The 72,089-nt window shown below is 38.1% G+C and overlaps 3 protein-coding genes across 3 annotated transcripts in view; 2 read left to right on the top strand and 1 right to left on the bottom strand.

The window, feature by feature from the left end:
• The window catches only part of LOC122660247 (TOM1-like protein 5), a 20,786-nt gene extending 7,596 nt beyond the window's left edge, over positions 1–13,190 (top strand). Inside the window, exons 6-10 of the mRNA XM_043855466.1 lie at positions 740–903; positions 2,312–2,387; positions 3,597–3,682; positions 5,038–5,196; positions 12,656–13,190. Coding sequence (XP_043711401.1) covers positions 740–903; positions 2,312–2,387; positions 3,597–3,682; positions 5,038–5,196; positions 12,656–12,971 — 801 coding nt within the window. The 3' untranslated portion in view covers positions 12,972–13,190. The remainder of the gene's footprint in view (positions 1–739; positions 904–2,311; positions 2,388–3,596; positions 3,683–5,037; positions 5,197–12,655) is intronic.
• A 6,723-nt stretch (positions 13,191–19,913) lies between these two features.
• Positions 19,914–30,651, bottom strand: LOC122657878 (multiple organellar RNA editing factor 1, mitochondrial-like). Its single transcript, XM_043852671.1, has 5 exons — positions 30,140–30,651; positions 28,415–28,512; positions 28,234–28,299; positions 26,320–26,951; positions 19,914–20,073 (listed from the first exon to the last, which is right to left on the bottom strand). The coding sequence occupies exons 1-5, from the start codon at positions 30,541–30,543 to the stop codon at positions 20,062–20,064; spliced, it is 1,212 nt and encodes a 403-aa protein (XP_043708606.1). The 5' UTR covers positions 30,544–30,651; the 3' UTR covers positions 19,914–20,061.
• A 10,436-nt stretch (positions 30,652–41,087) lies between these two features.
• On the top strand, positions 41,088–62,870 carry LOC122657879. Its single transcript, XM_043852673.1, has 7 exons — positions 41,088–41,239; positions 41,369–41,487; positions 52,941–53,023; positions 59,790–59,911; positions 61,241–61,406; positions 61,919–62,026; positions 62,560–62,870. The coding sequence occupies exons 1-7, from the start codon at positions 41,200–41,202 to the stop codon at positions 62,762–62,764; spliced, it is 843 nt and encodes a 280-aa protein (XP_043708608.1). The 5' UTR covers positions 41,088–41,199; the 3' UTR covers positions 62,765–62,870.
• Positions 62,871–72,089: the final 9,219 nt, after the last annotated feature.

Raw genomic sequence — 72,089 nt, 5'->3', positions numbered from 1 at the left:
GTAGGATTTTGGGAATTTATCTTATTTGGGGAAATAATGTGTTTTAGTTTACTTTATTCTTTCTTTATTTTAGAAGTTAGTTACGTAGGATATTTGGTTTCCAATTGTTTTAGTTTCTCTCTTTGGATAAGTTTTAGTTAGAGGGTGAGTTTTATTTTTTAGGAGTCTTTTATTTTTCTTTATATATGATGTAATCGCCCCATCATTGAGATTATGAAAGAATGAATTGAGTTTATGAGTTTGTGTGTGTGCACTCTTCTCCCCCCCTCCTCCTCCTCCTCCTTTTTCTCACGGCCTCTTCTCTTTTTCCCCTTGCAATTCTGATTTCTTCCTACCTTCTCCTTTCTCCTTTCCCCTCCCCCATATACTAAATAATGGGTTATTGCCCCTTTTTTATATGAATCTACTGTTTTTATCTTCTTTGAACTTGATTCATTAGCTTAGTCCTGTTTTTCTATTTCACATGTTAAGTTGCTGTTTGTTATGTTGTCTTTTGTTTGTCATGTACTTGTCATTTAATACACACGTTCAACTGTGTTCCATACGCTTTTAAAGTGTTAAATCACTTGTCTGTTCTTGTAGCAAAAATCAACAGATTGTAAATGCTTCTGTTATTAGAGATTGTGGCAATCTGAAAATTATAAGGGAATTTGGAATACATTAATCTAGTCTTGGAAGCAGTTAACATTGAGTACACATCTTCTAAAATATTAATTAATGATTGCTTTTCTTCTTCCAGAGTGCTGGTGTACAGTTTCCTCAAAGGTCTCCTGCTGTTGCTTCAGGTCATTCTGTGCTGGAGGACACCAAAAGGAGTTTACGTGGAGCTGGAGAGAAATCTGTCCCTCCAAAATCCGAAAGGGATGTTCAGCCAGAAAATCCTCAGATTGTGCCTGAATCTAGGTATGATTTGGTAGCAATGGATTTTGCTGTTTTGATGCACCTGTACTCTTCTAGTGTGGCCTATACACTTCCTATACCTTTTGCACCATTTACTCATTTTTCTCTCTTGAACTGTCCCTGAGAATCGTCTTCCATCTATCCTCTACTTTCACACTGTATGAGAACCATAGGAAACAAAAACTTTATCAACCAATGTCAAGTTATCCCATTTTCCCCTTCTTTCAGTAGAGATTTTGAATTAAAGAAGGCAACCTTGTGATTAAATATTATAGGTGGGTGGCTGTTTGGAGTACCCAAGTGAGGGTGAACACGATAAATATCTAAATAAAGTTTACCGTTCATTACTTTAACCAACTTTGTGCACTAGTCTTACTTGGGGAAAGAAATTATTTGTTCTAGAAATACAAAATTATATGTAGTCTCTGCTTTCTTGCAAGGGAAATAAAGGCAAATGAAATCAAATCAATATTAAAGTAGAAATTTTTGTAATCGTTACCTCACATGGTGTAACCAACTCTGAAACATACCAAATTTGGTTATTAAATTTCACTCTACTTTGTAATGAAATTTCTTTGATTTGAAAAGTAAAATAGATTTTGCATTGAAAAGTATATGTACCAAATATGTTAAGAGTTCTAGGTAGGTTACACCATCTGATTACAAAACTTTCCTTTTTCTTTTCAAAAGTGGTTTCACTTCCCTTTACTTGCAATCAAATGAATTAAAGTCCATTTTTTTTTCTTCTCTTTGTTTTTGCTAGTCCACATCAGTTTTTGTGGTTTCCTCCCATGAAAGTCCTAATTATTGGTTGGAGAATGCTGTGGAAAACTGAAAATAAAAGACCGAATAGTCCATTAATAATTAGAAATTTATAAATTATCATACAGTCACATTTGTTCCTCTTTTTGATAAATGTCTTGTAGCCACATCTTTGAAGGCTGTCATATCGTGACTTCACATTTACGTGCCTACCTATTCGCTAATCCCTATACATATGGAATCAAGTCATATTTCATTGCCTTGATTCTGTCTTTTTCCTCCTCCAACTGTATAAATATTCTAACGGTATGTGTCAGTGGTTGCACATGTTTCAACTATCTCAATATGACTCTTCATTTATTACCTGTTGGAGTTGCTCTAAGCTGTCTTGACTTGTATGTAACATCATTATTGTCAATGATCATTGTTTCACCTTCTGTGTGTCAGTCATTTAGGAACCATGATTTTTGGATTCTTTATTTTCTTGCTATTTTTCAACATTTGCATGTGTCATGTTTACCCAGATAGTTGTTTAATGCGTTGCATGAAGCCTTTGATACATTTACCATGATGCATATCGGTAAATATTTTGAGGATACATGGAATGTAATCTTTTTGCCCATTTCTTAGATTTATCTTTCTGTTACAGCATTATTCAGAAGGCCAGTGTTGCCCTGGAGGTTTTGCGAGAAGTATTGGATGCAATTGACATGCAACATCCTGAGGTATGTTTAGGAAAAATTTGTTGACCTAATTTTCAGTTTGCAAAAGATTACACTGGTTGATATGGTTGGGGATACTTTGTTTGGTTATGATGATCCCCAAGTCCATTTTGCCTATTTTATTGTCTTCCTTTTTTGCTTTTTAATAGGAAAGATAAAGAAAGGAACATCATAACACACCCATCTGGACTTAACATAAAGCCTCCACTTCCCATCAGAAATCCTCTACATCTGGAAGGAACCTACAATACCCGTTGGACTTTCTGATTTGAACAGAAACAACGTTCAACTTAGCTCACTCATAAACTTTCAGTCAATTGTCTTGATGGCTGATGCTTTTAAGTGTTGGGAGGGATATGCTGTTTACAGGACTAAGTGGTGAATCTTATTGCATTTTGGTTTTGAACAACTTAAATGTTTTGAAGCCTTAAGAGAACCCTTTAACAATTGACTAAGCAAGAGCTTTTATCTTGGGATGATTTCGGAGTCAAACAACTATGATTTGACAGATGCTAGTCATCATGTTATTCTATTTAATATATCGTTTATTGGCCTCCTTTTTTGTCTGTATCTAGGTGTCTAGTTGTCAACCATATTTTGTTGTATAGTAGCCCTTGTTTTCTCAAAGGGGTGCTCATTTTGCCATTATTGCATTTTTTGGGTTACTATTTTTTTGTTTGTAGTATAGTACAAACAAAAGTATGTAACATCCCTAGAAAACTCCCTAGACCCCGCGCAACTGTAAGGTTGCTCCGGGTTCGAGTCAGGAAACAGTCCCTCCGTGAAGTGGGGGTAAGCCGGTAAGCCTGCATATATAATGGCCCTCCCCAGACCCTGCAGTGGTGTGAGCCTCTTGGACTTGCTACACTCTTTTTTATACTTTTGTTTGTAGTGTTTGACTCTTTCCTGGTCTGACTTTTGAGCCCTTGTAACATGTTTCTCTATTTTGAGACAAATTTCTTGTCTTAAGTAATTTTGTTTAATCCTTTTCTTTGGGGGGGGGGATTGACTGCCTTTTATTATGCGGCTTGAAACCTCTTTCATTTTTTAAACTCTCCCTTCTTTGGTGAATAAGAACCTAAATAGTTTAGTATACTAGCATTTCAATTTTTGTTTGGTTGATGTTCTCAGAGAGATGCATCTGTTTGTTTAATCTTTTATCTGATAGATTTGCTCACTTGGAACTCTGCGCTATGCCATCATATTATGTAGGGAGCAAAAGATGAATTCACTCTGGATCTTGTGGAGCAATGTTCATTTCAAAAACAACGAGTAATGCATCTTGTGATGACATCTCGGTAAGTTGCATTAGTATTAACGTCAATGCTGTTTGATGGTTACTCAACATTTGAATTGCATTCCTTGGTGGAAGGAAGTTGCTGTTGTTTCTGTTGGATGCAATTCTCCTGAACTTTAGATAATGATTAGTTGGTATTTCTCCCTCCTTTCCTATTGGATGTACATGCAAATTCAAATACGGTTCTATCTATTGAAACCATTTCCAAACTTCAATAAGACGAACAAAGCCGACCGATCGTCAAAGTTGTCAAACACATGCATATGGTCTAGTGTGATTTTTAGAAAACCCTTGTGGGTGATGAGTTCACCTAATAAACTACAAGGATCAAATTGTAACTTCACTGAGGAATGCTGCTTCAGAAAATGTTTTTCTTAATCAGGAAGTCCATGATCAACATGGTCTATTTTCTTTTTCTTTTTTTGAAAAGAAGAAACTCCCTCAGTGAACAAACAACTTCTGAGCCCCTATTTGAGTAAAGCACGCCCCCTGTTCTTCAGTGTTGGTCAGGCCTATTCTTTGCTAGGTTGGGTGCTCTACGATCAGCTTTACTCCGTTCAAGTGCTTGGTTGCATGGGGCAGCACGCCTTCTCTTCACACCTCTGCCTCCATTTCTGCCTTTGTCTGGCTCGGCTTGGTCTCGCTCCCTTCCCACATGCCTGGATGATTGAGAATCTTGAGAACCTTTCTGAACGTCCTTCTTCGCGGGGCCCATAATGCCTCCCTTCATTTGCTTGCCTCCTTCCAGTTGATCGTAGACCACCCTCCTGAGCCAAGTCGATCTTTTAGGCCGTCCCGAGAGCTACCGCTTCCATGATGAGTTGCTTCTCCCTTTCTCCACTCTCTCTGGCAGAGTAAACTTGAAATCTCGAGCATTCCAAAACCTAAGAAAGCAACAAGGAAAGTGCATCCCCACTAAGGAGGCAGCTACCCTCATTATTTCCAAATTATACATTTGTTTTTTTTTTTTTAAACAACGGCCCTACTACAACACAAGCAACGGCCCTACTACAACACAAAGAAAGGGGCCTTTTGGCCCGCCATTTAAAGTAAGTAAAGCGCCAACACTTTATTTTAAAGTCGTTATATTGGGTATTTCCATCAAATTTATTAAGGTTTTGTTTGTTTCCAGGTAAAAATGAAGTAAAACAAAAAGATTTCAAGTAAATATTATATTTTTACATTATCTGAAAATTTCATGTACGTCGTTTCTAGTTGAATGAATAGTCATACACTATATTATCTGTCCACATCAAGATTCATGAATATTCAATGCCATTAACATGGCATACAGAGCATATTGATTCTCCTTTTTAGACCCCAAAAATGATAAAGTGACAAATCATCTCTTCACAGGGATGAAAGGGTAATTTCTCAAGCAATTGAATTAAATGAGAATCTGCACAAGGTACTTGCCAGACATGATGTTCTTCTATCAGTCAAGGCTGCCTCCACTGCTATTCATTGTGACCATGAAGAATTGGAGGAAGAGGAGGCTGAAAGGCTTTTCCGAAGGTATGCTTCACTTTGATTTATGTAAGGTCCCTTAATCCTTCTGCTTGCCTGTGTTAGTCTTTTATAATAGATATATAGCTCGTGGACATTTCCACTGGTCTCTCTTTCTCAAACTGGTCAAATCAGTAGTAACTACGCTTACGAGCATATGACTTGAAGTTCCTTGACTTGGGTAGTTGGAACTTGAAGACCAGATTATGAGTCCACATGATTTTTGCTACAGAAGTTGCATTTGTTGTTTCGGAACAGTTTTCCTGGTCTGTGCGGTCCAGAAGTTATCTTTAGATTGGCAGAAACATCTGGCCATGTGGCCGTTAGGATGGGGATGAAATTTTGTGGACAGGTAGATCCTAATGTCCCCCCACTCACATGTCAAGATTTGACATGTGGCCAATCTACGCCATTTCTTTGATTTCCAACAGCCAGAACTGCCACAACACCCTTTCACGTGGCACAACTAGGTGAACTGTCTAGATTTTATTGTGCATTGTGCTGTCCATGTGTAGAATTCTGTGAATACTGGCTTGTCTCTGTGACAGTGGCCATGCCATTATTTATAATCTTAGAATTTTACAAATATGGAATGACTTGCTCAACACTCAACTAGTACATTTAACATGTGCATAATGAACCTAGACACTATAGGTACAAAGACAATATTACCCCTGAACCCATATTACAACACTCTCCCTCAAGTTGGAGCATACATGTTAAACATGCCCAACTTGCTAACTATAGGACAAAATAGTTTACTACTAATTCCTTTGGTAAGAACATCAACCAGCTGCTCACTTGACTGAATGAATGGAACACAAATAACTTCTTGCTTCAATTTCTCCTTGATAAAATGCCGATCGATCTCAACATGTTTGGTACGGTCATGTTGGACCGGGTGGTGGGCAATGCTGATTGCAGATTTGCTGTCACAGTAGAGTTGCATTGGAAGATCAATAGTCATACCCAAATCTTGGAGAAGTCCCTTGAGCCAGAGGAGTTCACATATACCCCGAGCTATAGCTAGAAATTCAGCTTCAGCACTCGACCGAGCCACAACTTCCTGTTTCTTGCTTTTCCACGTAGTTAAATTTCCTCCAACAAATGTGCAATATCCAGAGGTTGACTTCCTATCATCTAGACTTTCTGCCCAATCTGCATCAGTGTAGGCTTCTATCCGAAGATGACTATGTGGAGAATACAAGAGTCCTTTTCCAGGAGATGACTTCGAGTACCAAAGTATTCTGTATGCAGCCTCCAAGTGAGAAGAGTGAGGATCATGCATGTATTGACTCACAATGCTTACAGCAAATGTAATATCCGGTCGGGTATGTGAAAGATATATCAACCGGCCAACTAATCTCTGGTAGCTACCATTATTCACCGGGTCACCTTCCTTACTCTTCAAATGTGTGTAGGGCTCAAGAGGAGTATCTGCCGGTTTACGACCAAGCATCCTTGTCTCACTCAATAAATCTAGGGTATATTTCCTTTGGGAAAGAGATATGCCCTTGGCTGAATAGGCAACCTCAATCCCTAAGAAGTACCTTAGCCGGCCCAAATCTTTGACTTCAAATTCGGTGCCCAAATAAGTCTTTAGTTTCTGGATTTTCTGTGCATCGGTGCCCGTGATAACTATGTCATCAACATAGACAATCAAAATTGTCACTTGCTGTCCCATTCTTTTAACAAACGAAGTATGGTCAACATTGCTCTATTTATATCCATAGGCAATCATAACCTTATAGAACCAGCCAAACCAAGCCCTTGGTGATTGCTTTAAACCATACAGAGCTTTCTTCAACTTGCATACCTTTCCTTGTGTATCTGGGGAAGTAAAACCAAGAGATATCTCCATGTATACATCTTCCTCTAGGTCTCCATGCAGGAAGGTATTCTTCACGTCAAGTTGTTGGAGTTCCCAACCTTTATTCACAGCACAAGAGATGATGACTCGTATGGTATTCATCTTTGCTACAGGGGCAAAGGTTTCTTGATAGTCAATTCCTTGGGTTTGAGTAAACCCTTTGGCAACTAGTCTAGCTTTGTTTCTTTCCACTGAGCATCAGTCTTGTGTTTCACAACAAATACCCATTTACAACCAACAAGTTTCTTCCCTGGTGGAGGATTCACCAAATCCAAGGTCTGGTTCTTCTCAAAGACAAGCATTGCTTCTTTCATTGCATCCTTTCATTTCTGTTCAGTTATTGCTTCCTGCCAATTGTTAGGGATGGAAACAGAGGATAAAGAAGATACAAAGGCATGGAAAATAGGTGTGAGGGAGTTGTATGACACAAAGTTGGAAATAGGATGTTGTGTACAACTCCTCTTTGGTTTTCGGATAGCAATAGGTAGATCGAGGCTGGAATCAGGAGGAAGCTTACCAGAAATATGACTAGGAGCAGGACTTGCAAGAACAGATGTCGATTTAGAAGGAGAAGTGGTGGTGGTCTCTTTGTACCGTGGGCCATGTAACGAAAAATCAGTTCCCCGAGAGTAAGTCTGTCTGTTGTTCTCCCCTGGATCGGTTGTTGCTCAGTCTGCACTTCTTGTTTTTAACTTGTAACTCCATCTTCCAACTCAACAGGGACATCCTCTATTGTAGGAATCTCAATATCCAGAGGAGCAATCAGCGGGACCTCTTCACCACTTAGAATCTCCCCTTGCAGAGGTGTCGGCTGTTTGAAGTAAGCTTCAGATTCCCAAAACACCACATTCATAATGACGAATACTTTTCATGTAGGAGGATGATAGCATCTATACCCCTTCTGGGTAGTAGATTAACCAAGAAAAACACATTGTAGCCCTTTAGGATCAAACTTGCTGTGTACATGGTGATTTCGGGCAAACACGACACAACCAAAGACCTTGGGAGGCACCACAAACGTGGATTTCCCAAACAGAACGTCCAATGGGCAGCGGCCATCTAATACTCAGGATGGAAGCCGATTGATAAGATAAGTAGCTGTAAGGCCAACATCACCGCAGAAACGCGCCGGAACAGCCATGGTAAACATGAGAGAACGTGCAACCTCCAAAAGATGTCTGTTCTTGCGTTCAGCCACTCCGTTTTGGGCCAGAGTGTCAACACAAGAAGTTTGATGTATGATTCCATAGCTGTCTAAGTATGAGAGAAAGGCACCATCCATATATTCTTTTCCATTATTGGAGCGAAGAATCTTCACTTTGGCATCGAACTGGGTCTGGACCATTTTGTGGAAAAGAGTGAAACATGTGAACATCATTTTTGCTATGCATCAAGTAAACCCAAGTCGTCCGGCTAAAACAATCAATAAAAGTTACAAACCATCGAAACCTAAAGGTAAAAACACATCGGGCAGGGCCCCACACATCTGAATGTATCAAACCAAATGGAGTCAAACTTCTATTATCATAAATAGGAAAAATGCTTCGAGTTTGCTTTGCCAAAGTTCAAGCATCACAAGAAAAATTATGTCTATTACACCGTTTCACCAAGCTAGGAAATAAAGTAGAGAAAACACTAATCGATGGATGTCCCAAACGACGATGCTAATTATTCAAATAAAAAAGTGCAGAATCAAAATCAGAAGATATAGTCTGAGATGTCAATGCTGCCCGGGAACTATCAAGCACATACAGACCACCAACCACGTTACCACATGCAATTGTACTGTTCGTTGCCAAGTCCTGAAACAAACAATGGTTGGGAAAGAAGGTTACTTTGCAGTTTAAGTCCTTGGTTAAGCTACTAATGGAAAGCAAATTAGTAGTAAATTTTGGGACATGCAACACAGAGGAAAGGCTCAGAGTGGAGGTGCTCTGCATAGTTCCCTTTCCCGAGATAGGAGAAAGAGACCCATCAGCAACATGAACCTTATTATGACCAGATAAAGGAAAATATTTGGAAAAAAAGAGAGGAAGAACCTGTCATATGGTCGGTTGCCCTTGAGTCAATTACCCAAGAATCGGGCATAACCAAGGTGCAGTTTCCACCGAATGAAATACCTGTGGAAGGTGTACTGTGGGGATTGTAGGCAGTGACATAGCTGAGGCAGCCATGGAAGGAGATACAGATGCCGAAGATGTGTACAAGCGATTCACAATATCCCGTAGACTTTGTAATTCAGCTACCACTTGCGAAAGAGATTGATCAGGGTGGTCTTCAGTAGTTGCCTGATGAGCACGGGTGTGACTGTGACTGGGCTGATTGGAACCACCCTTCCCACGTCCGCGAGTATCTGCAGGGCGGTCATGAAGCTTCCAACATCAGTCCTTGGTGTGCCAGTCCTTCCTACAATGATCGCATTTAATAGGAGGGAGATTACTAGATGTCCGATCAGATGTAGCAGAACGGTAAGAATTCCCACGGGAAGACTGTGAACCGGAAACAAGTATCGACCGTTCCTGAGTAATAAGATGAACCATGGCTGTACGCCGGCTGTCCTCAACCGAAAGAATCACATAGGCTTGCTCCAGAGTTGGAAGTGGATCCCGATTCAAAATATTGGCTCGGATCTGATCAAACTCAATATTCAATCCGGCCAAAAAATCAAAATCACGTAGACCACCCTCCTATTTTCGGAAGGCTGTTGCATCACAAGTGGCAGTGAAGGTGCCCAGAAAATCCTACTGCTGCCACATGGTACACATGGTATTGTAATACTGAGAAAGGGACAATTCCAACTGCTTGGTAGAATCGATCTTCTGACGAAGCTCATAACATTGGGTGGCATTCCCAACCTGAGAATAGCTGTCCTGGGTGGTCTTCCAAATTTTCGCAGCCGAATCAAGGAGGAGATAACGCCCAACAAGTTCTTGTTCCATGGAATTAACCAGATAGGACATAACCAAAAAATTGAAATTTGTCCATCGATCAACTGCAATACCAGCCGTAGCAGGCCTAATCTGAGTGCCCGTGATGTAGCCAGAGAGACCACGGGAACCAATCGCAAACAAGCAAGAGTGAGACCATAAAAGGTAATTGCTGCCATTCAACTTGATAGGATTCACCGGGAACGTAATAAAGTCACGTTGCAATGAACCATCAGAACCAGAGGAAGCAGAAGAGGTCTCGGAAATTTCAGGCATGGTGGCTGGTAAAAGAAACGTTGAAATAAACCTCCAAGAAAAAATCAGAAATTCAGAACATATGGAGGAAAGGTAAAAAACCCTTGGTGGGAGTCAACTCACCACCGAGGGGATTTATAAGAGGGGCAGCAAGGGAGAAGCCTCTCGCGCGAGAGAAAAAAGAGGCGAGAGGCCTATAGGGCTGGAGGAGGTGGCGGAAAGGGAAGGAGAGGCCTGTGGGGCCTGGCGGAAGTGGCGAAAGGTAGTGGAGGGGCTGTCGGGGGCTGGCAGTAGTGGTAGAGGGCCTGGCGAGGGCTGGCGGAGAGGGTGGAGGGCCTTGCGGTGGCTGGCGGAGGTGGCGCTAGGTGGTGGAGGGGCTGGCGGAGGTTGGCGGAGCTAGCGGTAGGTGGTGGAGGGGCTGGCGGTGCTGTTTCCTTAGGGCAGAATCACGACGGAGAAGAGAGGAGGAAAAATTGAAAAAAATCAATTCCCATATTCCCGGAATTCTGATGCCATGTAGAATTCCGTGAATACTGGCTTGTCTCTGTGACAGTGGCCATGCCTTTATTTATAATCTTAGAATTTTACAAATATGGAATGACTTGCTCAACACTCAACTAGCACATTTAACATGTACATAATGAACCTAGACACTATAGGTACAAGGACAATATTACCCCTGAACCTATAGTACAACACCATGGAACCTTTGATCTCCTGTTATTTTTGCATTTGTTTCCTGATGAAACAAAAGAAAGTAATACTAAAAGAGAAACGGAGGATGGGATGCATAGGGATGTATAAGGATCGGATGTGATCGGATCCGAATATTACCTTGCCAAATACAGATACCTCTAAATGGATTCGGATGGATTTGGATACGCATCGAATTCGGATTTTTGACCATCCATTTACATCTCTGCCTTGTGGAACTCGGACCTTCCTCCCCCTAGCAGATACAGTTCACTCTCAATCCATTTCTCTTAGATCATGATTCTTTTTTCCTCATATTCTAGAACATGTTGAATCTTCAAAAACCCTCAAGATCATTATTTATTTAATTTTTTATTAATATGTATTCAGATTTTTTTTCGGACGGATTTTTATCAGAGTATTCAGATTTTTTTTCCGGATATCACTAAACGAATACGGATGTCCTTAAACAGATACAGATGCAGATCGTATTCGGATTTTCGGATATCCAATTACATCCCTAGATGCATAGGACTGGAGACATCACCATGCCTACACTAAATCAACCATCAGACATTGTTTCTTGCCTGTGTGAAATTGTTCAACATTTACTGTTGCTAAAATATCCCTAAAGTTGCTGGTGTCTTCAGTGGCTTTCTGAAATGCTAATTAAGTAATAGGTGAGGTGTAATACAGTAAATATTTATAAATAATATATATATGGTAGAATCAGTCGGGGAGGCCCTGAGAGGCAGTGGTTTATCACTTCACCTTGTGGTGGATGTCAGCGATTTGAGTCCACTTCTCTCCAACTCGTGCAACTGGTTGTCACCAAAGCGGTTGTAACCTCTTTTTGATTGCCCTTTGTCTTATTCCCCCAATATTTATGTAAGGCTAAAAAGGGGTTTTCAATACAAGTTGAAAGTGACTTGTCATTATGGCTGTCATTGTCTTATGTGAAATGACAGGATTTACCCTCATTGGGAAAAAAAAAAAGTTTGTGTTGTCCTAAAAGGGCAAAAAAGTAAGGTTACGATTTATTTTTCTTCTACTTTGGTTACAACAAGATTTCCATATATATATATATATATATATATATATATATATATAGAGAGAGAGAGAGAGAGAGAGAGAGAAAGGTTTGTGTTACCGTGGATTGCTTATAGTCCTAAACCCATGAGAGTTGTACCTTGCATTTGAGCATATGGGTTCATCATGTACAATAATTTTTTAGAATACATTAGTATAATATTTATGAACAAGGGCTGGGTAAGCGGGTGGCTTACCCAGCCTTTGTCTGTCTCTCTCCCACCCCCTAAAGAAATGACCTCCCTTGCTCTCCCCATCCCACCCTACCCATTGGGCAAAGCCGCTAGCTTACGTGGAGCTAGTGGCTGCGTCTTACCCAATCCTCTCCCAATATTTATAATACCCCAGTTCCTCATTGGAGTCAAGTCTTTTGCATTCATTAGTAGTGAAAATCTCATCGCACTATTGATTGTTGAAGGCCTAATACTGATTAATCATGTCTATCTTAACACCAATTTAAGATTACTTGTCATAGTTATGCAATGGAGCTCATCTTAGACAATGGGTTGGATTGGAAGTGAACAGAACAGTGTTCTTTCTCGTTCAGCTGGAGAATATATGATGTCACAAGTCCCCTACATCTGTAATGTTTGTCCTAATATTGACATTGCCCTTTTACCATGCAATTTTACAGAATCCAAAAGGGGAAAGCATGTGCAAAGGACGAAGAGGAAGATCACTTGGATCGACCACCGAGTCTACTTGGATCTATTCATGCAGAAAGGCTGCACCGTCCACTTATACGACCGTTAAATGTAGAACCACAAGTATCCAATATTTCACCTGCGGTTGTCATTCCTCCCCCACCGGCCAAACATGTTGAGAGGGAGAGATTCTTTCAGGAGAAAAGGGTGGATGGTTCAGCATTAGCAGGTCACATGAGGGGTCTCTCATTCCATAGTCGCAATCCTAGCAGTTCAAACAGTGGAAGTATTGATTACAGTGACTGAAGCCTGCTTGCATTTGTCTTTCTTGAATGGCTGTTAGGATTGGTATGTGGAACAGTCAAGGTTGTACTCTGTGTGAGGCCTGCCTTAATGACCTTGCAGGTGGGGTTGTTTCTCAAAGTTGATGTTCTCAAATTCTTCTGCTCTGCTCATTTGGTGCATTGTTTTGCTCATGTGTTACACCAGAGATTGCTCGGAGTCTAGTGTTGCTGGGTATTTTTAGTGTTGCTCATCTAGAGTTATGCACGTCCATATGACTGTCTTTGTTCTTTTTATAATATTTTCTATATCTGTAGAGGGTATACGGCAAGTCCATTGTACTGAATGTTTGTGTAACTACTCGTTAAATTAAGATTCTTCCTTTTATTGTTTTATCTTCCTTCTTTTTTCCTTTTTTTTTTTTTTTTTTGGGGGGTTGTGGTTTGGGAGGAGAGGGGACGTACTGACTGTTGTTTGTGAAACCCATTTACTGTGAACAAATTTATTCCTTTTATAGGTTCACCAATGGAGGAGAGCTTGGAGTCCATTGTACTAAATGTTTATGGAACAAATGTTTGGGAATGAATGTGCAAACATGGGGAAGAAATTAATCAGCAATCAAACACAAATACGAGGATTTAATGTCATTTGGTGCGAGTGAGCGAGCCTTGTCACAACAGAAAAGTTGTGTTATTGCAACTATCAGGTCATGGGTTCAAAAAGGTAAGCCTACGTACATTTGCCCCTCTTAGACCCAGACCCTGCAGTAGTTGGAGCGTCATGCACTGGGACATTCTTTAATGTCATTCGGCACAAATGCATATTTTTTTTATAAAGGTAGAAAAATACTCACTTTCTACCTCAAAATATGAACACTCCTTTGCTTGTGTCTAAGATTTCCCTCATATGGACAATGTATGGGAAATCCTTAAAAGATCCTAATCTTCATTCAATTATAAATTTACCTAGACATGTAATGGACCCAAAATCTGATCTATACAAGCCCGATAATAATTATGTGGGTTACTACAAAGTATAAGACATAAAACCCAACAACCTTCACATTGGCTTGGATTTTGCAAGCGCCCCGCCCTACCCCCCACCCAAAAAAAAAAGGAAAACGGTGTTGACGTTAATTCAGCAAAATTCACCATTGTTTATGCTTACTTATAACACCCAAACAAGCAAGATCTACACTCCCACCAAGGGTGTTCCACACAACTCATTGTTGCACGATATGATGTGGATCTATTTCTATTACCATTGTATCCCAGTCAAAGAGATTACTTCCACGTACAAGATTCAAAGCGAAAGAGATCTGTTTCTTTTCATATCTACATGTGTTGATAACCTAAATTGTTTGTAGCCTTAGTTATTGTGTATGATTCATTTCTTAAAAGGGATTAAACAAGAATGATTTTAGCTTTCAGTTTAACCGATTTTCAAGTTTTATTTTCTATTTCTTATCTTAGATTTCTATTTCCTCTGGGATTCATGTAGTCGATCCCATTTAGTTGGGATAAGACTGAGTTGTTGTTGATCTTAGATTTCTTACTTTCATTAAGTTTTTTCTTCAAGTAGGAATCTCCAGATCCTAAAGAATTTGATTCCTCATTGTTCCACACATCAGTCACGCACAAATACTGTTATATGACCTGTTATGCTTTGATGATTTTAGATTTTTTTTTTTTTTTTTTTTTTTTTGTTATCAGGTTCATTCATATTGTGCTAAAGTAGGAGAATAAATATTATTGTGGGTAATGAATCTCATACTTGATTAGGCTACAATTAGGGAATATATGTTCTCCTTTACAGAAATAAATGTATGAACAATGACTTGAAAGTTGAATTTCCTTGTGACCTGTTGTGCTACGTCAATTGCTTGTCAGATGTTAATTTCTTTAATTATCATCATTTGTTCATCCTAATTATGAAGTAATTTAGTATAGACAAGAATAGGTGATTGTTGTTTGATGGAGAGTGAAACAAAATATTAGGTTTGTTGTGTTGAGTTCATTTGCTTTAATTCTTTTTTTTTTTTTGTACTGTTTCATAATCATAAAATAGTTGTTTTGCATTTCGAGCTTGGTTGGGGAGGGGGGAGAGATCAAGGAACTCATATTTGGAGGTAACAATTATCATATGGTTTCTTATCTTTCAGTTGGGGATTAATGCTAGTTAAAATGGGATTTTTTTTTTTTTTTGTGGGAGGGGGGAAGCAGAACAAGTGAGGACCCATGAGTAGCTCTAGGGCTTGAGTATGCTAGGAGGGGGAGGGAAGCAGAACTAGTGAGGACCCAGAAGTGGATCTAGGGCTTGAGTATGATGCAAAGGGGTATATATATTTTCCCTCTATAGATAAAAAAATTCATGGGTGTTTATCTGGAACTTTGGCATTTGGATATATTAATGAAATCTACAATTTTGGAATTCCCCTGTTTTGTTTTTCTAGTTGGGTAGTCTGAAATCTTTGATGATATGACTTTGAGCATCCGATCACATATTTTCTTCAACTTTATTCTTTATTCTTCATTAACATCAGTACATCTTTACTAGTGAAAACCCGTTCTACTAATGGTTAATCTTTTTTAACTTCTTAGGAAGACATGTTTTAACTTCATTTTTGAGTTTTAGATATTCCCTGAATTCACATTACATTGCACCCAATAATATAAGTCCATGCTGTTAGCATTTAAAGTTAGGGAAAAGAAGTAGTAATAGTAGTAGCGTAGAAAGCCTAGAAGTCCATGTTATTATCCGTCCTATTTATTTAAGCCTCATTTTCTGAAGAGATCTCTTGTCAATTTGAATGGTACTTGAGGTCTCATGAGGCTGCACATGATTTTACTTGAAATTATATAATAGATTCAGACTTGTAGAGGCATTGTATCTTACTAAAGACAGAGGCATAGTAATATTATATAATGGAAATGGCCACTTGTAGGCCATTAACTATTAGATGTTTGAGTTTAAGCAGTTATATGATATCCTGTTGGTTTTATAATTTCTTAACATTGTCAGATCAAAGATAACTAATAGCTCAGCCACTGGAAATTGGACTCAAGTTGAGTTTACTGAATTTGTTAACCTCATGATTGACAATGTTAGAAAGGAAAACAAGACAAATTCTACTTTTAACAAGGTTGGTTGGAATGATATTAAAGTCCATGTGTCGTTCAATCAACAGGGAACAATTATGCAATAAGATGTATAAGATGCGTACAGACTATAGCAATTTCAAGAAATTACTAGACATTACGGGTTTTGGGTGGAATCCAATCACCAAAACGGTCACAGTTGACAACAATTTTGTATGGACAATGGCTATATAGGTAAATAACAATACAAACATTTAATTGTATCATAGTCTAATACGTTGTCATAAACTATTCAGGCAAACCCAGGGTGGGCCAAGTATAGATTACCATACTGGCCTGAATTGCAGATGATCTTTGGGGATTCATATGCACGTGGGGATGGTAGCAATTGCAACAACAATGATATTATCGATATGGTTGAGAGCGAAGAACCTACGAATGATCAGCAGACACATACTCCTCCAACACCTTTGGACAGAGGTTTGGATGATCTAGATGAGACAGAGGAGGAGTATCGTCCTGCCAAACAGAAGCTTGATAAAACACCCACTGGTCATAAGAAGAGGAGTTTTACTTCGGATGTATCCAACATAATAAGGTCTATTGACAAGTTTTGTGCTTGGAGGATGGACCAGAGGTTTAATGTTGAAGTTACATCTCCAGCACGATCCAACCAACCTTCTGGAAGTGGCCACAGTGTAGTTGGTTGTCAATCAACCGTTGTTGACCACAGTGTAATTGGTTGTCAAGCTTTATTGGATTCAATACCAGACTTGTCATGGGACTATACTTCAAAGCTATCCATCGTATGTGGGAGGACCCAAATTGAAGAATGTCATTCTATACAACGCTTCCTGAAATAAGGAAGTGGTTTCTAGATATGTTAGATGGTTGATCTTCAGTCGAAAAACTTGTTCCTATTTTGCAATCCTTTTATTTTATTTTATTTTATTTTTTTTGGTTATAAAAAACAATCTTGTGTATTTATATTTAGAGAATGATTTTGTTAAACAATTTTTATAGTTTAAGCTTTGAAGGATGATTGTGTAATGATCAACAATTTAGAATGGATCTTCATTCTAGTATTTTATATGTGATGATATACTATTTTTTAATGTTGATGATGATCTGATCTTATAATTAATGGTTTTACTTCTGTAGTTTATAATAAACAAATATTTGTTTATACATTATGCAATTATGGTATCACATATCAATATGCGTGTTAGTGCATCCAATGATGATGATGATATGATCATCATTATGTATGGGACATTATTGATCACAATGTTATTCAATACTAGAGAACCATGTAGGGATAGTATCTTTCGAGGATCAATAATGGTAAATGAGATATTGAATAGCTATTCCAATAGATGTTATCAAGAATATAGGATGGAACGACATATCTTCATGAACCTATGTAGTCTAATGGTTCACAGGGGTTGATTGAAAGATATTCATTATATTAGAGTAGATGAATAGAGAGCAATGTTCTTGTTCACAATAAGAAATGGAACAAGTAATAGAGATGTACAAGAGAGATTTCAGCATTCTAGAGGAACAATTAGCCGAATCTTCAACATAATGTTGCTAGCTATGCGTGTATTGGTTTAGGAAAGAATCAGACCACCTGATTTCAATTAAATCCCTGATGAGATTTCTGCAAATCCAAAATACTATCTGTATTTCAAGGTAATCAAAATTGAATTTTTCAATTACATATTCAACTTTGTATATTTGCTTACTTAGACAATTCAATAATGACTTACGTCTATAAGATTGCATTGGTGTGATCAATGACACCCATCTCCATGCTATTGTATCGATGAAAGATTAAACACGATATCGAAATCGGAAAGAAATTACAACACAAAATGTCACGTATGTATTTTCTTTCGACATGCTTCACATTTGTGAATGCTAACTGGGAAGACAATGCCAATGACTGCCGGGTCTTTGAAACAAGTAATCCAAGTTTTAACTTTCCTCATCCATTTCCAGGTGATTATTTATTAAGTTAAAGGATAAAGCAGTAGAATATTTTGATGCATACTATATATCACTTTAATTGTAACTTTGCTTTGTAGGCAAATATTACATTGTAAACTTTGGTTACACAAATCAGACAAGATATTTGACACCGTTAAGAGGTGAGAGACACCATCTTCCAGATTAAAGATGAGTGGAAAAACTCCAAGAACAGCTAAAGAAATGTTCAATTATAGACATTCCTCTTTCAGGAACGTCATTGAATGTTTATTTGGAGTTCTCAAAAACAAATTCTTGATTTTTAGACAAATGCATCATTTCTCTGTAAAGAACCAAAATCATATTGTCATTGCATGTTGTGGCCTACATAACTACATTAGCGATGAACAAAGGCTAGATGAAGATCTTGCCAAGCTTGGGCTAGATGAAGCTAAAGTAATTAGATTTGAAAATAGATTTTGATGTGTTAAACCCATTCATGAACATTATAATGCATCCCCATCAATGAATAGTCAAAAGGATCAAGCAAGAGAGATAAGTGATATTAGGAAAAGAATTACAAACGAGTTGGTTAGAAAACACTGACTTGCTCCAATTTGAGTGGTTATTATTTAATTAATATCATTGATGGATTCATCTATAATATTTGATATTTTTCTACTTAATTGACAAATTTCAAAACATTTTATGACTTATTTACTTCATTTTGTCATGTGTGCTTCACAATGAAATTTATCTAACATTACAGATGGCTTCTAATGTGAGCTATCATATCCTTGCTATATGTGACGGACACTGCAGTACTTGTATAATTTTTACAGCCGGATCTTCAATTAAAAATATTGGATGAAGTTTTTACAAATGTCTAACACTCAATTGTAATTTTTTCATGTGGGTAGATCAATGGAGAGAATGCAAATATGACAGAGATCAATGTAAGATTAGAACATCAACAAAAAACTTGGAACAAAGACCGTCAATTTTGATGCTGCCCACATTCTATTGGAGCAAGTCAAACAAACTTGGTTCCCTTATTTCTTTTGTTCAATTGGGTTTTAAAAGTCATATTTAATTGAGATGCAAATTGGGAATACTGTTTTAGATTTTTCAAATGGGTACATGAAGGATTAGATAGTTCTTCTACCCATCAAACTTCAACTTCATCTACTCATCCTCTACTTTATACATCTACATCTCCTGATCTTACACAGTGTGTTGTAAAAAAAATTTTAGAAAGAACCATTACAAAGTTTGAAAAACATAGAAAAAATCTTAGAGACATCTGCCGTGAGCAAATTTGGCCTAATCTGAACAAAAGTGGAGATTAATACCATCTCCTAAAATATTGGCATCTCTTTTTAATATCCTATGTTTATGATGTAATATTTTAATTATTAAGAGACTCGTAATGTAAAATTTTAAATTTTATTACTTTTTGTTATAGGCTAAAATCGATATTGATGAAAATGGTCCAAACCTTGTGGCTAACATACATAATGAATTTTATGAAAATATTGACAATAGTAACTATTCCAGACCATGTTTTACGAAACACCAATTGGTTCAAGAATAATCCCAAAAACAGTTTTTAACACGGATTTATCAAAACGCCTAATAGTAGGGGGAAAATGATTTTTCAATGAAAAAACAACAAAAGATCATTTTGTTGAAAAACATCATTCCAAAAATGGAATCGTACCAAACAGGCTCTAAGACTAAGTTTTTTTATTATACTTTTTTTTAACAGCTATAAATCACTAATAAATCAACCACCATGCATGATTTTCTTATAAACGATGAACAGTACAGAAACAGTAGAACAAGATTTCAAGCGCTTCTACTGCAACATGCCATCACTACTTCCTTAACACAGCACGACACCAAGAAAATCCATCTAGCAGAGACTATTTGACATGTGTTTCTTTACAGTTCTAATATTGTATCAGAGATGGATCAGCTTTGCTACTTTCGCTGAGTTAATTCTGAGGCCTTCTCCCGAAATCAATCAACATAAGAATCTCGTCTCAGTATTGCCCCTGCACCAACCCACATTTAGTTTTAAATGTTACTGTAAAAGCACAAGAAACAAAGAAATTTTGGCATACTGTTTTAACATCCACGTTGCTAACTCTAAAATATACAGACATCAGACAGCAAGGTTTTACAAGTGCCATGGGTTGTCCCAGCTTCATAGATACTATTAGTCAATGATTTAAACTACACATACCTGTTTTTAAGTGTAAATTATCAGATAATTAAAAAATCAGACAAAATTATTACTCAAGGTTGCCTAATTAAGTAGCTCTCACATCCTCCACGAAAATCTCATTCTTGGGTAGGTTGACTATCAGCAACCATCTAGGCTCAATATTAATAGACTTGCTAGAGAGGGAGCCCACAGGACATCAACATATATGGACCACATCCCTCATCATGATGTAATTTTAATTTTAGTTGATTTGTACTGGGCACTCTATCTAGTACAAAATTGTAACATTTTCTACCAGTTAGTGTGTATTCTTTTCATGGAGAGAAAAAAGGAGAAATCTTAGTAATCATAAATCATAAGTCACTCTACCCATCAAATAACAAAACTCCACTGGACAACAAATAAGAATGCAGCCAGGTACCAGATTAAACAATGAATTATATGATTGAAACATACCATCAATGTAATCTGCACATTCTTCAACAAAAATATCAAATATGTAAATGTTGTTTAGAAAGGTGCACTAGAGAGTATGAAGCTGAATGTATAGCCATGATATCTGGAAATGTCTTCCCAAGATCAGGTGCATCATTTGATGATGGTATTTTTACTAGATAACAATTTGTAATGCTCAAATTACTTTGTGTCCTTTCCACTAATTCTACAACATATTTTTAAATACCTTCTAATAATATATGAAATACTTAGGAATGTATGAATCATATGAAAGATCACATACATCTAAATAATTTACCTAACTGGGGTTTCACTTGGTTGCCACAGGCCAACCTGAAATATTGATTATTAATATACATTGTTGTGACCCCTTAACATCTTGAGCTTTTGGGATAAGCAGTTGTAACATGGTATCAAAATCAGGAGGTTGTGTGTTTGATTTCTGATAATGTGCAAGGAGTTTGTGTTGTGTTGTTATTGTGTCCCTTTACCCTTGGTGCCACGTGATGGCCATGTGTATGTGGGTTTGCATGTGCGGGTGGTGTTGATATACATTGGGATTAGCGGTTGTAACATTGATTAATTGATTCCAGCCAATTTTAAGCTGTCATGGAGAAACCAAAATCATAAATAACATCAAGAGACAGCTAGAAACCGTAGAGTACTTCAACAACACTGGAATGACACAACAACAAATAAGATTCACACTACATAGCAGTAGGAATCCTAAAGGACTGCAACTAGACCTAGAAAACCAAAAAAAAATGTGCGAAAAAAGATCATCTTATGCATGCTACTGCCAACAAAAAATCAAGGCAAACCATCAATCAAGTCCTTATATGCGTTGGAAAGCAAAAGAAAGTACATTGATCATTATACGACCTGGCTACTCGGAAAACTTGGAAGTGAGGCGTATTGCAAATACTTTGTTGCATAATAGATATTATTTTTTTCTTTATATATTTTGTGCCAGCCCAATTTAGTTGGGGTAAGGCTAAGTCGAGAAAAGGGTATAATTGTCCAAGTGGACCAATAAGTTGTGTGGAAAGAACATCTGATAAACTCTTGACTATTTCATCCATATTTACTCTGATCCTCCTCCTACCACTTCTTCCTTGGATCTATCAAACCCCGCCCACCAAAATCAGATTTAAAAGTAGGTCCGAGTATATGAGGGCTAGGGGGTACTTGCAATTAGGAGGGAATAAACTCTCACTTAGTCACTTAGGACCATATGACTGTGGCCACCAGCAACGTTCCAGCAACCAATTATATAATGAAGTACGAAGGTGACATAGGTATAACTCTGATAAACTCATGTAAATCAATTTCATGTGAATCAATTGGTATCTCGATTAGGAGAAGAGAGGACAAAAGGCTGTAATAAGAATACTGCAATTTAAAATATTCAAGTTCAATACCTGATGGGAGAAAGTTATTGAAACTCACTTGAAACAAAAAAACTAATATTACGGAGAACCAATTTGGTTTTATGCCAGAATGATTCACAACAGAAGCTATTTAGTTAGAAGACTCATGGAAATATTTAGAGATTGCAAGAAGGATCTCCATATGATCTTTATTGAACTAGAAAAAGCTCATGACAGAGTCCCTATAGAGTTAATTTGGTAAGTTCTAGAGAAGAGACGTGTTTCAAATAAAAATGTGGACATAGTTAAAGATATGTATAATGATGTGGTGACCGGCGTAAGTGACCGATGTAATATTTATGGGGGGTTAAGGTAGTGAATTCCCAATTACAATAGGGTTGCTTCAAGGATCAGCTTTAAACCCTTATTTGATTGTGCTTGTCATAGATGATTTAACCAAAGCCATTCAAGATCAAGTCCCTTGGTGTATGTTTTTTGCTGATGATATTGTTTTAGTGGATGAAAAAAGGCAGAGATTAACGCCAAGCTAAAATTATGGACATCAACCGTGGAATCAAAAGGCTTAAAGATAAGTAGAATAAAAACAGAGCATATAATGTGTAACTTTAGTTACAGTAGGACGGATAATGAGGTGGTGAAAATTGATGAGGGAGATTCCTCAAAGTGATTATTTTAGGTATACTAAAACTGTTCACGTGAAACTGGCCATAGCTTTGATACCAATTTACTGCTGGTCATAGCTCTGATACCAATTGATGGGTTCCTAGAAGCCCAAGGGATTAGGTTCAGACACTCTGTTGAAAACTAGAACTGCAGTGAATAAACACGGACCAAAATTCAAGAATAAGTAATAAACAGTAATCTAGAAAGCAGATTTAAATCAAATTTTAACGGGTTACATTCTTCAGGTATAGGAACAGAATATCAAAAATTAAACTTGATCCAAAGGTCTGGTCTAAAGTTTCAGATGAATCCTACTTAAGATGGGATTTCTAAAACCTAAATAAATATCAGTAATTGGATGATTTCTAATGAGCAATTATGCACACACTGATTATGTAACATCAATTAATAGGATTCAGGATAGAAATTTAACAATAATCTAAGATATATTGCACACCAAAATTGACTAATTGAAACTAGAAATAAAGAAATAAACCTAAGAAAACCACCAATCCTAGTAACATGCTTACAGAAGTCTCTGAGAAGATAACAGCCCGTAGTTCAAGAAACATCGAGTATTGATGGAGAAGGAAGAATGAGTTCAGTTGGCAAGGACCAACACCTTACAATGAAGAGGTCATGAGTTCATGATGTAGATCAAAACATGAAGGGGAGGAAGCCAAAAAAATTTTACGTTACTGTTCACGTGAACAGTGTCACAGCCCCTTATTTTGATTTGGTGAGAATATTACTAGAGAGGCTAATCCACCTATCCCCTACCTTCCATTTTCCTCTCTTCGTTATCTTCTCTTCCTTTCCATTGATCTCTTTGTGCTGCTGTGTTATTGTGGCTACTACAACCATTGTGAAGACCATCCGAAGGCTGTTGTTGCTGTTCCCCAGTGTCCAGAGTATTGTTGCTGTTGCTGCTGCTGTTGTGAATAATCAATTGAAGGTTACTGCTGATCCTGCAAGTTGATCTGTTACTACAACTTCTGAACCCCGTAACTCCACAACCCCCACCCCATCAGAACCTGCTGGGTTTTGGAGCATAACATCACACCATCAACCCCTCCATTCGATCCCAATTTTGGCCTATTCTGTAGGCTAGATTGTTCCATAGCCCAAAACCTTCTATTTACATTCCACCATCATAACTTCACACCTATCCATCTGAACCTCACCAAACTTGCAGCAAAGCCTTCCCTCAATAGGCCCTACACTCGATCCAAACTTGAGCCCCAACTGGTGGCTGGTTTGGCCTGCAGAATTTTAGTTTCTATTTTTGTGTTGCTACCATATCTTCCAATTCAACCATCAGAATCAAGTGAGACTTTCAGGAGTGCTTCTACTCCGTACAAGCATCAATCGATCCAAGTTTTGTTGAGTTCCAGTGGCTGGTTTGGTTTGATTTACTAAACCTTCTAATTCTGCCTTTGTTTCTAATTTGGTTTGTGGGTTTTATTTGGAAGGAAATTAACCTTAATTTAGTCTTACATTAGTTCAACTCTCCTTGGAACCTACCTACCCATGGTTTAAAGTATCGACCGATATGATACGATACGATACGATACGTATCAGTATCGACTAATACCGATACAATACATACCGATACATGTCCTTTTTTTTTTAAATGAACTATCTCGAATTGTACCGAAATGTATCGGCCGATACGATACGATACGATACGATACGACACGACCGATACATTCAGTAAAGGATTCTGTGGGTAGTTTAATACGTATCGATACGTATCGGCCAATACGGCTCGATACATACCAATACGTACCGATACCATCTATACATTCCATAAAAATTCCATTTTCACTCACAGACTCGATACAACTCCTAATCTAACGAAAAAATGAAGGAAAACTCTCAACCAAGAGTCTAAAATTTTGCATTTAATATTGGTTTTTCACACTTTTAAACTTAAAAAGGAATCAAAGAGTGCTACAACATCATCCTTTGCATCATCCAATACTCTTCATGGCTATAGACGATTACAACATGTAAGAAACCTCATCTTTTATAACAATTTCAATTTAATGCACTTGTTTGGTTATACATTATTCACCATTTTAGTGTTTATGCATGACACTTATTATATATTGCTTATTTATATTATTTTGTGTTCCAAAAGTGTATTTCCATGTGTATCTTGACCATTTCTATGTGTATCTGTATTGTTCAATACGTATCTACGAAACTATACGATACGATACATCTCTTAAAATCACCCAACCAATACGATACCCGATACCGATACTTTAAACCTTGTACCTACCTACCTATCGGGGGGGGGGGGGGGAGCCTGCCCCAATTGAGTCTAGGAAGGTCCAGATTTTGAATTGTGTATAGGTTTTATGAGCTTTGGGATACTTGTTTATGGGTTATATGTTGTATCCAGCCTTAATTATAAGTCCATATAGTGGCAGTGAGGTCGGTACACGAAATTATTGTCTCAAGACAAGTGTTTCAGTTGAACATAAAATAACAAGTAAAAGGGTTCTAATTTGAATCTATTTACTTTATTCAGTGTGTGAGAGTAATTGGGAGTACTTTTATGAATTAGGTTTTTTAGGAGATATAAAAAAGTTATAATATGTATACCCTCCATCATTACAGATAACCCCATCAATTGACAAAATTTCATATTAGAAATTGACTTTTTTCCAATAGTTTTTAAGCTGTTGAGCACTGCAAACATGGGTGAAGGCTCGCCTTCTAGCCTACTGCTGCTTTCTTTTCTTCTAGTTCTAAATTCTACTGCAAATAAGGTGTTATCTCTTCAATCCTTTCTTCTATTCTTTTTCTCCTACTTAAATGCTTTTAACCTGCAGTACTCCTGTTCTAGATCAATTCACAGCTTGCTTTTCAAACTATATCTCTCCCTAGTTACAACACTATTTTAGCTATAAACTGAGGCAAATTCCTGCCATCCAGCTCTCTGAAACTCAATTACTGTTTCTGAAGAACTCTAGTCGATTCCTGTAGTTCTAGTTCTGCTACTTGCACCTCCTAGTAGCAGTAGACTTTCCTATATCTATTGTTCTGTGGTCAGAATTTCTTCAGATTCTACAGGCCTATTCTACTGACAGAATTAGTCCACTCGACTAGAATTTAGGCTGTTCTAAACTTTCTGTTCTGAGCATGATTCAAATTATTGGTATTGCTGGTAACCGATACCGATACAGTAGTCCTCACTGAGGGCAAAATGGTCCAAAAATTGACTTTTCCAAAAAAAATTGAGGGCAAAGCCGTCTGATACAACCCATATCAGCCGATCCATATTGGGTGGGACAGATGCAGATCCCAATACCGTGATTTAAATCCATTGCTTCGACTTATAATTTTTCTCATATTCTGGTTTATATTCCCTGTTCTGCAATCCTATTTGAACTACTCTTTGGTTTTGATTTGAGATTAGTATACATTAGCTAATCAAAAGGGCAATTTTCCTACAAAAGAGACTTGCCTATTACCCCCAACCCCAGCAAGCTGAAATATTCCTTAAATTGGAAGAAGGGTACAGATTTTACCATTGAAAAGACAGTAAGTACCTGTTCAGTCCCAAATTGTCCTTGAGCTCCATAGTTCTTCTGCTCTCCTTGAACAGCATCCCTTTGCCCCACCTGCCCATAGCCAGTGCCTGCTCCTTGCCCATATTCTCCACCACGTGAAGGGCCAAAGTTCCTATTGTCTCCTCTATAATCCCTATTGCCCATTGGCATGGGATTACTTCGTTCTCCCTGTCCAGTTGGACCATAGTTTTGTTGTGGTGTATAGCTTTGTTGCGGGGGGTAATTCTGCTGCGGTCCATAGTTTTTCTGTTGTGGGTAGTTCTGTTGGGGTGCAAAGTTTTGTTGTGGCGGGTAGTTCTGCTGAGGTGTGTAGTTCTGCTGAGGTGGGTAGTTTTGTTGTGGTGCATAGTTCTGCTGTGGGGGGTAATTTGGCTGAGGCGAATAGTTTTGTTGTGGAGAGAAGTTCTGTTGTGCCCCATAATTCCGTCCATCTCCTTGCATAGATCCCTGCTGATCATATGGTGAGTTACCTTGTGCTGGCAGTGGATCTCTTTGTCTATCATACCTTGGCCTGTCATAGTTTCTGTTTCGATCACCATATCGCCCTTGTGACCTCCCATATTGAACAGGGGGAGGCCTAGGTATGATCACTCCATTGATGTATTTGTCCCCTAAGGACAAAAAATGCAAAACGTTATCTAACCAAATGTTCCAACATAATTAGATGCCAGTACCATGTCACATTCTGCTTGGTCCTAACAGCAGGTCTACTTACCAAAGAGAAAGAAAGGGAGGGAGAAAAAATCTCAAAAGAAACCTTCGTTAAAGAACCCGGAAGAAAAAAAAAATCCCTGTTTAATTTGCATGTCCATCGAACCCATGTAAATACTCTCTCTCAGACTCTTGTTACATAATTTAGATCATTTAAGCATATAATGAGCCAAATACTCGTGTAACGAAAAAAAAAAAAAAAGGTGTACCCAGTGCATGAGGCTCCTGCCACTGCGGGGTCTGGGGAGGATGATAATGTACACAGCCTTACCCTTGCTTAGCGGAGAGGAGGTTTTCCAACTTAAATCCATGACCACTTCGTCGCAATGGAGCAACCTTACCGTTGCATTGAGGTCCACCCAAATACTCATAAAAATACCTCCAAAATGACTTTTCTTCAACCCCCCCGGGTGGATAACTCTCCAAAATGAGAATTGTGTGTCTATTTCTACCACTAGCATATTATAAAAACCATAAGTCTTCAAGAAGTTACAAGCGTTAAAAATTTTCAAGAATACTTGTAATATTTAAAAATATGATCTCATGGGCTGTCTTTTCAATTTATAAATCTTAGCAACTAAAGTGCTTTAAGGAGGGGGGTTAGCAGATGGGTTTTTAAAAAAAATTATAGCTTTGTGTGTAATGGATTATATAGCTTATATATTAGGTTTAGATATCATTCTTTAATCAATTCATTAAATACTTCCCTAAAATAAAAGTTCTCAACCATCCAAGGTAATCTACCAAGGAATAACCTCTGTTACCAGGACACTTCATGTACCCCCCACAGTACCCTCAACACGACATGACATGAATATGGGGTGAGATATTTGCCTAACAGGCTAACACGCATGCAACAGACAGCAATCAAATGTATCCGTGAAGAAAAGAAAAATAAGATTATCAGCCCCTCTCATCACACATTTTAGCAAAAGGCCATACCAATACCCAGTTTGGAACATGCCCTTTATCTAATTTTTGGGGTGAGGTGAAAGTGGAACTTAGTCTTCGATCAGTAAATACCCAAACCCCTGTTAACATAGGGAATAACCAAATATTCCAACTTTCCCCAATGCACGTACCACATTACATTTTTATCCGTTGTGACCAACAGATATTTTCCAGATTCTAAGGCTGTATGAGCCTACAAGAACTAAAAGAAATTCAGTAAGAAAGTCTTACCTCCATACTCCTTGTTCACTGGATCAATGTAGGAATCCGGCAAAATAAAAACAACTCCAGGCAAACCTGATTATAGGTAACAACGTTAATGGGTGGGATTAAGGGTGCAACAAGAGAAATAAGGACCATCAGTAATCCAATCTAATTACTCACACAGAAAGTAAGAGTTACAGAAGCTTACCTTGAAACTTGTTCGACTCATCCTCTGTCATCACAGCTTGAAAACCAGTATATGTTGTCGTGCTACAAGCATACATTCTCTTTTTTGCCTCTTCCACACTACAATTATACCAATTACCAAAAGGACATTCAAACAGATGTAGTTTCCTATTTGATAGCTCCACAAAGTCCATACAGATCCGACTAGAAAACAACACAAAATCTCCCTAAAAAAATGTCAACAGTACTTCTGTGGAAAAAAACATTTTGGAGATGCAGACCACTAGCCACCAACAAATGGCTGCTCAATCGACAAGGAAACCCCGAGTATTTTCATATTGACAACTAATTACAATTTATAAACAATGGGGAAACACAACCGCACTGGGGCATGCCGGAAAACTTGAACACAGTCCCAAGCCAAAATTTACCCACACAGATAGACTAACTAAAGACTCTATAGAGAGATCATACACGCATTGGTCAACTAATTCAAACTTTGAGTAATCTAGGGCTCCAAAACTCTAATTTAGGTCGCTACGGGCCCACCCCAAGTGATAATATCTCAAACTAAGAGGACAGTGGAAATTCTATAATATTTTCAGAACAAGGCCTCTTTTGGAAAAATTAATAAGACCTTGGACCAATAAGTAAATAAACTCAAGGGAAAGGACTTCTCTAGATATTCAAAATTACAATGGGGTAATAATATATAAGCAACTTATGAAAAAGAAGGGCTTTGATGTAATTAATATAAGTTATGTCCTTGCTTGCAAAGAATGAAAGTAGGTCTTCTTCCCACGGTAGAACATAAACCAGTGGTGAACCTAACTCGATTACAGTTGATAGATCTCACCCATATGGACTCTGTTGTCTCTGAAAATTCAGGTGAAGGTCACTAACTTATTGGATGATTGAATCCAATCAACAATTACCCAAAGTAAGTTGAGAAAATCATGTAAGTGGTACTAGGCGGAAGTTTCTGAGAGCCCCGATTGCAGACTCTTATCTCATAGCAAATTGGGACTTAGGAGCCAAGGTCCTCAGATTTGGGTCGCATAAGGAGGGGCAACCTATACCCAGAATCGCAGGTTAAACCAATTTGGTACGCTGAATCGGCAGACCTTTCTGTTCAGTCCTGTGTTACCGCCAATGGCAGGGAAGGAAGTAAGAAAACAAAGAAAAGAAAAGGAATAAATGAAAAAGTCAAGACAACGCATTGACTCGCTAGTTCCAAGTCTTAACCCAGCTCGGTTTGTGAGATTTATGACCGTTGCAACTTTCCCTCCACTTCTCCTCATGAATCCCACCAAATTAGTGGGATTTTGAAACGAATTGGGTAAAGAAGATAAGCTCCCCACAAAGAAAATTCAACATACTAATCCTGTCCAACAACTTCCTCAGGAACATGAGAAAATGAGATATTTGGATACCTAAGGTGGCAAAGTTGTCAAGCTTTCCCACACTGTTCATTCCCACACCTATTAAAATCCCGACAAACAAATGGGACCTAAGGTAACAAGACTATGTATGGTTACAACTCTTACCAAGTAACTGAATGCATAAAACTAGATTATAACAAAACATTCATTTAAAATTCCTTCAACCCAATAGCATAAGATTCTATGAAACAAAGATTGTAAACACCCCCCAAAAATTTCATTGACTACCTGATAAAACAGGGAACCAATTAATCAAATGAAAAAAGAAATAACAAGCATCAACACAACAAGAAGGAGAAATTTACCTGCCGAAGACTTTTGCTAGGGTTTGAACGTAAGTCTCAACCATCTCCTCTGGAGTGGGCTTGGGATCTTTGGGGAAGTCCATGGTGATGAGCCAGTGATTATAGTCGCAACCCTCGAACAGGATCGTGTCAGGGGATATCTTCTCATCGTCGTTGTTGTTGCGTGATCTCGCCGACAAAGACAATACAGAAGAAGAGTGGAAGGATAAAGCTTGGTTCGCGAGATGATTAATGGGTAGTTGAACGCTAGGGCTTCGAGCAGAATTCGCAATGGATGGTGATAAAATGCAATGAGGTAAAGCAGAAGATGAAGAGGATGATATTGCTGAGAAGAGACGATGATGACGGACGAGAGAAGAAGAGAGGGTTAGAGATCGACGAAGACGCAGTCCAGACAACGCCATCGCTGACAAGAGACAGATAGATTACTAGGGTTTTAGAAATGAGGGATTTAGGAGAAATAACTAGGGTTTTAGAAATGAGGGGTTTAGGAGTTGCAGTCAGCAAGCACGGCGGGACTGGAGGTAGAGTGCGTGCGGACTTTCACAGTTAATAATTGAGTGGTTTATATACAGTTGAGGCGGTTTGAGTGAACCGCAACTCGGCCGATATTGAACTGCCGTTTTGGTACAACTCAAGACCTTTTCCAGAGCTCAATTCTGCAAGACAATATGGGGCACCGGCTTAGCCTGGTGGTTGCACCCTCAGTGTAGTTTCCAAGGCTCAGGACTGCGTCTTAGGTCTTAATATCGAGTTCCCTTCCTGTACAAAGCAGTGTTGGTTGACAGTTGCCTCTGTACTCCTGTCCCACCCCTAGCACTCCCCCCTCCCCCCTCCCCCAAACTGAGTTCAGATCTGCTACCCACATAGGGACCGATGGGGAGAGATCTAGACCTCCATGGGGTGTGGGACCCAGCACCATGGAGGGGTCAGATCTATCCCCACCTGTCCCCATGTGGATAGCTGATTTGGATTCAAACCAAACCCGGCTCATTCGGAAGAACTAACAAAAAATAACTCATATTGCAATACATAGTGCATATTTGGGGAAGTAGGGCTTGTGCTTCTCTGATTTTGAGAAGCCTACTTCTCCATATAAGAGATCTAAACCCTAAAGGGGGAAGCTTAGTGTAGGTGGAAGGGTTGGATTTTCATCCAACCTTCGTCCCATGGCGCATGATCTCTTTGTCTGCTCTCTCATCACTTGGATGATATGAGCAACGACGATGAGAGGGGGAAATAGTAACGGGTTTTGTTATGTTAGTATGGAATATTTTTTTATATAAAAGGAGTCGCCACTTGGATAAGGGTCTAGGATCCTTTCTTCTGCTATAGAGAGACAATTGATTCATATTGACTCACAATGGATAAGGCATAGGTCTTCCAGATTTAGGGTAAGCTCAAGATTACGTACTGGGAAGCTTTTACACACTCAATCCTGCCAGCCAAAAGCCGCTATTTTTCTATGTAAACCATTTATATTAATATTACTTGCTTAATGACTAACATGTTGCATAGTAATTCATAGTTTACATTAGACATCATGAAAATATATCTACATATGTAAAGGGGAGAAAAGGAAAAAGGGAAAGATGACTGAACCTGAACATTAATATAGCTGCCATTAAAGAGTATTTTTAGGATGTTTTAACTGGAATTGTGGGGTTTTTCCAAGTACACTTGGATTACCCATTAAACCCTTATGATTATAGTTTATCTTTGTGTAGGAAACCTTTGTATGTTTCAAGTGGTATTGGAATTGGAAGTAGTATTGCCAATTAAAGTAAAGGTGAGTGGGACTTAACCTAACTAATGGGTACTATACTATATTGTGGTATGTTTGCGAAAAGAATGTGATAGTGATATTCTACCATTAATATGTCACCATAAATATCTAATGTGTGAGAATTAGCTATGCTTATGTATTGTATATGTGCTTGTTATGAACTTCAAAAGTTATGAATGCTAAATTGTGAATAATTATGCATGATTGCATGCTTCATTGCATTGTAATGGAAAATGTGATGATAATTATATTTAACATGTAAGTTGTTAATTGTCCATAACGACTATGTTGCATGATAATAAATGTATGCCTCCTAAAATGCTTTGGAAAGCTATATATGAAGTGGAAAGAATAGAAGTATGTGTTCTTGTGGAGGGGTAAGATGAACATTGTGATGTTCCTCACTTAGCAAGGGAGGAGTGAGATGTACCATGTGATGTTCATCACTTAGCAAGGGGAGAAGTGAAATTTACATTGTGATGTTCCTCACCTAGTAGAGGGGAAGAGTGAGATGTACTATGTGATGTTCCTCATTTAGCAAGGGAGGATTGAGATAAACAAAAGGGTGTAAATGTGTTCAACTGGCAACGATATTCCGTGATCGACAAACTTGGATCTGTAAGTACAGAAGGATATAAATGCGTTCAATTGGAAATGGTATTTCAAGACTGACCTTCAAGTATAAAAGGGTGTGTAGATGCGTTCAACTGGCTATGGTGTGTCAAGACCGACAAACTTGGAACTACAAGTATAAAAGGGTGTGAATGTATTCAACATGCTATGGTATGTCAAGACCGGCATACTTGAATCTGCAAGTACAAAAAAGGTAGGCGGGCTCAAGTAGTACGCGAGTCCTACAGTGATTGAATTTTGGGGTGATCAAACCATGTGCAAGTCTGGTAATAATCAAAAGATCCAAGGGTGATTGAATTTGAGGTCTCCATGATGGGTCTACGTGGGAGTGAAAATTTCTAGAGATTGAATTTCTAGACTCGCGCATGGTTTGATCACCTCTCCAAGGGTGATCGAATTTGAGGTCACCCCTAAAGTTATTTTTTGGTGAATTCCCCTAAAGTTATTTTAGTCATGGGTGAAAAGGGATTTTCAAAATAAATTGAAACTAACTTATTATTATGTCGTTTTCAAAATGTGTCATTTATATGTAAAATGATAATATTTAAATAACTTTAGGAGTGCATCTTGTTGTCACCAGGTAGGTGAACTACGTAGTTTTAACCTTGCTTTTTTGTCCCATGTCTTATTCTCAAAAGTTATTTAATGCATGGATAATCTTGTCACTTTACATGAATAACTTTTGGAAATAAAACATCACAAAAAAATGAAGTTTCTTTTTTTGCCTCTTGTCTTATTCCCAAATGTTATTTAATGTAGAGGTAATATTGTAATTTCTCATATAAAAAAATGACAGAATGATAAGTCATTTTCAACTTAATTTGAAAACCTTTTTTTATCCATAACTAAAACAGTTTTTGAAAAAAAAACAAGGACAGAAAAGTAAAATAACAATCTTATTGTAACCAAATTTGACATGTAAAACAATAGATTGATTTGAGATCCACTATTGGCTTATATAAATTTTGTATCTCACCATAAATATGGGCATTCCTCCTTGATTCTTCAACGGTTTCCATTGATTTTATTTTTCTACATCTTCTCAATTTTTTTTTTAGAAATTCTTTTGAATTTTTTTTTTAATTTAATATAAATTTTAATCATGATTATATGATGACATGAACAAAATATCAATTAAATTTTACCGCTCCATTACAAATATATTTGTCAGTAAATTTCATAGGGGAGAGTAAAAAAAAATTTGTACGAAAGGATCTTAGGACATAAAACAGACAAAATTTCTTGTACAAAAGGTCTACTCCTTTTAAACTGGATTGGTATAAGGTGTCTAGCTAGTGGTGGATAAGACCTATATAAGCAGATAAGCTCCATAGCTAAGCTCAAATTAATACTCAATAAACCTCAAGTCCTTATCACTGATTTCTGCCACATACATGAAGGAAGCTGACACAAAAAATTAGAGTAGATAAAGCCTTGCCTTTTGATTCTCATCACATTCAACATTGGATACAAGTGGGCTGCTGGTGATGATCTTTTCTTTTCTCTTTCTTTCTCTTTGCCATGTGGATGCTTTAATTTTGCTCCTTCTCCCCCAACCTTCAATTTTATCCTCATGCCTAAATAAATTAGAAATGGTGTCGGTGGATTTAAAAAATATATATATGAGTGGTGCCGATGGATTAAAAAAAAGAAAATGTGAATGATGTATATATCCATCAGGAAAGAGATCGTTGCTTGGGCCTCTAGAACCAGCACGGGTGCATTGGCCAATGGGAGTATAGGCACGTATTGTTTTAGGCGAGATTTCCATTTTTTTTTTTTTTATAGGGCCAGTGGTATTTTCGCATGCCTCTACGATCTAGGTGTAGAGCCATGCGGGCCACAAGACCAAGTAGCGTTCCTTTCTTCATATCCATATTAATTTGTGGGAGAAAGAACGCCAACTGGCTGTGCCAGACAGACTGCCCCTATGCCCCCAACATAGGGGCATGCAAAATGACCACCGCATCCTTAGTCATTTATGAGGTTCTAGGGGGTGTGGTGGTCATTTTGCGTGCCTCTATATCAGGGCACAGGGACGGCGTGCGTTGTGCGACCTGGTGGCTTTCTCTTTCCCTTAATTTATATACATAGGTTTGGTCGGGCTTAGTCCAGGCCCGGTGTGGCTTGACTTCAAGCCTGAGAATCTCAGCCAAGTCTATCATGCGGACTGCAAAAGCTCAACCCACACTCTATTTGGGCTCGAGGTTGGCTCGGATTGGCCAGGCCAAATTGATGCCCTTTAAAGCTAAAACAAATCTTTGCAGCTTTGGGCCAGCTGGCCTCTATATCTGACTCTGTATCCTACAGGGATTTCTTGTAGACCATCTGGCCTCTGTCTGACTCTGTTCTCAGTTATCTTCTGAGGTAGGATCCCACAAAGAGGATTCCATCTAAACGGATGTGAGACATTCTCACACGATCCCAACTCTTATCTTGTCATCTCTTCTGTATAAATCTTATGGGTATCTCTTTTTGTTCGGTTGGTAACAAAAAAAACAAAAACAAAAAAACTTGGCTACATGTTAGCCTTTGGCCCATTCTAATCTTAATTCTCATTTTCTTTTATAGAGTTTGATTGGGAAATCATAATCAAGAATTCAAGACTCATTTTGGGTTTGAGTTGAAAAAGAATGCTACTTCGTCGTGTGGCTCCTATGTCTGCCTATGTTCCAGACATAGGAACGTGCGAAGGTGTAATTTTGTCTTTCATAAAATAAAAGATTTTATTGCGAAAGTAACATTTTACTTTTTATAACTAAATTCTTTTTATCTCGGTTGATATCCATGTGTGTACTCTCATTGACTTGATGCACTCTTATGCTGGTGCAGACACTATAAAAGCAAACAATGATGTCTTTAAGGATGTAAATGGATCAAATTTGGTTGGATAGTGGCATAATCATATTCATATCCGATTATATTCGGACTGATTCGGATAATATCCTATCAGTTTCGGATGGATTTGAATAGTTTTTGAATAGTGATTTTTTGAATACAAATTCTCCTAAATGAATATGAATGCGGATCAAATACAAATTTTCGACTCTCCGTTGATATCTTTACCATTTAATTGATGAGGGTTAGGATTGAGACTTGAGAGCTCAGCAACTACCCTTTAATCGTTCATATACTCATTTATTACGTAGGAGTGAACACCCAACCACCCCACGGTTCAAGTTCAACCAACCCGAGTTTGACCCGCCATAGGTTTTAATCGGTCGAAATGATGACAGAGAAGAGAGGATAAAGGAAACCACGGTGGTGACGTTAAGGCTGACGAGAGATCAGAAGAAAGCTAATGAGACCATTGCTGGTAAGCCTTGTAGTCGGAACGAAGCCATCACTGCACACATTTGGAGGTGTGCATGCAAAGCCTGTCGGCATAAGTTTGAGCAACCGACAATGCTGCGCATGGCCGTCAATAGCCGAAACCGGCTTCGCCCGTCGCTCCCTGATAATTACTTTGGGAATGCTACTTTACATGTGCATGCGAAGAGCCGGGCAGGTGAGTTGATGGGGAAGCCATTAGGGTTTGCTGTAAATAGGATTAGAGAGACAATGGAGAAGATGACTGATGAGTATTTCAAGTCTGCTATTGATTTCTTGAGAGGGCAAGAAGATTTGATAGTTTTTAGGATTGGGTTCCATTGTCGAACGGTTGGGCGTAAACAAGGGGTCTTCTTTGGGAACCCTAAAATGTGGCTATTACTAGCTGGATCGGGTTGCCAATCTATGGAGCGGATTTTGGGTGGGGAAAACCCATTTACATGGGACCCATTGCGTTAGGGTATGATGGGAGATCTATTATCATACCTGGACCTGATGATGGGGATGGATCTTTCATTATTCCATTACGTTTGATTGTTGCACACATGGAGGATTTCAAGAAGTTCCTCTATGATGATATTGTTAGCAGCAACCATATGCCAAAACTTTAATGCGAGTGTCTAAATGACACCTCTATGTCTATAGGTATTGATGAACACATTTATGTGTGAAATTTTAGGGCATAAATTATACATTTTACCACATTGGACAGAGTTACTCGGTGCTTTCTTATGTTTTTCAGGGTTTAGGTGAATTCTTGTGAAAATGAAGGAGATGATGCTAAGGAGATGTTTTTAAGCTTTTTAAAAGTGTAAATGAATGCATAGCCCATCGAGTCAGCTTCGCAATGGTTCAAACGACACTTAATTCCGAGTTGAAACGAAGAAGTTATGGCCGTTTCCGTAACGACGCGTGAAAATGGTCTGTAGGGGTTTATTTATAATTATTGACAGTCGGATGGGGACAAAGTGAAGCGGAAGTTCGGATTTTAGGGGCCTTAATGCAATTATCAAAAGTTACTTTACTGTACCCGAAAGATTCCATTTGGAAGGCTCTGGACAGTCCAACTTCAACTTGAGATATCTTGGGCTCCCTAACTCCGAATTGGATGAAATTTGGGTCTATTTTGTGTGATTTTTCGAAAGGAACACAATGGTGAGACCTATATAAGCACCCCATGCTCCACGTTTTCTGAAGGACAGAATGGGTATTTTATTTATTCTTGAAGGAATCCTAGTCATCACCCTTACTCTCTCTTTCTTCCAACTTCTCAAGGGCACTTCTGGAATTCTACTTGGGATAGATTTATATTTTCTCATCTATGGAAGGCTGAAAAATCAAAGATGCTTTGATTTTATTGCTTGGAGAAGATATCTACAAAGAAAAGGAAATAAATGTTAGAATTGGAAGTTTATTTTTCTGAAATGAAAGTCATGTAAACAATCTTCATTCTTCTTCTTTCTATTTTTTCTTTTTCTTAGGATTCAAGGCATTGTAAAAGAGGAAAGAGAAGAGAATATTCTTTTTTCTTAGGGAATATTTCTCCTACACTTCCATCTTCTCTCTTCTCCTCTCTTCCACCTATAAATACCCCTTACCTCTCTTGTAAAAATTGGTTCATTCACTTAGTGAAATTTCTTCTCTTCTTCTCCTTCTAATTTGTGATTTTTGGATTTTCTAAGTTCAAGTTTGCTTTTATAATTTTTAGTTAATGGTTATAATAGGTTTAGTTTATGCTTTAATTTCAATTTAAGTCTTCAATTGGGTTGTAATTTCTTAATTCTAGTTTAGGTTTTAAGCCTTCTAGTCTAAGTTCTTAAGTTGATGACAAGACTTGAAGATTTAGAAGAGGAGACCATGGTAAGTTTATGCAAGTATTCAGGTTTTTCATTTACATTCATGCAAGCACATCCAGGTTTTACTATCTAAACTCTCAATCTCATTATCCATCTCCTCTATCTCTTTCTATCTTCTTCTTCTTCCCCCTCTATTTCTTTTATTTTAATTTTATATGGTTGTGGTTTATGGATGCATTTTTATTCCCTTATTTCTTTTTATGTGGTTAGTATGTGTGGCTGCATTTTTATTCCTTTCAATTCGCTTTAGTTTGATAGGTTAGATGCTCATGTGTTAGGACGCCGATTTAATCCCTTAATTTTGTTAGATGCTTATGAGTTAGGATGCATTGATTTTTGTTTATTTAATTAGTTTAATTTAACACTTTAATTTGGTTCACTTTGCATTACTTTTAAGTTAGTTAAATAGAGTGGCGTATATCTCCTCGTGTTCGACCCGTAGCTACGATTGACCCGTACGCTTGCGGTTTTATTTTAACTCAAACAGGTATATTTAATCTTGACATGGGAGTTGTGGATGTTGCTTTCTTTCTCTGGTTTCCATTTTACATTGTGTAATAACTAGTCAATTGGGCTGGTTTAACCTGTATTTGGGCGAGACTGTATTTCTGCAACAACCCAGAATTCAAGGCCATATTGGAACCACAACAATCATTGAAACTTGGCCTACGCCGACCATTGGTGTTGGCGGCAGTGGTGGATTCTTGTTGAATGTTGACCCAAGCCCGCGTACTTGGATAACTTGGGCTAGCCATTGGGGTTTGAGCTTAGTTCAAAAAATTACCTTGAACCAAGGCCGGGCCTTGTTTTTTGGGATTTGGGCCAGGTCTCATCTATACATGACAAAGCCATTTTACTATTATTTGCAAAACTCATTTTTAGCCAATTTTACTCCTATGGGCATCCTAAGGATAAGGAACACTGCTAGGGTCATGAGGAATTTTCAGAGCCATAAAAAATGGGTCATGTAATAATCCAAAACATCTCTATTCATCATCGCCTAGCTTGCTCCAAGGTGTCAAAATGAGGTGTCTACACATAGGGATGTATGCCATTACACGACGTTATTTGATTGAATTAGACTCAAGAAAATTGACTTCTAATTAATCCAAACCATATACAATTCGAATGATTAGAATTAACACATCATTATTCTACGTGGCACAATGAAAATGGGAAACTTATCAAAGCCAGGCGTTCAAATGAGTTTTTAAGATAAATATTGATTGTGAGCGGGTTCCCCATGCCGCTAGTGTGAGAGAATCTTCCAACACCAATGATGATGTAGTAAACCACGTCATCCACATGGACCCTAGATATTCATGGGAGGAAAGAGAAAAGCAATTAAAGGGAAAAAGAAGGTTGCCAGGATGCATGGGCCATGCCCAGACATAGAAAGGGAGAAATGACTATTTCCCCCCCCCCCCAAAAAAAAGAAAAATGAAAATCCCATCCCTGTTGGATGCCACTTGCTCATTGGGTCATTGCCCTTAGTGCTGGTGTAGGGCCACACAGCCTAGCAACAATCCCTCTCCAATAATTTAAAGGGTAAATTACACTACCACCCCTTGAAGTTTGTATTAAATACAGAGCGACCCTCTATGTTTCTAAATTATACAGCCACACCCCTGAGTGGATGGTGTTAAATAATACATTTTAAATACCAACTTTGCCCTCTTCTAAAATAGAAAAACCCTTTTTACTGTTGTCTTCTTCCCCAAATTTGAAGTTGCCTCCATCGTTGACCTACAACTCCACTGCATATGTCATCTCTCCCTCATCTCTTCTCTCTCGGATTTTTTTTCCCCGCTCTCATTTGTTCGCTATTAGCCCTAAATAATCTGCAAACCCAATCTGCTATTCCCTCTACTTTGACCCGTCTAGATGCCCTGATCTTTAGGTCAAACTACGACCGTGAAATTCAATTACCTGAACCTAATTGAAATCCCAGCCAAATCTTCTTCCAATCTCACTTCTCCATCCATCCTCTGAAACTTAATCGGTCATTCACCATCTCCATTTCATAACTGAAATCATCCAATCCCATTCTCTATTTCACAGTCCAAACCAAAACCTCCTATTTTCCTTTTGCCTCTGGACCGACCCACTTCATCTCTTTCCTTCCATTAATTGAACCCTTTAATCCGTCCCCTTCTTCTTCTCTTTCCTTCCACTAACAAGAACCTCAGTCACCGTCTCTCTGATTTTGCTTTCCCACTTTAACTCCCAACAATCATCACCACCGAACCCTCTCCTTCTCTTTTTATATTTCTTCCATTTTCCTTCCACTACATGAGAACACCCCCACCAGACCTCACCTCTTCCCTTCTACTAACCAAAATCTTAATCTGAGAAACTCGTCTTATCATGATTCATGGGGTAAAGTTTTTGATGATAGGCAGGGTAAGGGAATGAAGTCGTAAGAGTAGTAACGATTGCTACAAATTACCGGAAGAGATTTAGTTCTTCTCCAACTCCATGGCGCTTTTAACTTTCGAAGCATTTGATGAGTAAACAATCGCTTGTCTTCTAGCTAATTCCAGTTGAGATTTCCCATCTGAAAACCCTGAAGACTTCGCCCAAGGATATCAGTCATTTGAAGGGTAAGGTTTTTGGTCAGATTCATCAAAGAGGAGAATGAATTTGAATAAAAAAAATTGCAACAGACACTATGCTTCTATAGCAAAGGGTGTGATCAAGAGAAAGAAATAGGGAATGGGCGAGAAACTAATGGAGGTGAAGAATCAAAACTACAGAATGTGAGCGACGAAGATGGAGTAATGAGAGGATGGGAAGGGGAGAGAAGTGGTGAGGGATTCTTCTGTTCTGCGAGGAGTTGCAGGTATTCATTTATACATCTCTGTTCTGCAGAATGTTGAATAAAAAAATTGCAAGAGACACTATGCTTCAATAGCAAAGGGTGTGAACAAGAGAAAGAAAGAGGGAATGGGCGAGAAACTAATGGAGATAGGGAATCAAAACTGCAGAATGTGAGCGACGGAGATGGAGTAATGAGAGGATAGGAAGGGGGGTGATAAGCTCACACCCCTAATAGGGGTTTATTAGTCATTTTATGTCATGAATTATCAACACCTTACCACTTAACAGGAATGATATAACAGAGTGGGGCTGACTATAACAACTAACCAAAACTCAGGGGGTGTGGCTGTATAATTTAGAAACACAAGGGTCGCTCTGTATTTAATACAAACCTCAGGGGGTGACAGTGTAATTTTCCCTAATTTAAAAACTCATGTTTGATTTTTCCCCAAAACTCATATAAGAGGAGGGCTCAATAAAAAAAAAAAAAAAATATAAGAGGAGGGCATAAGGTATCAAACAGTCCGGAATCTGGAGATTCAACTTCTAACTTTAACCTCCAAGAATTTGCTCCACCACTCACCAGGTGGCCTATCTTCCCTTGTCGCGCCCAAGTCGTTGGAAGTCCCACGAGGATGGCTCAGCCTGAATTCCATGAAGGCCAGAGCCTCTCAGGTAAGTAGACTCCGCCTAACTCTGTCATTCTCTAACGAGATTAGCCAATACCCATTAATATATTAAGGCTTATGATGTTCATATGAATTACTTCAACCAGGTAACCCTTTTTTCCAATTTATTTTCCAGTGATTCAACAGCAGAGAGTTATAATACAGAACAAATATGGTGAAAAACTTGTTGGAGTGTTACATGAAACAGGTTCCACGGAGCTTGTAATTTTGTGCCATGGACTTCGATCCTCAAAGGTTAGTAATTGTGATATTGGTAGAAATAATTTTTTTTATTAATTTGTGATATTTATAAGAATACTTTTTATTCTCACCCCATCTCCCTGAAAAACACAGTCACACACAGAGACAAAGAGAAGGAATTTTGTGACTATGCTCTCACCAAGTGCTGTATAACTACATGGAAGGATTGTCTATCAGAATAGGATGTATGAATTAGTGTTGGACATCACTCTATCTTATAACTTTTAAAGAAAATGTTCTGGATATTGGTTTTTGGTTGGGGTCTATGGCATCAAACATTGACCATGGCTCTCTTCTATAACATTCTATTGGTTTGACTTGTGCTTTTTAGCTCAACTACATAAATATTTTTGGGTAAACAGAGGCTCCATTAATAATTAAATGGAAACTGATGTACCAGTTGTTCTGGGACCAAATCTATTATGATATGAATAATAGTTATTGATACAATAGTCTAGTATCTAACTAACAAAAAAAAAAAAAAAGAAAAAAAAAAAAGTATCTGACTAACATTTGTCAATCCCTGCAGAGTTTTGTACTGGTTTCCTCTTTTTTTTTTTTCCTTCTGTCAAACTCTTCAAGTTTGGATTTGAACTCCTTTCTTGACATAGCCTTGCACCTCTCAGTTCCTCCTAATTATTCTTTCTTTCAATATCTTAGCTTGATATGGAACTTGTGTGCAGCCAATTCAACAGAATAAGGAGATCTCATCCATTATTCTACTCTTGAAAGGGAACTAGGTTCTTCTAACCACATATTTTCAAAGCCAAAATGTGTACAGCTTTGTTGAGACGGGTTTCTTTCTCAATAGAATGGGTTTATGAAATGATATCACGCTTCTTAAGGCCTCTGAAACCACTGTATGATCTCTTTTTATCCCAGTCGATGGATGGTAAAAACCTGGGCATCTTCTCCAAGACTGCTCACACCTTTGCCACTCTATTGCCTCTAATTTTTCCCATTGCTGCTCATATCATACATGTCCTAGGATTCCTCTCTCAACATGATTGGAAGATGAATCTGATTCTATCAATCAAACACGTATGATGCAGTTGCTAGCAAAGAGTTCCTCTTAACTTGGGAAACTCTTAGGAAAGAAAAGGCAATTCTATATTTCAACAAATTACATGTGAAAGGAATGGTGATTTTCTCTGAGTCATTATTACAAACATCCTTGGATCAGGATTCTCCATGGACTAACATGCTGCATGTGGCGTAGACTTGTTATAATGAAGCTGTCCCATAGAGAATCAATATGTTCTATAACCTGCACATCCCATGTCTAATGCATCGTATCGGGATTTCCCTTCCTGCCTCCTATTTAAATGAAGGATCAGCTGGCGATCCCCTTCAACTATGAGAAATGTTCTAAATCTCAGGTTTCGACCAGCCCGAAACTGAGATATGGTCGAAACCTGGTACTTTTTCCCAGCCAACTCGAGACTGTGGTTTCGAGGCCCAGAAATGGTTTTTTAGGTTTGGTTTTTGGTACACAGCCTATTTTTGACATTCTGAACATAATGCATGAACTATGTTCGCAAAAAAAAACCTCAAAATGGCACTTGTGGTTATTGATCCAAGTTTTACTACTGTATGCTGAAGGATACACTAAACCTAATACATAAATACTTAGTTCACATAAAGTTAAAGTACAAGAACATTGAATAATACATGTTATCCAAATAAAACATTAAGGTGTTCCTTCTTTCTCAATTCCATGCGGAGTTTCTTGGTGGGTCCAATCCACAAGCTGTGTACCACTGAATATTTCGGAGCCGTTTCTCTGAATGTACCACATATGTATCCCATGACATGCGTTGGGCCCAATTGTTTTGATAGTCCATAACTGCCCATCTATAAGCCCCATCATCAACTTGTATAAGATATCCCAACCTAGGGAAGGGCTCACCATGACTGTAAGAAGTTGGAGCCGACACACATGGCTGGGATGGATACCCGAAGATATTGTCGACACAGGATGATCCAACACCTGACCCATCCCCATATCCATATGTAGCAGCAAATGTAGCATGACCACTCTCATATCCAAATGAACCGGTGCTTTCGAAGGATGGTCCACCAACATATCCTCCATACGGTCCATACCTAACATATGATGTTAATCCGACGCTCTTGAAGCCACTATCATGATGTTGTGAATTTGTGATGGACTAGAGGTCTCTTCTATGAAGGATGACACGTGCCAATGCCTAGATCCTCTAGTTTTTGGGTATAAAACACTATTAACTTTGAGAAGATAGGTTCAAACACTGGATTAAGAGAGTTGATGTAGCTTGTAGATGCACCAAATGAAGAAAACTCTCGAAGAAATCCATACTTTTGAGCCAAACTCCCACTCCTTGTGTCGAAACCACAGAGACAGTGTATGTTTTGATCGAAACTTGTCATTTTATATGCCGGTTTGGGTTGGTTCAACTGGTTTCGACCGAATCCAGTTGAAACCAACCGAAACCCTGTACTTTTTTACACTCCCACCTTGTCTCGGTTTCTTGTGAAACCGATATATCTCGGTGGTTTCGGTTGGTTTCAACTGAGTTCTCTTTCCATGACTATGACTCTCACTTCAAAGAGAATTCCTTCAATTTAAACTCCCAAGCAATTACATATTATCTAATAATTGCAGTTTCATTCTTGTAACAAGATCAGAAACTAACAACCAGCAACCATACAAAAGAAGATTGCTGAGAAGACTAGCAACCGGTAGCTAGGCTTCCCCTCTATGTTCTATTTATAATATTGCTGATTACAAAGAAGATTTTCCTATTTAGAATAGGAAAGTGAATAACAAGCAAACACTAAGTAAGTAAACAACTAGAAACATAAACAAACTAGGAAACTAGGAAAATACAAAGAAGTAAAATTAGCAACTAAACTACTATTCCTACCGCTAGGTACAATTAAAGTCCATGATAGAGGGACTCCCCCTATCATGGTCTAATCCTAACTATCCCATGATTTAACACTCCCCCCGAAGCTGGAGTATACAAGTCACCAATGCCCAAATTGGAACAGCCTTTCTGGAACACAAGACCAACTAGAGGTTTGGTAAAAAGATTGCCAAGCTGATCAGTAGATGATGCAGATTCATCACCAAATAGGGCTTGTTTCATTAGAAATAAGTCTAGCGTTGGGTTACATACATGTTGGGCCTTTGATCCCATGGGTTTCTAATGTAATAGGCCACTTTTCTGGGCCTAAAATAGGGGTACATAGGTTGCATACGGGATTAGCCCAATACTTAGTTTTTATTGTGTGTTTTTATTTGAGCCGGTTTAAATTGGTTGCATCCAATTGGTTCAATTGGTCTAATTTAAGTGAAGTGATCCTATTGGCTATTAGGGAATCTTCTTTATTTTAAGTAGTTTAAGTTGTTTTAAGTCATTAGGACTCTATTTTGAGTCTATTTGAGTTTCCTAGTCAGTTTAAGTTGCCTAATAGGTTAGGGATAAGGTTAGGCCATTCCTTTTTAGTGTCTAAGTCTATTTTTGAGTCTTCTATATAAGTTTGTAAGGGAGGCCAGCATTGGATACGAATTTGATTAATAAAAATTAGCTTTATGCTTGTTGCCTTAGCTCCATCGTGAGTGTGCCTTGTGAGTAATATCAAGGTTGAAGGGATTGGTGGATCTCCAATCGACTCCTTGCATTGTGAAGATCGGGAGGGCTGCTACTTAGCTCCTTGCATTGTGAAGATCGGGAGACCCCATTGTTCATCTTCAAAGTTGTTGCCATTGAAGACCTGTAACAAGTAAGAAATTCTGCAACTATTCTTCTTCCTTCTACAAGGTCACATACAAGGTGATTTTCGTGAGAATTCTGCCCAGCCAAATCTAACCAGTAGAATCTGCTAAAAATTTGATCAAGTCTTCCTCAAACCCTAAGAGAGACTCGATTCAAATTTCAGCACCATCCACCCAGCCGATTGTCTGAAATTACAGTTTTACCCGTCTCTCCTACTTCTACTAGGAAACCTCCATAACTCCAAATCTGTCCATCAGTTTCAAACCAAACTTTCAGCATACATCCCTTACATCATTGTTGACACTCGATCCAAGTTTCAGCCCCAAACTCCCACTCTAACCCCTTCATCTCCTTGCTCCATTAAAACCCAAACCCAAAACCCTAAAATTCAATTCTGCCCAAAATTACAGAATTTCAAAACTCATCCAAATCCTAACCTTTTTATACCATATTGACCCCCTAGACCTGCCCATTAATACCCTATAAACCCCTTTCCCAATATCCAACCCAAACCCTAGGAATTGACCTAAATCCTAGTGCTGTCTATTCGAACCAGCAGCCCCTTTTGTTATTTGATCCTGTTGTTTGGCTCCTAGTAGGTCTCCTACCTATCTAGGACTACATTAGTAGAGGAGACAAATAGAGTAGCAATCAGTTTCTTCATGACAACATCTCTCACAAAATGACAATCAACTTCAATGTGCGTGGTCCGCTCATGAAACATTGGGTTACTTGCAATGTAGATAGATGCTTGGTTGTCACAAAACATTTTTCATGGGTGTAGCAACCGGAAAACCCAACTCTTAAGGTAACACATCAACTCGACTGTAGTATGAGCCATAGCTCGATACTCAGCCTCAGCACTACTTCGAGCCATGGTGGTTTGCTTCATGTTTTGCCAAGTGACAAGATTTCCACCCACAAATGTACAGTATCCTGTGGTGGACTTACGATCACCATTAGCACCAGTCAAGTCGGCATCAGAAAAACCTATTAGATTATAACACTATGGTTAGAGTGATAGACGAGCCCCTTCCCTGCAGCCCCCTTTAGATACTTTAAAATACAACACATTGCCTACTAATTGAACCTGCTTTGGTGAGTCGGTGACTACATGAACTGGCTAATAACACCAACAATAAAGGAAATTCAGGTCTGGTAAAAGTCAAGAAGATAGGCTTCTCTACAAGTCTCCTATACTGATGAACATCTTTGGACTCGTCACCACTACTTGCCCCAAACTTCTGATGTGGGTCCATAGGGGTGTCAATAGGCTTAGATGCAAGCATACTAGTCTTAGATAATAAGTCAAGCACAATTTCCTTTCTGAGGGACTAATCCCTTTCTTGCTTTGTAAAACTTCAAGGCTAAGAAAATACCTACGAGAACCCAAATCTTTTCATCTGAAAATGCTGATGAATATGAGATTTCACCTTTGCAATCCCAGATGCATCGTCTCCAGATATAATAATATCATCCACATATACCACTAACACGATCACCTTAGAATTCTAGTGCCGAACAAACACAAAGTGATCAGAATAGCATTGTGAGAACCCACAACGAGTGATGATAGAGATGTAACTTGTCAAACCAGGTGACTGTTTCAATCCACATATTGCCTTATGAAGTTTGCAGACTAAGTGAGAAATCTCCCCTTGAGCGACATACCTGGGAGGTTGCTGCATATAAACTTCATGTAAATCACCATATAAAAATGCATTTTTGATGTCCATCTGATACAAAGGTCACTACAAATTCACAGTCAAGGATATGAGTACACGAACAGAATTCAAGTGAGAAACATGAGAAAACGTCTCAAAATAATCCAGTCCATATTTCTGTGTATACCCCTTGGCAACCAGACAGGCCTTGAGGCGCTCGACAGAGCTATTTGGGTTGTATTTGATGGTGTACACCTAGCGACACCACACAAGATCTTTACCTGGAGGCAAATCCACTAGAGTCCCTGTCTGTCGGGATAATAGAGCATCCATCTCTGTCTCCATAGCCACTTTTCAGCTAGGATGAGAAAAAGCCTCATGATGATTTTTGGGAATAGAGTTAATAGACAGGGAAAAAACAAAGTTATGCAATGGAGGTTGATGATAAGTAATAGATACATAATTTTCGATGGGATAGGCAGCCATAGATTTTTGAGTGCAAGAGCAGATACCTTTCCGAAGGGCAACTGGTAAGAATCTGTCTTCGAGCCAAAAAAAACTCAACAGCAGTCCACGCACTAACTGGGAGTCTTCTGTCACATTGAACTCTTCTTCTTCTTCTCACCTTCTTTTAATTGAATAGCAACATCAGAAATTATCCAAAGTACTCGGAAAGCAATTTAAGAATTAGAAGTTGCTGAAATCTGTTATGTAACAATAACTTTGAAAGAACTCCATCTTGGTTTGGACTCTCGAATTATTCCAGATTTCAGATTCAATTAGGAATTGAACGCCATCATTATAGCCGTGGACTCTTACTTCCAACTCAATAAATCTTCTAAAGGGAATTTTGGGTTTTACATTCCAACAAAAGAATTGAACTCCATGCTGTAAAAGTGTTTAAATAACCATGCACAAGAGACTCTATCTTGCTTTTGGACTCTATTTCAATCCTTCCTTTTTTTTTGTTTAATAAATATTATCACGTATGATAGTAAGAAGTCATAATCGGATTAGACAAGAGATACTTTACTTTCCAATGAGCTGCCAACTTTCTCACTTCTTCTCATTCTTTCACTCTAAGTCCCTCTCTTCCTTTCGTTCTCTCTCCTACTCACCACAACCATACACTATTCTCTGACCCTTTTTTCTTCTTGTCTCTAACTGCACTCTTCTACTTTCTCTCTCTCTTTTTTTTTTCTACACGTACGACATTACTCTTAACCCCTAATTAATCTCCTATTTTACCTCCTTCCCTTTTCCTTTTAATACCCTATTTAGAGGTTGACCGTACATGCTTCTTTCTTATTTTTCTTAATTTTTTTCTTTTATTTCTTCTTAAAAACATTGTAACTCATCCTTATCTCCTTTTTTCCCCCTAGATTCTCTCATTGAAGCTGATTTTAAGAGGGGTTGTCACACGCACAATGTAACTCTCTCCCCTCTCTTATCTCTTCTTTTATTTCTAAATATCCTCAATCTCCACGATTTTAAGAGCCTTTCCTGTTTTATCTCAACTTCCAAAATCACAAGGAGAAATCTCCCCTCTTCTTGTATGTACAATGTTCCATCCAAGAATTGGGTAGTTAGTTACAAGTGGGGCCCATCCAAGACTAGGAATCATAATAAAATCATTAAATATAAAATTCTCTTAAGTGCTTGTTAAGAGACTTGAAACCTAGACCTCTAAATGATTCAGATTCAAAATCACTGACAAAAAAAAAAGAAAAGTTTACACTGCTAATACACTAGATAATTTCTTCTTACAAGCATGCACTCATCACATCAACCAACTTATAAAATCATCAACTATCTTTTAAGAAAATTAACTCACCTCAAAATCAAGTGATCGCATATCAAAAATCAAGATCCTCAATTGGCCGCCGACTCAGAATCTGCGGCAATTGTGAAAAGTCCAAATTACCCCTGTATTTTGGGCATAGGTATTACAGGGAGATAGACTTGCAACTTGGAATCATGAACTGAAGCTTTGACAAAGACAAATGCCCAGGCGAAGATGCCATTGAAGAGGAGAGGATCCACTTGTAGCAGTAGCAGCAGTACAAGGTCTAGTGCCATCCAAGTAGTAAAGTTTAGCCTGCTCAAGCCTCCCACCAATCGTCCTCCCTGTCTAAAGGTCCTGAAAAACACAATAGGAAGGATAGAAAGTGACAGAACAATCAACTGAGTAAGTTGACTAACAAATAAAAGACTTAATGGTAAGCGAGGAATATTACGGACTGATGACAAGGTCATGGACGGAGTAGGCGAAACTGTACCATGACCTTGCATCATAGTGGAGGATCCATCAGCAAGAATAATTGGAGAAGAATGTTGTACTTTTGATAGAGAAGAAAATAAGTTTGGCTTACCAGTCATATGTGAGGATGCACCAAAGTCAATAATCCACGGAGTAGAGGAGGTGGTGATAAGAAGAGCTAAGTTATCTGAATGTGTTAAAGTGGCTGTTGAGGTGGAGGTAGATGCCTCAAGCTGTTGGAGGTGCTTAAGAATTTGGTTATAATCCTCCCGAGGCACAGAAACAGTGGAAGAAGTCCCAGATAACGATGCAAAGGTGGTGTCATTCGGAGTTACTCTCTTTTAGAGTTATCAGTCATGGCAGTGTTGGCTAACTCATTAGCCCAGTCCAATCGATCATGTTTTGCCCAACATGTGTGTCAGCAGTGTGATTTTGCTTGCCACAGCAGCTACACTGTCGAGAAGAATTGTTAACTGTCCACATGTACTACGGCCACCTGGTCCATGGCCACCACCTCTCCAATGGCCACGGCCTCTGCCAGGAGTGCTAGAACCATGTCCTCGTTCAACAAAAAAGGCTGATCCTTATGAGGAGAAGGATCAGTTTTGGATGTAGTAGATGTGCGCTGAAGATGGGAGAATGTCTCATTTGAGGAAGACATTTTATCACTGGCAAGGAGCTGACTTTTGACTGATTAATATCAGGATGTAAACTGGCTAGAAATTTAGCAACATGAAATTCAGCTCGTTGAATCTTCGATTGCTCCAAATAAGTAGTAAGTGGTTGATGAACTTGGAGCTCTTCAACATTGCCCATGTGTAACTGCGGAGGTATTCATTCAATGACTTGTCACTCTGTTTAAAATTAAACAATTTATCATAAAGCTCATAAGCATGGGAAATATTTTTTTCTGAAAGAAACTTTCCTTCAAATCATTCTAGACTCCTTTGCAGGAGAATGAAACACAATGTTTGCAGCAATAGTGGGATCAATATTATTCCACAACCATATCTTTAGAGTAAAATTTTCTCGCATCCAGTCTTCATAGGCTGCAATAGAAGTGGAATCTTTAGAATCAATATTCAGTTGTGGGGGGGTAGGGGTTCATCAGTGAGATATTTCATCTTCCCCTTGGCATGGATGTAGACTAATACAGGTTGAGAGCACATAGTTAGATACTCCATTCAACTTGATATTGGTGATTTGGACATCAACATTATCCACAGATACTTTAGGATCAGCCATCATGCAAACGGGAAGTATGGGAATCAAATTGAGGATTCAATTAGTAACCAAACACTGTAGTAATACAATCAGGTACCAAATTAACTAGGTTGAAGAGGTCCAGCAGCAATAAAACTCCAAAACAGAAGTCGGCAGCGACACAAGCTCAAAACAGAGCCTTAAACCGCAGATTTTGGCAGATTTCCAAGAACCAGAGATAAGCAGGTTAGAAGTAGCTGAAACTGTAATCGAAGAACCTCTTAGGGTAGCAGAAAAATACCCCAAAATATTAGTCTGATCAAATGGGTGGATCAGAAGTAATTGCAATATCACAAGGTCTTATTTTAAACCAAAAAACTGAATAGCCACAGGTGATCAAGAGAGATTTGATTGCAGAAAATCCAACCAGCAGAATAGCCCCACCTTTGGATTGAGTGGTCCTCTAGGTTAGGATAATAAGCACTGAGAATATCATCAGCATCAGATGGCAGCCTTGGAATTGATTGCAGACATCATTACCTTGAAGAAAAATTACAGAATCTGGAACTGCAAGCACCATATGTTAAGAATCTGATCTCTGGATCAATAACACGTCATGATCATGGTAGTATGAGTAGAAGAGGGCCCTAGTTTTATTTCGTACCATCAATAACTAGGTCAGTAACATGTATATAGGCAGCAAAAATTGCTGCAATTTGAAAACTAACAGAATCCTTTAATGGACTCTCAAACCAGTAAATGATTGAGAAGGTTACTGGTTAATAATGATCTGATACCATTTAAGAATATCAGAAACTAACAACCAACAACCATACAAGGGAGGGAGGAAGGGAGGGAGGGAGAGGCTTTCTATTTATAATATTGCTGACTACAAAGAAGAGTTTCCTTTCTAAATAGGAAAGTGAATAACAGGCAAACACTAAGTAAATGACTAGAAACATAAACAAACTAGGAAAATACAAAGAAGTAAAATTAGCAACTAAGTAAACTACCTACGACAAGGTACAGCAAGAGTCCATGATAAAGGAACTCCCCCTATTGTGTTCCACTCCTAACTATCCCAAGGTTTAACAATTCTGTTTCATCCTTTCACTTCACTGTAGGCATTTCCAATGCCACAAAGACATCATGGTTCCCAAAATGGAGTAATTGTCCATGTCTATTGATGCAGTACTCCTGCATCCCCCACCCCTTCGACTGATTGCAAGTGTACGTGTGGGTACTGCTTCCTGGATTAATCAATAAGCCCCAAAAATAAATCTTTAGATCTAGAGTTGTGAAGGATTTAGTTCTTCCTGTATGATTACTGAACTCAGGGGCCACCTTTTTCAATAAGAAGCATAGTCCAAACAAGTCATCCCCAAAATTCCTAATTATGATGCTCCAATGATCTCCAATCTAGTTTACCCATTCTTTGATTTTTGAAACTCTGGGTGTCAGTTACAACAAATCCTTGTAGTGCAAAATTTTGGAGTAGATTCATAGGGGTTGAGTCCCATTTGTCGAAGTTGTCACAGGTTTTCCACCAGGGTACATTCCTGTGGCCTTTCCTTGACATGGCTAGAGCCACAATTTCTCTTGCTTACTCCAGTTAAAGATGTCACTATGAACACCTTTAGGTGTTGTGGTCCTCATTCCTTTTTGTAATGGACTCTCACCCTCTCTAGTCTTTGTATCTTGACCAGCCATTCAAAGCTTCATTACTCTGAAGCAGACTCTTCTTCTGAGTCCATTTCACCATGTGGTTCCTACAATGTAACCTCTTGATCAAGGGGAGGGTCCATACTTTGGGACTTAGGTTCTGGAAGTTTCACCATCCACTGAAAATCTAGCTATTCTCTAATTCTTGAACCAGAAATCTCATCACTAGCGCATTCTGAACTTCTAAATCTAATGAAAACATACCTATCACTTTCCTGTATCCTCTTTCTGTTTGTGAAATCATCTCTATCACTTTCTGTTATTCTCTTTCTGTTTGTCTCCTTGATGGAGATCTTGGACCTGCAACTTTTGTCTCTGGCTCTCGAATTTACTAGAATACTAGATCCTAAATCCTCTCTTTCAAACCTTGAACATGAAGTATGGTGCTATTTCTCTTGATCCTTAACTTTCTGATAAGATCCTACATCAGTGAGTGTTTTGTCATCCAAGACCCATTATGATTTTCATTTGCCTTTCTTTTTTTCTATTTTAGATCAAGAACTGCCATAGTCAATATTCTGCTCAGATGTTTGCATTGTCATTGATCTGTTATTAAACATTCTCCATAGAAGAAAAATTTCCAAGTGTATTTATGTTAAGAAATGACCTTCTGTAATCAACGAAAAATCTGTCTTGGCTAGTGTTGGCATACATTTCATATTTTAAATGGCCAAACTTAGTTTATTTATTTATTTTTTGTTTTTCAAATTCTTGCCCATTATTTATTTCATTAACTTCCACAAATATCAGTTAGTTCTATCCTGTATCACATACTCTTCTGCTTATAGAAGATAATGCATGTCTTTGGTTGGTTGATGACTTGGGTGATATGCATAGGAATGCAAAATTTTCAAGAATCTTGCTGCTGCTTTAGAGAAAGAAGGAATCAGTGTCTTCCGCTTTGACTTTCCAGGGAATGGGTAAACTTAAAAGCAAAACTCTCCAATTTTTCGTTGAGAATATTATCTGTCCCTGCTGCACTGTGATTCTTTCATCTTTAAATATGGATATTGACGCTGTAAAGAGTCGTCTCTCACTCACTGTAGGGAGAACTTACATAGTTCGTACTTGGACTAGAGACATCATTGTACCCCCCTCCCCATTTATTATTTCTAGCATATGGGACATTTAAAAAGAGCTAAGATGGTCTGCTATGTCATACACTGATACACACTCCAAGCTTGTCATCTGGTATACTTTTCAAGTTAAAGCTATATCAATTGTTTAAGATATCTTTTTTTTTCTGGAGGTTCTGTCTTGATTGTCTCTTTTTTCATCTTATTCATCTTCTCTTTAAAATTGCATTCGTTCGACTATTTTAGCATCAAGATTTAAAAACCAGTCGAGTTCTTGACCTCACATTGGTGAGTGGAGCATGTTGTCGTTCTCTCTAAATGTACAATGATATGAATGTGGCTGGTTCAAAATCGTTGCAGAAATGGAGCATGTATTTATGTCCAAAAATTCACTATCAGAGAATGGTGATTAAGAATACTACCAATCTACCATTGTACACTACAAATGCAAAGTTAGAAGAAACCCACCAATTTCCATAACCAAGCATATTAGTGCCGCACAAATGTTGATGCTGATGTTGGTATACAAAGATGCAGTGAATCTAAAAAGTGTGATTCATTAGGCATTCACATGCTTGGATGCTTGTATGTAGTCCCCAAAACTTTGAGCTCCTAATGCATGTGCATCGACTTTTTTCTTAAAACAGAAAAAAGATAAAAAGATGTCTCCTGTTCTTCTTCCTGACCATTACCAATAATATTTATGTCTTGGATTTCATATGTATAAAATTATTACTATTCTATTGTATATTGCTATTATCATTATTATAATGTGTGGGGCAGAATGTTGGGCAGTTAAGAAGTGTCATAATGAGAAGCTATGTGTAGCAGAGATGAGGATGTTAAGATGGATGAATGGAAAAACAAGGGAGGATAAAGTAAGGAATGATTGTATCAGAGTTGACTTGGGAGTTGCTCCGATCAATGACAAGCTCCGAGAGAGTCGTTTGAGGTGGTATGGTCATGTTCAACGGAGGCCTAGGGACGCCCCAGTAAGGAGGACTGACATGATTCTGATTGAAGGAGCTAAAAGAGCAAGGGGCAGGCCTAAAATGACCATAGGAGAAGTTGTGAGGAAGGACATGCATAGTCTTGGTCTTGTACAATGTATGACCACAGATAGAGCCTATTGGAGGGCAAGGATCCATGTAACAAACCCTATTTAGCTGAGATGCTCCTGACTTGCTGGGCTGTGCCTCTTTCCTCTTACTTTAATCCGTTACCTTTGTCTTTCACTTTTCTTTTATTTTCCATCGTTCATTTGTCATTTCCATTTTTAACTTCTCATCTCATTTCCCATCACTCTTGTACATCTCTTCTTTCCCTTATTTTTGTCTAGACCTCAGTTTTACCTACTTTGTTTGATTGGATCCATATAGCCGCCCCCCTTAAGTTGGGATAAATCTGAGTTTGTTGTTGTTGTATTAAATTGATTATTGATATTTTACATGAGAAAAAAAATTTCAAGAGAAATTGTATAATTTTCCAAATCCAGAAATTAGACGGAATTCTATGATTCCTCCTTGAGGCATATACTTTTATGCATACCTCCTCTGGTTGATCCACACCATACTGTACTCTCGCAAGATGATATACATTAGTTAATGGTCTGCCTTCTGCTGTGCACAAAGTACCAATGTTTGTGTGTATGGATGTCCATGCATTTATGTGATCTTGATGTGTGCATGTGCATGTGCATGTGTGTGCATGACTGATATAGTTGACATTAGTGTTGAACACATGAGATGCATAAGAGGAAAGACTAGGAAGGATATTGTTGTAGATATTGAACTTGGGCTGTCACTAAGGAGGGGGGGGGGGTTGAATCAGTGACAAGGGTCTCACAAAACTTTTCTCAACTTAGGGGGATTCTCACATGTTGAGCCGGCAATCACACACCATATAATTCTCACAACTACATACAAAACACAAATCGCAAAGAGGGCAAGCCATAACACACAACACCAATTATATGTGGTTCACCAAGATGGCTACGTCCACAATGTAAATGGTTTCTTGGGATACAACCCAAATCAAGCCTGGGTATAATGCACAATAAATTTTTAGTTCACACATCGCAAGGAGCACCGACACCCAATTTACGTAGCACACACTATAAAGGATCACCCACCTCCAACTTTATGTGGCACCCATCACAAAGGAGCTATAACCCCTATATCAACCACCCATTTTATAGTTACAATGATATAAACCTAATGCCATATGCGCCTACAATATGCTCAGAATACCAATTATGTCATTTTATCAAATCACCTTGCCTACAGTCCAAAACACATATACATATGGATAAGGAGATTACGTACAATCAATGATGTATCTCCTTCTCTTCCTTCACTCATAATCTTCACCTCAACACCTTTGGAGCTTCAATCACCGTTCTTGAGCAAATTTAATCCTCCTTATGTCTTCCTCACAAACCCTATGTTTGTTTGGTAGCTTTTCTTCTCCCGTTCTTCACAAATCACAACCCTTGATGAACTCGTGTTAGAGTTATATATTAAGGGTACTTTGGGAATTAGTTTATTTACTTATTGTCTTACATTGTATTTGTCTTTTTTCACCTCCCTGGGGAGTTGTATGTAATTCCATATATTGTGTTAGTGAAGTAATATAGGTGTGGTAGAGATCATTTTCTCTAACACATAACATTCTACCATCATCTCTCTTCTTCTTTTTCAACCTTCGACTCTCATCTCTCTCCTTATTCTCTTACAATCTTTAACTTCCAACTTGGTATCAGAGCACACTTTGTTGGTTTGAGAGTCGAGTTACTTTCTCGTTCCTTTTTTTCCTCTCTTTGGTACCCTAGGTTACAAATGGGTTCCAAGGAAGGGACTATTATGTGAAATGTTTCAAGAAACCTTGTAAGTAGCATGAATGAGGACCATGGAGACACCAAGAGAAGATCTCATTTGAAGAAATAGGCACTCGGAGCTCAAATCAAGCAAAACCAGCCAAGCACCAATTTACCGCCAGTTTTTTAGTGATTTCTCTCTCTCTCTCTCTCTCTCATCTGGCTAGTATTGGAGCTAGAGTTGGACTCTTTTGGATCGCCCTAGGGTATACTTCAATCCCCCCATGGTCTTGTTCTGTGAATTTTAGAGTTGTTACTCCTATAGTTGTCATGGCGTCGCCATGGCGTCCTGGCGCTGGGAGAGGTGGCATATCGAGCTACGCCATGGTGGATGTAAATATATCTTTCGATATGGCTTCCATGGCGACGCCATGGTGTCGCCATGGACGCCATACCATGATATGTTGGCATATCGGTCGATATTTGTACATATAAAAGTTAGATTTAAATTTTTTTTTTTGAAACCATTTAATAGCTTAGATGCTTTGCTCCAAATCACACACACTGAAGAAAGACTTGCTATCAAGCTTCAGTAAACAGGTTAGCCTATCATTTGATTTTTACTATTGCTTTCAATTATTTGACAGGTTAATCTCTATTTTCAATTTTTCATACTTTCATATACACTAATGGATATTAGTTACACTTTCATGAATTAAACCATAGTGGCATAGTATATTAGTAGTAGTGTAGTACACTTTCATGTTGATTTTTGATGTTATAGGACATATATTATAGCATACTAAATGACATTAAAAATACAGAAAATAAAAAATTAAACATGGTCGACATGCTCGCCATGTCGATATATCGACGTGACACCCTTCCACTGACTTGGATCGCCGTGACGCCGTGACAACTATGGTTACTCCACAACTCATTTTTCTCTTGGATTCTATGGTACCACCAGTCCCAATTTTTCTCTGTTTTTCTCGTGATGTGGGTATGTGATGCTTCCAGCTGCTTTGTATTGGTAAGGTCTGTTGTTTAAGCCTCTCAAGTTGTTGTGTGATGAAGCTATGCCTTGAAGAATGTGGTTGAGTTGAATTTCTTTGAGTTGTTTGCCTTGTTTGCTTGCTGGACTTTGTTTCCCAGTGTTGGAAAGGAATTTTTGGGTTTAGAATATACTCCCCATTTGACTTTGGGTGTTACCCCTACTTTGCAAGTGTGTTTCTTCATCATGTTTGGGATCAATGAATCAATAGAGGTTGTTTCGAGTAGTGCTCCTCCTACTTAGATGGTGTATGACAACCCAAATTTCAGATTTCCATTGTGAAGTTGGAGTGTTGGACAATACCAACTACTTGGACTGGGCTCATTCTGGGAAGCTAGAGTATGTTATAGGAACCGTAAAAACCCCAATCCAAATGACCCAACGTATCCGAAATGGGAGACTAAGAACTCTACAGTTATGACTTGGCTCATCTTCTTTATGAAGCCAAAGATTGGGAGGAGATTTATGAGAAAGGAAACTGCCAAGATATCTAGGATAGTGTTTCCGGGTTGGTGACTCGGCTAAGGTGTATCAACTTCTCTAGAAGATAATTACAATGAAGCAAGGGGATAGACCTATTTTTTAATTTTATAATACTGTCATTGGTCTCTGGGAAGAGTATGATCATTATAGGGATCTTCAACTATCCAACCCGGAAGATGAAGTTAAGGTTGACCGAACTCTTGAGAAGGAGTGTGTTCTTATTCTTCTTGGTGGCTTGAACCCAGAGTATGAACCTATCTGTATACAAATCTTAGGCCGGTCTCCTCTTCCATCCCTAGATGAGGTGTGTAGTATTTTGCACAGTGAGGAGACTTGTAGGGTAGCCATGGAACCTACTTCCTCTCTTGAGCCGTCTGTTCTTTCTTCTAGTTTCCATAAGGATTAGTGTGGTGGTGGTAAGAGGCCAAGGCCACACCGTGGAGATGACAGAGATAGGCCTAGATGTAACCATTGTGGGAATCCTCGGCACACTAGAGAGAGGTGCTGGGTTCTTTATGACCGTCCCTTGGTACACATGGTGGATCTATTGGTACGCGTGGTGGCCATAGAGGGGGAGCTAGAACACATTATGTGATGACTGAGACTAATACTATGGAGTACCCACCTAGCATACACGCTGATTCCAGCTCCCTCACTAGGGAGGATATTGCAGCATTCCGTAGGGTCATGTCACAACTGGCTAGCTCACCTTCTATACCTACAGTGCCAGATTCCTCATCTTTCGCTTTGCAGGTCTCCACATCTACTCCTACCACAGGCCCATCTTGGTTCATTGATCTGGTGCCATTGACCACATGGCTAGTACGTCCCACTATTATGATTCCAACTCTATTTGTTCTGGTAGGGATAAGGTTAGGGTGGCTGATGGCTCCCTTTCCTCCATTTCTGGTAAGGGCAGTATTCCTGTTATATCTTCCATTTCCCTTGATTCCGTTCTTCATGTCCCTAACTTTGCCACCAATCTTTTATTTGTGAGTCACTTAACTAAATCTTTGAATTGTTGTGTCACTTTTTTCCCTTCTCACTATATTTTTCAGGATTTGGTGACGAAGAGGATTATTGGCAGTGGACATGAGGAAAAAGGGCTTTATCTTCTTAAACTTCGACCACCTTTTTTGCTGACAACTCAGTCTTATGTGTGTGGACGGAGTGACAGTTCTATGGATTCTATAATGCTATGGCATCAACGCCTTGGCCATCCATCTTTTGTTGTAATGAGCAAACAATTATCTCATTTATTTTCTTCTTCCCATGTCTTTCAATGTGAACCATGTATGTTTGCCAAACATTGTCGTTCGTCTTATCCATATCATTGTAACAGATCTACTGTTCCTTTTCATATTGTGAATACTGATGTTTGAGGATCCTCTCCTACTACCTCTTTATTTGGTTATCGCTATTTTGTTTCATTTGTGATGATTATTTCCGTATTACTTGGACTATTCTGATGAAACATAAGAGTGACTTTTCATTCTCAGCAATTGCATGCCTGTTCTGAATGACTTTTTCATTTAGCACTTGTAGAATCTCCCTCGCCAATTGGCCTAGAGATGGCCCCTAATGCTCATCCACCTCAATCTAATTGCAGCCCCAATTCTCGATTGTCTTTGACTCCCTAATGAACTACCATCTGCATTATAGCTTTTTCATGCCTTATGCCAGGGGTGGGGGTGGGGAGAAAAAATGGTATGCATTGTACTTTGTACATCAACTTGTCAAGTGAAACAGACCTGTTCTATTAGAGTGCAATGCAAGCTTTTGCATGGTGGGGAAATGACTTTTCTGATAATCCATGTGTTCGCATCAATTTTCTTCAATTAATGATTTTGGTTTCTAATCATGTTCGACAGTCCAAAAAGAAATTTGAAAATGAATACATAAAGGAAATGAAACAATAATTGTAAGTTAAAGTGGTAGTTTTTGTACAGGTTCCTGTATGATTTATGGTTCTGCTGCAGTAATGATATACTGGGCTAGTAGTTTCCTAACCATGTAATAATTTATATTTTAAGGCTGCATACATTATGACCCCGCAGTAGCGGGAGCCTCGTGCGCTGGGTACACCCTTAATATTTAGTGCAAGAGAAACTAAGCAATTCGGTTTCATGGAATGCATTTTTTTTGCGTAGCTTTATTCTTTTTAAGTTATCCAGTTACTGTGTTTTTAGTTATCTTCTACATGTTACTAGAAATTGGCGAACATAAAATACACAAACTGATTATGCTCCAACTTTCAGGGAAAGTGAAGGTTCATTTGAGTTTGGTAACTATCGCAGAGAGGCTGAGGACTTGCATGCTGTAGTCCTACATTTTTCTGGGGCTAAACGTGTAATCAGTGCAGTACTCGGCCATAGTAAAGGTATTGTCTTATTTTGGCTATTTGTTAATTTGTGCAATCCTATCCACAAAAGGTGAAAAAGTGAAAGGTTAGAAGTTTTGTATATCTCAGGAGGGTTTGATGGTTCTTTTAAATCATACAAATCTGAAAGAGCAAAGTTTTAAATGTAATTCAACATCATGAGCTACATTTTATGTGAGTAATGAGGTGACTAATATTTTTAACTGAAATCATAATTGTTGGTGCACAAAGTATTGCCAATTCAGATCCTAAGAGATCCTGGAAGTCTTCTTTTGACTTTAACTTGTTATCATTTTAGACCGTCCAACATCCATACCGATTTATTATATTTTGATGGCTCTGCTGATGATAAGCAATGTGATCTTGATATCCTCTTCCACAGTGTTTCAAGGAGGTCATCTGCCTATCTAACCTCTGTTAGAAACTTTGGATCTGAATCCACTTTACCCATTTTTACCTTTATTGCCCCTCATTGCAAAGCTGATCCTTTCAAAAGGATATGCATGGGCTCTTCTTTTCATGGTTTGAAAGAAAATCTTTCCCCTGCAGCTTTTATTTATTTCGCTGGTTTTTAAGTCTTGTGTAAGTGGTTTTCATTTCACAGTGCACACTTTTTTTTGGGGGTGGGGGGGGGGGGGGAGAATGCCACATTCCCACAACTTTGCATTTCAGTTCGCATCATAATCTATTTCGTAAACGTGAATGATAAAACTGTTGGAACCTTGTTTTGAAACACTTGACGAGACATTTAGTTCAACAGACAAAATTTAATCCCCTGCTCAAATCCCCCTCCCGCCAACCTCCCCCAAAAGAAAAAGAAAAAAAAAACACCTTTTGTATTAGTCTAATGCATGCCAGATATGGGGTTTATGCTCCAAGAGAGAAATTTTCTGTCATTAAAAAAAAAAAAAATTAGGGTTAATAATCTCTCTTGTACATTTACAATTACCTTCTTCATGAATCAAGAGACTTATCATTAGTCATCTGATATGGACTCTGTACAGCCTATCAATTGGACGGGGGGGATTTCCTTCCTATTCATTGATTTTAATATTTTCATTTCATATTGAGTAGATGCGATCCCATCCATTTTTTTGTGTCTGACAAATCATTTTTAGTTGTCCTCAGTATGGTAGCTAATTTTGGAAGTCCATTGCAATCATAGTTGTCATGGAATCTAGGCGATCGAAGGAGTTGAAGGGGGCCTGGATGTCAAGGCAACACCAACAAGGCACCTAGGCGACGCCTTGACAACTATGATTGCAATAACAAATTTATTAATGGTTAATCCTGATTCATTCTATCTGTTGCTGAAAATGGTCATTGTAGGAGGAAATGTTGTACTCCTATATGCTTCTAGCTACACTGATGTCCGTACGGTTGTCAATGCTTCTGGGCGGTTTAATCTGGAGAGAGGTATTGAGAGTAACCTGGGTAAAGATTTCATGCAAAGAATCAAGAAAGATGGATTCATCGATGTTAAGGATAATACAGGTAAGTTCCAACTTATATTAACAACTACATGATTATGGTTTACGCCATCCCAATACTTCAGAAGTTAATCCTAGATAGGCTGACTACTTTGCACTAAACATTAGGTGTCGTTCTTGATAATTGATATGATTATTTTTCCTTCTCAATATGTTCAGTTGAGAATCATCTTTCTCCACATCCTGCTGGAAATTTCCTCCTTGTCTAGGTTTCGTTCTTCGTATTAAATCTCTCTCTCTCCCAATGCTAAGCAGAATTTTCAAAATGCATGATCTTGTGTGATCAAGCAACAAATTAGATGCAATTTGTGCTACTTTTTTTGGGTGCTAGAGTGCTGGGGGAATGGCGTTACAGATCTTTCAATGCATTGTTTGCTGATTTTTTCAATTTTCTTCTGTTTTCCTAGCATCAATTACAGAAACTATGAATAAGCCTGTTTATTATGAATCCTTAATTCTCATCTAGTACAGAAATTATTTGTAGATTTTGTACACTTGGTTCTTTTCATTCTTGACCCAAATTTAATTATTTGGCAGGGGAGTACCGAGTGACAGAAAAAAGTCTGATGGATCGCCTGAACATTGATATGCATGCGGCATGCCTTTCAATTCAAAAAGACTGCAGGTTAGAGTACACTAAATATGGCAGTGCTGATGTTGTTTGACTATGTGTGGCGTGTGTTAACAATTGATACTATTATATATTTATTTCCATTGGAAACTGTGTCAAAGAAGCAGTTTTCTAACAAATCATGCAATGGTCAAGCTCTTTCCTTTAAAAAAAAATCCTATGCTCTCCTTTATGACCTAATTTTTCTGTTAACTTGATTTTACTTTCTGAACACCTCCCACAAGACACTGTCGAGCTTCACCATGCGATTAACCATGTACAAGGAATGTTATCACTCTTGTACATCATTGGAAGGACAAGCGTAATTTAGATTTTACTACAAACATGCTCAGCTTAGAATATTTGAGATCAGAAGTTCTCATATTGGAAATGCAGCTGGTTACTTTCACAAGTTTCATCAAAAAAATAATTTAAGAAATGATCTTATATTTTAATTGTTAGTGTTATTTTTTAATTTTTCTTCTGTTTCATTCTATTTTTGGATGGGATGGGTGGATATAATTTAACTTCGCTTAATACACCTACAGGGTCTTGACTGTTCATGGTTCTAAGGACGAAGTTATTCCTGTTGAAGATGCTCTGGAGTTTGCCAAGGTTATACCAAACCACAAACTGCAGATTGTAGAAGGAGCTGATCATGGATATAATGCACATCAAGCTGACTTAACTTCAATTGTGTTGGAGTTCATAATGGCTGGGATCCAGCAAGAGAAGGATATGTCTAAAATCTAAATAGGTATCATCATTCCCAAGAGCAGATAATGTTATCTATTCATGGTTTTGATGTGGCTTCAATGTTATTAGAATTATCAAACCAGGTAGCATTTTAAGCAAAGTGCTAATGGGTACAAATCTTTTTTTTGAACCAGAAGCCAGATTTTTGCTATTTATAAGTTGAGTCACCAATTACTACAGGTGGAAGATGCCAATAAACCAAGAGGCACTTAAAACAGTCTATATTGGACTGACTGAGGCCATGATGCAGCCTCACCAGTTGGCTTTTAAGTCACATTCTTCACTTATTAGTAGCAATGGAGGGTTATGGATTTGGGTATTGAAAATCCTCATGCTGTATTGAACATTATTATTATGGATTAGGATATATGGAATAAGTATGATTTATCACATCACAATAAAATTGACTGTTTCTAGCCCTTGGATATCATAATTGTATTGAGTAGTTAATGATCTGGAAGGTGTTTTGGTTACCCAAGTCAATGAAATCACACATCATTTTCTCTTCAATGCATGTAAGAAGTAACAAACAGATAACATGCAAGACTTAAACCATGTTTCGACGAGACGGATCAAACCACGTTTTTGATGTATTATTCATGTTGTGGAAGCTTGTTGCAACTCCTCTCTGACTTTTAGTTTGTGGATTAAGTCTAAATTCCAAGATCAAGTAATGAAGAGGCTCATCCACTAGCAAGATTGACTGTGGAGCACTCTTTTGTTGAAGATTGGAAATTCTAGGGAGCATATTTGAAGCAGGGATTCAAGAATTGGAATCGGATCCACCGGATTGTAATTGGCCGAGGTTGATATTGATTCGATCCAGAGCAGGCCAACTTGGATCAGGTCCGGTTGTCCAGTTTGACCAACTCTGTGTTTAATAAAATTCCTGTATGATATGGACAGGTCTCGCGGCAATATTCATTAAAAAAAATAAAAAACAGAGCTCGAAAAACCGAAGACTGAAGGAGATTCCCAAAGGAACCCCGTGCAGAGGAGGGAGGGGGTGGGGAGGGAGATGGAAGGGCGGGCTCACTGGGTAGAGGTAAAAGTCCGATCCACTGGCTAATCTGGGACCGATTTGAAACTAGGCCGATTCTGGCTTATTAAGACTGAACCAATCCAAACCAAATCAGAATCACCCAGAACCGATCTGGATCCCGATACAGTTTTTTGAACCTTGATCTGAATCTGTGATAATATCTGATACTACTTGTCATCGCCCCTTGGAATAGAACTCCTTATTAGTACAGATTTGAACCTGTGATAACATTAAATTATGTAGTAATAATAACAAAGAAATAGCATGAATTTGTTTCACTTTTTGGGTTCTTCTCAAACTAATTGAGCTATAGAGGGTGTAATACCAAAATTACATGAGAGAACTCTTAAATTTTGATTTCTTATATTAATTTATGGGGCAAGAGAATGATAATCGGTTATGTAGCCCCTGCACCAGAACGGTAGCCAATGAAAGTTTGTAGAGGCATTGGTTTGGATGCGATTTTCTATTTCACTGAATAGTCTTTTCGGGTACAAAGGCATGAGTTTGTGTTTAGGCATAGGAACCACGCTATCCAGAAGCAAAGCAATAACCACTCACAACAAGAACTGCATGATCTTCCAATGGTAGATTGGATATCAAGGAGAAGACTATAGGTTAAATCAGGGACATCATAATGTATAGGATTAGAATCTGAAAGGGGAATATTAGGGGAAGTTTTAGATAAACAAAGACCCTGAACCTAATTTTGGACATTTGATAGAATAACATACGGGCAGAGACCTTACCTCCGAAAAGGACTTGATTGCGGTGGGTCCAAATAAAATAAAGAGTAATCAAAACAACACCAAAGAACCATTTACATTCTACAGATGATGAGAAGGAAAAATGCTATCAGCCAAACAAATGTTCCAATGGGATCCACAAAACTATTCAGCAACACAGGTGTACAGATTATTTATGGTGCAAGACTCTGGAATAGTGCAAGGGCAGGTCGGGTATCCAAGGGTCAGTCCAAAGATTGATTGATCGACCATCTCCTATCTTAATGCAAATAAGACTTTTAAGTAAAGAGGGAACATTAACAATGCTGTTCCAAGTCCAAGATTCCCGTTTCTGAGTAACCCTATTATCAAGAAGATTTCCCGATGGGAAATATTTAGAGTGGAGAACATATGCCCCCAAGGCTATCCGGATTAGTTAAAAGTTGTCAAGCAGTCTTGGTTATCGCCATAGTATTAAATCTCATTTTGGAAAGCCATTTCGGCAAGATTGAAATTTCTGAGTTACCAAAATTTTGTCGAAATATTGTATTTTTTTTTAATGAGTTTTGCTTGACCATTTGTGGGTGAAATGCTGAAATACCAAAACGAAATGAGTGAAATAACCGAAATTTCACTAAAATAGTGCACTTTTTAGATCAAAATTAGCAAGATTTTTGAAGTTTCTAAAATATTGTATTTTTTTCAATTCGAGGTTGCATTTCGTTTTGATTCGACTGAAATACTCAAAATATTTGACATTTCGACCGAAATGAAATAAGATTTTGAACTATAGTCATCAGGAACACTTCCAATAAATTTTATGGTATGGGAAGTGCATTGAGATCTATGATTGGTAGGGGAAGTGTATTGAGATATTCTATGATTCATGTAACTCATCATTGAAACAAAGTCTATTCCCATGTGGGTTTATCAAATCATCAATGAGTCACAAACTTAATTTTCTAACGGCACTTCAAGAATTAACTAGTGAACACCCCAACAACACAATCAAGGGTGTTCCTCATGTTCGATCAAGGAAAGGTTCCTTAAATGGCCTTAAATACTTTCCACACGATATCTTATTTGGTACTCAATTTGATGAGCGTGTTGTTTACATCATCATTTATTTATCTGGAATGTTATAATATAAATCAGTAAATATAAATTTTAAAATAAAAAAATAATAATAATATAGCAATTAGTAAAACAACCCAAATAAAATGATAGAAGTTCAATATAGAGGCCGGCTTAGGTTCTCGTCCGATAATAGAGCTCTGCCATCCAGATGGAATCTACTTCTCCCATGGATTCCATCTGAGCTTTGTTCTTTTATGTTCTTGTACGAGAACCTGAGCCGAGCTCTTCAATATATTGTGAACCATATGGTTGAGATGGGTCCATATCAATTCAACTGAACTTGACATGTGGCTAATCTAAAGGTTTGACTACCATTTAAGACCTTGTAGGACTACAACGAGGGACACAAACATTTGTAAGACATAAATGACTAATTTAACCATTTATGTTCGTGCAATGGTAAATGTTGCTCCATTGGGACCAAGTGGTCACAGTTTCGAGTTTGGAGACAACCTCTCTTTGAAAGCAAGGGTAAGACTGCGTACTTTATGAATTTATGACCCTCCCCAGATCCTGCAGTGGCGGGAGCCTCGTGCACTGGATACACATCTTTATTTATGTTGGTTAAAATTGTGGAACGTGAAATATCAAAAAACAAAGGGACACAAACATTTTTAGGAGTCTAAGGGAAATTTTCCCCCCTTTTATATAAATTCTAAGGGTCAAGGTGTCACCTTTGGTCTAAAATACTGATCATTCATCAATTAGTCTTTCCAACTAGAGGCATCTGCAAATGGATTATCAAAAATACATATTTGGTTCATGTTGGTATCCATTTAGGGGAATTCATATTCGAAAAATCGATTTTAAAAAATTATTTGAATCTGTTCAAAAGTTAATTGGATACCGACATGGATAGTATTATATTCGATTCGAACATGATCCGTTTATATCCCAACTCATAATCCACACTCTGCTAATGCTCATTATAATTTTATTCATTTATTTGATAGAAATCCATGAAGACCTTCTACATGTTCCATAAGCAAGCACAAATTTGTTCAACAATCATACTCACACCAACAAAAATTTAGAGGATAAATATCAATTTTGCAGTATGGCACTCCACCTGGATGTTTTGTTACGCATTTAAATTTGCACATGTCATCACAGTACCCATAGGAATCTCTGCATATTTTCGCTTCAGCTTGAGGCACCATCTTCTGATCAACTGCACAGTCATAGTAATAGTCGAGAGAAAGAGAGAGAGATAATAAGAATACTTAAGAACTTTTTATTAATGTTTGCGCAGATCTCACACCATCCATGAGTTATGGTACTCATCTTTAGTGTGCATGACCCACACCCCATGAACAGTGTGAGATCCTAGGAAGCAGGTACCCACGTGGAGAGACTATCCTTACTCATATATCTATGCATGCCTAAAGTACTCTAACTACTATTGTACACTTTCCTATGAATCTAGATTTTCAAAGATCTAGTCTTTCATTTGGCAAATTCTATTTGGACTTAAATTTAATATGTGCAAAGGGTTCTCTGGGTTTAATAAGTATCCACTAAATTTGGATTCCATTTGATCTGTCACATGATAAATATTTTGGCATTGTTCAGTGCCTTCTCAGCATTGACTATGTTGAAAGAAATCACCCACAATAGAAATAATAGATCATTTACTTAATTAGTTGAAATTATCACCATTTATTGAAGAAAGAAAAGAGGGAATTTAGACGATTATATCATATATATAATATGGGAAAAAGTTTTCTGTCCGGGAGTGTGGCCTACGCCAGCACTCCCATGAGTCTATCTCTCTCCTCCCCATGTGAAAGACACCTCTGCCCTCTTATTTTAAGGAGGAGAGAGATAGACACATGGGAGTGCTGGTGTAGGCCACACTCCCGTAGAGAAAACTGCTTCTCATATAATATATAGGCCTGAGTTTTCCTTTAGCCATGGTGAATTAGAATCCATTCACCACGACATGCAAGGGGTATCAGGAGGGTATTTTGGAAAAAATACTAAAACCCTATAGGGTTTGTGAACCCTAGAATGGTGCAGTGAACATTCCAGCCCGGTGGAGGAAAACTTTTTCCTATATAATACTTGTTAGACTGAAATGTAGATGTATTTCATGGCTTGCTAGTCAGCTCAAGCCAAGACTTGACTCAATCAAAGCAATTGAGTCACCTCAAAAGCCCTAATGTATTGCCCTTTTTTTCTGCCCCAGTTGGGTTTTGACCCTCTTATCCCCTGCCTTCAAGGCCAGACCAAATCTGAACCGTGACCAAGATTGTAAATGCCTATAGGTACCACAGAATGGATTGGACACCATTGATCTAGACTTGAATGGCCGATGATTTACAAAAGGTATCAGTGGTATCAGCCTAGATTGGGTGGATGGTGTCATCTGGTACTGAGATTGATAGACCAATATGCTCAACCATGGTTTCAAGAATCAGAATCAGATCGGTTGAATCAGTCGATTTAGATCAAAATCAGAAGTGATTGATCTGATCGATTCTGCTCTGTTTTCAATCGATTCCGGTTGATTTGGATCGGAATCAGCACCAACCGACCTGATAGTGAGTTTTCTGATCTTGACTCTGATTAAACTTTTGCAAACAATCCCCAAAAAAAAAAAAGGGGGGGGGGGGTTCACAAAGCATATGTCCACGATTGAACCCTAAATTTCGATGGAGTAAATCTAAGGTTACTCTTTTGTTTAGGGTTTTGCAAACAAACATATTACATATGACTAGAGCGAACAAGAGGGGTTTTGAGAATCATACCTGAGTTGACAACAAGAAGGACAAGGAGGATGTAAAAGGTAGGGCAGAGCTTTCCCATCTTGAAAAAAAAATTTATCTTGTCACAAAAACCAAACCTCACACTCAAGATCTTTATATGGGCTGTGGAGGATTTATTTTCCTTTTAGTAGTAATAAAATTTTAAATGAAAGAATCTTTCCAAGATTTCAAAGCTACCCAAAACAAGTTGAAATTAAAACCCTTAATGAGGTGACTAAGTTTGGAAATTATATAGGAGAAACCCCACATTTGTTTCTGCCACTTGTTAAAGGCATTCATATGTTATCACAGACCCTTTTATTTGTTACTTTTGTCTTGTAGCATTCTTATCCATTCCTATGGCTGGCAATATTCCAATAAAAATCCTGCAGAGTGTGCGGTACATCCTGTGGTATAGCAGAGGCCATGTGTGCCATGTGGCCTCTGTTGTACCGCTGCAATATGGCAGAGGATTCGGATTCACAATATTAATTCACATTGTGCTAAGGTTTGCCTCGATTCATGTGAGGCATGTGTGGCCAAAGATAGGGTGCCTTGGGAGTAGGTCACAAGTAAAATTTATAACTAATCTAATTTAATTTTATGGCCTATTTTGTAATGGAGTTTTTTGTTATTCTTATTATTATTTTGTTTTGTTATTAACTTATCATGAGGGTGGACCTTGGTGCAACAATTAGGTAGCTCTATTGTGACCAAGTGATCACAGGTTCTACTCTTTGGAAGCAGCCTCACTGCAAAGCAGGAGTAAATAGTAAGACTGTGTGAAATCTGTTTGATAGTACCAGCCCATTTTTTGTATTTGTTGTATTTTAAGGTTTGAAAAATACATTTTGAAGATTCAAATTACGTTTTATATTTATTTTGAACAATGGCTGTCAATGAGAGTGCGTGAATCAGTAATTGAAAATTTTCTCTTTTGTTGCTTAACCGACTTAATGGTTCTGCTTTGGCACACAATAAACTACGTTGTTATGTCACTTAGTCGTTTATCCTCAATAATCATTCACATTCAAACACAAACCATCTAGCAAGTGAACTACGTTGCTATGTCACTTAGTCCTTTATCCTTAATATTCATTCACATTCAAACACAAAACCATCTTTCAAGTACACAACCACGGCTCGCAATCACTGAATTACCACACTAGTGAGCAGCCCCTGCAAGGTGGCACAATAATATATATACAACAAAACAATATATTTACGTGGTTTGGCACATGCCTATATCAACCGAGTAATGCCTCAAATGGGCTTCATATGTGTTCAATACACTATTCTTTTAGTCAACTGTTACTGACAAGGAGCTTCTATCCTTGATTTACTGAGCATCAACTAGGAAGATGCTAACAATGCCTCAATATAGGTAGCTTCAACTACCAACGAATTTCAACCCCCATGTCCAACATCCACTGAATACCCCATTACAATAAACAAGAATGGGTTTATAAATAATTGCCTTACAATGCAAGCACAAGTTAGTCTAGGTATTCAACGATACATCAACCTATTTTTAGCATATAAGGACCACAAGAATACAAATGAAATCAGCTACAAAAAAGTAGAAATTCTTACAACCCTTGCTTTGTTTCGATTCTTGGTACTTTGGGAAACTTTGAGTCACCAACCGTTGCTTTAATGCTCACTAGAATCTTCAACTAACCTTTTGATAGGAAGAACTTGAATATTCAAGTAGCGATTTTCATGTGGGACTCCTTTTTCTTCTATTCTCTTGCAAAAACCAGTGGTCTACACAAATGCTCGACTACTACCTATCTTCTAGCCTTCAATGAAATAATGAATCACTCAAGAATAGTTGGAAGAATGGATTTAAGCAAGAAACTCTAGCTTCTCTCTTTCCTACTTTAGATAATCACGTAATATAGGCTATAAACCTCAAGGTTTCTCTCTTTCTCCCCTTCAATGTATCTCAACATTGGGGGCTACCATGCATACGAGAGAGAGAGAGAGAGAGAGAGAGTCCAATATCTAAAACCAAGTAATGCAATTCTCCCATTAAGGAAAGCAATTAGATTTTGAACTCCAATTCCCTCAATTAACTTAGTTAATTAATATAGAATAAGTATCATTTAGTTTTCACAAAAAAAAAAAGTATCATTTAGTTAGAATCCAAATAATAGCTGCCTAGCGTAGTTGGTGAGTTGTGGTGCGCTTCATGCCTATGCTCACCACGAGGTGCCAAGAGATGTGTAGTTGAGATCGAAATCAAGAAGACTGTATGGCGAGACAATGGGACAATAACAACATAAGTGTGAAAGAACATAAGATGAATTGTGCTGGTCCTTTTCCACTTCAGATTCACTCTCCTTTGACAGTGGTCCAGCTCATTGACACTTCAAGATGCCGACAAGAAGATTTAATCAGATTTTGGTGGCCGGAGGATGTCGCACAAGTCATACCGGCTATACCTTTATCCTTTAACTCCTTCAGAGGATAGACACATTTTGTTTCCTACAGCTAATGGAAAATTATAGTTGCGTCTACTTATCGTCTTGCTGACAAGAAGATTTAATCAGATAATTGAAGTTGAAGATATGAAATTTGGGAATATGATCTAAAAAGAGAAAATTGCACATAGTTGAAGTATGGATTTTAAAACAAAATGTGGTTATATCAAGCAACATAGCATCAAATATGATAGCATAAAATAGAAGTAAATTATTTTAATCAAAATGTAGATTATAACTGATCAACAACTCACCTCCTCACCACACGGACATGATTATCTTAGTTGATAAGATAATTCTTATCCTAATCAGTTGTTAAGATAAGAATTATCCTAATCTACACTCACACCCCAAAATCGTGTACATAGCTCATATAGCTAAACCTTATCACCCAAAACTGTTGTGATCTCTATCATGTAACTTGTTGTGATACCTATCATGTAACTCATTCTTCATTATAAATACAAACCAAAGAAGCCTCTGAGAAGGTACACACAGCAAAACAATCTGTTCTCATGTTTCTTTAGTAGACAACAATGTACTTGAACCTTCAATATTATTACAAACTATGAATCAAGTAATGGGGGGTAATCCGTGCTTTATTGCCAACTCGTTCGCAATCCTCTTCCTAATAATATCCATCTCTCTTTCCCTATTACATTGACTGGTAGTGCTACTTTCAAGTGGGACAACATCATCTTCCAGTAGTTGTTCTGATTCCTTATCTTCATCTTTCTACTCTTCAAATATTTAAACAAACTGATCAACCAAAATTCATATACTACACTAATAAAAAAAGATAGAAGTCATGTTCTACCGTTCTTTTTCTTTTTTCAATTGATATTTCATTTTACTAAGCATAGAGGTCACACGTCCATGTTACACCATACTCATGAAAATTTTCAGTAGAGTTGGCAATACATAGTAGTGCATATAGAATATATGGCCATATCAACCCTCCAGGTCGCTTAAATTTTTTACAAATATATAGTGGAATTCGAGCAATTCAAATTCCAAAACTGGAACCACAATAATGCATTAAATGACACCCAATAAAATTATTTCATTTATAAAGTAGAAACCTAAGAAGTAATAAAACAGAACAACAACAAAAACAGTTCAATCAAGTATATAGTGTAAAGGAGCAATGAAAACAAAAATACAAATAAGAATAAGAATTAAACT

Source organism: Telopea speciosissima, chromosome 4 (genome assembly GCF_018873765.1).
Source record: "Telopea speciosissima isolate NSW1024214 ecotype Mountain lineage chromosome 4, Tspe_v1, whole genome shotgun sequence".
Classification (NCBI taxonomy): domain Eukaryota; kingdom Viridiplantae; phylum Streptophyta; class Magnoliopsida; order Proteales; family Proteaceae; genus Telopea; species Telopea speciosissima.
The sequence above is the reverse complement of the archived record's forward strand: the minus strand, read 5'-3'. Positions and strand labels throughout refer to the sequence as shown.

Bases quoted from the DNA above. Each gene is read 5' to 3' on its own strand.
- LOC122657878 (XM_043852671.1), bottom strand. From the start codon at position 30,543: ATGGCGTTGTCTGGACTGCGTCTTCGTCGATCTCTAACCCTCTCTTCT. The intron at 28,300-28,414 runs GTAAGCTTCTGT...ACCTATAATCAG, and splicing joins TGAGTCGAACAAGTTTCAAG to GTTTGCCTGGAGTTGTTTTT. The intron at 26,952-28,233 runs GTAAGACTTTCT...TTTTGTCCTTAG, and splicing joins AGTGAACAAGGAGTATGGAG to GGGACAAATACATCAATGGA.
- LOC122657879 (XM_043852673.1), top strand. From the start codon at position 41,200: ATGGCTCAGCCTGAATTCCATGAAGGCCAGAGCCTCTCAG. The intron at 41,488-52,940 runs GTTAGTAATTGT...TGATATGCATAG, and splicing joins ATGGACTTCGATCCTCAAAG to GAATGCAAAATTTTCAAGAA. The intron at 62,027-62,559 runs GTTAGAGTACAC...ATACACCTACAG, and splicing joins TCAATTCAAAAAGACTGCAG to GGTCTTGACTGTTCATGGTT.